Here is a 72,089-nt window from a genome sequence, read left to right as displayed (position 1 = left end):
AGAGTGGGATGGTGTTACCTAACCAGTAGAAGGTGTTGCCAACACCAACATGCCTTCATCCAACTTAGTTCTCCACTAATATGCAAGCAAGTTATATGGCTTGGACATTTGACCCATAAATACGACTACTTAGGGCACCCTGGGAATTTTGTTTGGACCACAAATCCACAAGATCAGTAATTTCTTACACAAAGGAAAATCATTAGAGTTGAGCCTCAAAAAGGAAATTCATGTCTAACATCCCTAAAAACTACTTTATATAGATCACAGACAATCAAAGTGAAGGTTATCTCAGACGACTAGACAAAGGTATACATACAAAATCAGTCCCATTACTTCCTCTACTTCTAGCTGGAAGGCGAATATGGTAGCCCTGACATAGGATGCACATAACCGATTGGGGATCAATCAAATGCAGTGCAAGAAGCATGCCATATATGAGAGTGTCATGGATGGGACCCCAAAATATTACCCATCGGTGGCCCTCAAGAAATTGATGACATCATTGGTCTGACATCTATCAAGTGGCTTCTTACACAACATGATACTGATTTTGATGACACCCGTTGAAGAGACTTTTATTTAAGCCTTTGGAATTCACTTCTTTGCAATCATCCCATTGTAAGTTCAACTAGGCCTTTAAGGTCAATCTTGCCAGGTGCATCATAAGGCAAAGGTCCAAAGGAATGTAATTACTAGAATAGCTAGAACCCTAGGGGTGGAGCATTTGCTTTTGTCAAGGGCATCTGTTGGCGAAGAGTGAGTGAGAGAGGAGTTCTTTGGCCGTCTACCTAGTCCTCCTTGGAGAGAGAGAGAGAGAGAGAGAGAGAGAGAGAGAGAGAGAGAGAGAGAGAGAGAGCAAACCTCACATGGCCCAAACCGAATTGTCCCTTGTGGATTCGAGAGCAGTAGAGCTGACTTAGAGCTCTATAGAAAGCTACATGCGAATATTGTAGCGAACAAGACAAGTGCCTTAACCCACAAATTTGGTAAACTTAAACATTCGTTTGACTTTAGGAATGCCAAAATATTCCAAGGGATATAATAATACTTCCCCATTTTGGATCCCTTAGCCCAAAAACCCACTTAAAATCTCATACTACAACCATTAATGAGATAGTAATGAATGCAAACAACAATGAGGGTACCAGGACAAACTTGCTTAATTGTCTTTCTTAGGTGAAGCTTTCCCATTGGACCATCATTCAAGCCAGCAATTGTGGAAGGAATGGTCAAAAGTTTCCTAATCATCCTTGCAAACACCTCCCTAAATCCCAATGAGTCAATATGTTTTAGATTAAATCCCATTTGATTCAGTCATTGCCATTATCAAACCAAACCCAAACGTAAGGCCTTATTATATTCTTTCACAGCATAGTTAATGGTTGTGGAAACATTCAAAATATTTTCAAGAAAGGCCTTTCCTTTCACAAGACTATTCTGCTCCCTATCAACCAAACTTATACACACATCATGAATATTCATAGAGAAAGCCTTGCCTTGGCCATGACCTTGTAGGATATTACCAAGATATTAATAGGCCACCAATCATTGACCACCATTTTATTAGGCAAAATGTCTTTATTAACTTTTCATTCACATCTTCAAACAAGACACTAATCGAACCTATAGAAGTGTAGAATGTCCCATTGAACTCTTCTAGGCTAGGACACTTCTAAGTTCCAATTCATATCAACGCTTTTATCTAAATCTATTTGCAAATCCAACCTATAGAAGTGTAGAATGCTCATGAATCCAACCTATAGAATTGTAGAATGTCCCATTGAGCTCATGAAGGCTAGGATACTTCTAAATTTTGATTCACATCAATGCTTTTACCTAAATCTATTTGCAAAATTTGTGATCTAAAATGAAAAGGACAACTGATGCATAGTCTAACTTACACCCTAAAGTTCTTGCTCCATGAATGGTCTAAAAGGTCCCTTACAAATCCACACCTTGTGTTTAAGCAAATAAATAATCTCGTCACATTTTCTTTCTGATCCATCATTTTGCCTTCATTTTGCTCCAGTGTGTTTATAGTCCTATATGAACATTGTAGCAAAATTCCAACCATCTGCCCCTTGTCATCTTGGATTCTATGAGCTATTTCTTGCTTATATCGTCCTTAGAAATCTTTTAAAAGGAAATTTTAGGAATAGTTCCAAAACTTCAATCACTTCTCAGTTATATTTGCCTTTCTTATCCTGAAAAGTTTAGTAAAATATTTCTACTTTCTAGTCTCATTTACTCAAACTTCTCTAACCTTGCTCTAGTGTAGAACCTATAATTTTCTAAGACCTATATGAGTTGAAATAATTGTGGAGAGAATAAGAGAGAAAAATATTGCAAGTTAGAGCCTAACGCAAGAGAGCTAATTGTACACTTGATCATATTAGAGATAAGGTAATGGTATATTTATACCATAGGAGTCAATAAGGGTGCTTCCCTTATACATTCATTATATTAGAGATAAATTAAGGGTATTTATACCGTAGGAGCGAATAAGGATTCCTCCCCTTAGTCCCATATGTTTTGGTCCATTGAACATCTTGTTTAGATAAGATATTAGCACTCTAGTTGCAATTTATATATTCTAATACCCCCTTAGAAGCATTGGGTATGTAAAGGTTGTTTTATAATATATTTTTGGACTTCTTAGAATGAAAAATGCAAAAAAGTTCAATATTAAAGTATTGAAAACTTGTCAAAGTAATATGTCCTCATGCACATTGACTATGTAATGGAATGTACATAAATTGCAAATAAACAGATGATTTTAGCAAATGGCAAGCTGTTAATGAAAATTTTTGAATTTTTCAAGGTGAAGTGGTTTGGTGAAGATAGATGCAACTTTTTCTCATGCTGAAACATGGACAATATCTTCTCATACAATGTGCTTTGCTCTTTTGTGAAAAGCTACATTCTTGGTCAGTTGAGTGCCCCGTCCATAGCTGTCCATATTCTTTAAAATAAGGTGTTGTAGGATGTATTAAAATGATTTTAATTTTTGACTTTGGAAACCATATTGCTTCACCATTGGTTAATTGTTTATATTTTGCTTATGTAAAAGATAATAACATAGGTTGTTGTTTCTTTCATTGCCATGGTAAGGCTCTTTATATCATCCACATACTAGCAGAATTAGTATTGGGATACCCATAAAAGTTGAGATTTGGCCATCAATCATGTTCCAAACCATAACCCCATGTGCTTTGAGGCATCAAAGAAATCTTGTGGTCGCATGAAGAGCTTTTTTGGTATTTTGTATGAATCGGCTACAAAAAACAGTTGAATAAGAAGCATTAAGTATATCAAGTTACCAATGAGCTATCTATATTGAAGAGGATCTCTAGGTCTAAGAGATTTCCCTAAGCTAATAAATATTCCATGGGAGTTGGAAAGGGCTTGCATCATGCCTCCTTTCTTGTTTTAATAGGATACTATTTTTCATTTCTCCATTTTCTATGATAAGGAATAGTGGAGGTTTTCATTTTTTGGTATCAAACCTAGAATTGAGTTGTCACTTGACTTTAAAATGAGCTAGCCGTTAGACATTACTTGACCTTAAAATGAGCTAGCCATTAGACATTGTGATGTTAAGATCATCAACATAGAGCATAACATGAAAATCAAGAGCATACAAGGTATTTTTGGGGGTACGACAAGGTTGTAGATGCAAAAGGAAAGGAGTTGCTCAACAACACACAATATGCTCAAGACACAATACGTCCATTTACATACATGCTTTCAAGAAATCCAAGTATGTAGCCCTCTATATCTATGTCTAAAGATGTCTATACGTACAAAATTCTCCTCTCAAGCTTAGCATGAGCTTGTACATAATATAAACTCAAAGCATCTCTAAAAAGTCAAAACCTATCTTTACCCAAGGACTTAGTAAAGATATCTACAACCTAGGCATTTTTCCCTCACATATCTCAAGTCAATTTCACCACTAATCACTTTCTCCCTGATGTAGTGATATTGGACCTCTATATGTTTTGTCCTTGCATGGTAAATGGAGTTCCTAGCTAGCATAATCGTACTTATGTTATCTCTGTGGATCACTACTGGACCATCAATGCATACTCCCAACTCAAAAAGAAGCAATCTCAACCAAGTTTCTTCGCACACTACTATGGAAGCCCCTCTATACTCCACTTCCGTACTAGACAAAGTAGCGGGACCTTGTATCATCAATCCCGCTAGCCCAATCTACATCAATATAACCATGCAAGCATATTCCTCCTTCCTTGGCATAAAACAAGCCAACATTTATTGTGGCTTTCACATATCTAAGTATCTTCTCACTGCACCAAGGTGACAATTGCAAGACTTTTGCATAAATTGACTCACCACACCCAAAGCATAACTCAAGCCCAGTCTAGTGATGGTAAGATATACGAGACTTCCAACCATCTTTGCATTTTTCTCAAGTGGTATTTCAATCATTTTGTGTACTGTCATGCCATATTTTTCTAGCATGTCCAAAGCATATTTCCTTTATAGCTTCCAAATATCATGTGGTGAATCAATTACCTCAATTCCAAGGAATTACCTTAACTGTCCAAGATCCTTCATGTCAAATTCACATGACAATCTCATCTTAGTTGCTCTAATTTCTACATCAAGACTCCGTGTGATGATTAAATCATCCACACATATGATCACAATCACCATTTTTGCTCCCTCTTGCTTCACATATAGTGATCTATCAGCTTTAGATTCCTTGAGCAGCAAGGTTTTACTCATTCTCTCGCACCAAGCTCTTGGAGTTTGCTTTAGTCCATACAAGGTTTTCCTTAACTTGCACACATGCATAGGGAACTCTGTACCCTTTGGGCTAATGTATATAAACTTCCTCATGAAGCGTACCATTCAAGAAGGCATTACTGACATCCATTTGATATATTTCCCACCCATGCAAGCTTGCCAAAGCAATCACAGTTCATATGGTGGTCATCTTTGCCACCTGGTTGAATGTTTCATCATAGTCCAACCCATATGTTTGGACATACCCTTTTGCCACTAATCTTGCCTTTTATCTCTCCACACTTCCATTTGATTTGTACTTCACTTTATAAACCCATTTTTAGCCAATAGCTTTCTTGCCTTTTAGGAGTTTGACAACTATCCAAGTGTTGTTCTTATCCAAGGCATCCAATTCTTGATTGATGGCATCCCTCCAATCTAAATTTTTTACAACATCTTCAAAACTTGAATGTTCGACATGTTGCATGTTGCTAACCATATATGCATATTGCATCCTCATATATTCATCATAAGTTAATCTATCCATGGTGTATCTCACCCTTTTCGATCTTCTTAAGGGCTCTATAATTGCCATGTGCTTTCTAGCATGTGGTGGCACATACTTTGAGATATCCTTTGTCTCTTGAGAATTAACAAGCAGTAAATCACTCTCTTCATCACTATTTGCATCCTCAACACTCTCTTCAACTTCAACTTTTTTATTGCCTTTGTCCATATGCTTGCTCCCCCTTGCTCTACCACTCCATGGGGTTACACTAGCAACACCTTCCCCATGTTGTGATGGTCTTGACATCACTTTACTTGAGGGTTTGTTTTGCAATCATCCTTTGTGTCCTTGTTGTTGGAGCAATTGTTGCACCATTTCTCTTCCTAACTTAGCTTCTCTAAAAAGCTCTTATTTTTAGAGGGCACACTCTTCTCTAGTACAACAGCTTGGTTCAATAACTCTTTATATGTTTTTGTTGGATTTACTATTTTTGGGAGTCAAAGATGAATTTGATTACATCCCATAATAAGCTAGACTCGCAATGACTTATTAGTGCTAAGCTGATTGATTAGAGCATGCTATCTGAGCACAAAATCTTGAATAGACTCATGATCCTTTTGCTTCAACTCACTAAGTTTAGTGAGAACATCCTCTTCATTGATCTCTTGTCTGAGCCTCTTAAGGAAAGCCTCAGCCATTTGCTACCAATAAAATAATCAGTAGGAAATTGGTCGAAACCAGCACTGAGCTATCTTAGTAAGTGTACATGAAAAATAGTTCAAATAGTCCTTTTTTATAGCACCAGAGTCATATGACAAACTCAGAGCAAGTGACTATAAGGGTCTTCATTTTTAGTCCCCTTAAAATCCTAAAATTAACTTTGATTGGAGTAGCCGGTTTGACTTTAACAATAGGCAAATCGGGTTTCTTTGGTGCTTCCTCGGCTTTATTATCATCTTTAGGGTGACATTCCCTTGTATGGACATGCTCATGGTGATGTCCGTTTACAACAATAGGTAAGGACTCTTGGACCCTCCTGTTAGACACCAAAATCTTTGGTATTGTTGGCCTTGCTATTTGATGATGCATATGGCTGCATCCTTGTATTGATTCCTTCATGGTGGGGCAAGACTAACTATCCCTCATCCTGACAGTGACTAACATTGTGATGCCCTACTTCTATGACTATGATATGAGTCTTGGTCAGAAGCTTGGCTATGAGTATGTTTAGCCTTTCTCCCTTGCCTTTAACACGTGTAAAACTTCTCGGTCTGCATTGTGACTTGTTGGACTCCTCAAACTGGAGACTCTTTGTGGATGACTGCTCAAAATTTTCTTGCAATTACCGAAAGATCTCCTCTCTATTGAAAGGTTCAGGTTGTCTTAGACATACATTCAGAATTAGCTCAATTCTAGTGTCCATATGGTATCATGTAATGGCTCCTCTCTACACGTGACCGAGTCTTTGTCTATCTTGAGCTCATCGTTATAGGGGGTTCCCTAGATCCTCTTCCTAGTTCCATTGTTCATCTCATACTGGCTTTGAATTCATAGCAACTTCCTATTCTACCAACTCTATGGCCTCTTTGTAGGTATTCCTCGCATCTTATTGTGTACCTTTCTCTCCTCACCAAGTGCATGTCATACATTCTTATAACAACAACTAAATGACACGAAGTGCTGCTTGAGAGCACTTCTCAATCCAAACACTAGCTGTCAAACAAGTTTGCAAGATGCTGAAGTCCTCGGATTGTTCTGAGAGAAACCTTTTATAGTAGTTTACTAAGCCGAGCAATTGTATCTCGACTCCGATCAGCATAGACTACTATTGCTGGGAACTATGCACTCAATTCTATGGACTTGTATCGTTAATCCTCTCAATTACCCACTCAACACTTTTAGTGTGTCATTCCCCAGTAGGATCATCAAATGTTGATGGTCTTTTCCCCATCACCCGAGTTGATGGTCTTTTGCCCATCACCCAAGTTGACTCATGATCTACCCGTGGCCAAGGTTGGTGCAACAGATTGCAATTAATGGGTTGTTGTACAGGGTTTTTGAGTCAACATGGGTACAATTAGAAATGATGTAGATGTAACTAATACAAGGTGAGACATGCTATGCATGCAAACCATATGAAGACATGTACAAAGTACCAAAGTAGAAGAGATAAATGCAATGCAAAGGGGTAAACACTTTTTCTATTAAAGAAGCAATATTTCCATTACAACAACTCATGGTTGCATATTCCCTTGACAGCTCCACTGAGATGACTCAAACTTGAACTTGAAAGATCATAGTGGTAGGGAGAGAAGCAAGCTAACACTAGGAATGGAAAGGAGAGATAACAAGCATAATGGAAATGAAATGGAAAGAGAATGAAAGCAATGGACAAGTACTCACATGATACCAAAGAGCTTGATGTTGACTAACATAAAAAGACTCAAGACAAGTACAACACTATATAGTGTGACATTAGACCCTAGAAAGCCATAGTGTATATGGGATAGCTCCCAATATGACACGTGGCATGTCTAGGGCTCACTAGACTATAAAACACCCCCTAGACACCTAGAACACTCATTTTTTACTCACTTTGGCCTCATATTCCAACACCCCCCCATGAAGGCAAGGTGAGAGACTATTGGAATGGAACCAAGAATAGAACATGACAATGATGGAGTCTACTGCTATGTGCACCCCAAGTAGCTCAGAGGCTCAAATGAAGCATGACTACTTGACCCAATTGCTTCTTGTCGCTCCATGAGATTGCTCTTGGACCAAGGGTACACTTGTCCTCCGCTATCGATCTTCTCGTGCCTAAATCTCCTCCCCAACTGAAGTCGCTCGTACTTTGAGCTTCACTCCATCACGGGGACTACTTTACCAGTTCTCATCAAAACCTCGAGAATCATTGACGAGCTTACTTCGTGTGTTGGTACTTGATGGGAACCTTAAGATATGGAATCACATACTGCACAATGGATTGATTTCTTTGAGAATTGTGATTCTGATTGGGATGAAGATGGGGACACTCAACATTCCACAACTGGCTACTGTTTTCTACTAGGTTAAGGAGCCATTTCCTGGCTTAGTAATAAGGTTGCTCTTTCATGTACAGACCTATCTCAGAGGCTTTGGACTGGTCCCGCAATCTCGGCCCCCCTTTCTTCTCTGACCTTTGCTCCATAGTTTCAAGTACAGAGCAGCTAGCATGGCATCATGCAAGTCGAGTGGATCCTCAAAGACATGGAGGTTCTACAGGACGAAGCGGTGGAGATCTACTGTGACGACCAAAGTTGCATTGTGATCATGGAGAACCTAGTGTTCATGCTCAAACAAAGCACATTGAGGTTCACTACCACTTCATCAGGGAGCTGATAATGGACAAATTGATCCAGCTGACTTACTGCCCTACCAAAACAAATGCTGCCGATTTATTCACTAAGGCTCTTCCTCGGGAGCAGATGGAGCATCTCATTCCACACCTGAGGATTGGCCCACATTGAGGCATTGAGAGGGGGGGTTAGAAAAGATCATTAATCCAATTGTAAGCCCATATGAGGACATCAGGGCAGTGCAGGGGAGGGTGAGCTAAGCTGCATCTGAGGAGTACTCAGCAAATTAGGTTTACTGTCTGCAACCTCTATCGGCAGCAGGTTAGGACAAAAAACAGGTCGCATTATATGTGCCTGTTATGACTGCCATCTAGGCAGATTTTGGTGGACTGTCCAGGTCGGCTGACCTGGCAGTCAACCAACCTCGGTCAAACACCACACCAGGCTGATGGTCTGCTTGGCAGGTTGGGTTGGCTGGAAAGACCCAGTCGGTGGGCTTCCCGTCAGCCAGTCTAGATCAGTTTGAGCCCACTAATAGGAGGCCCTTGCTCCGTTGTCTGCATCCCACTGAAGCCCTTTCAAAGGCATGCAGGAACAGCCTTCTGGATCCCTTGAGGGGAGTCTACCTACCTGCCACCATCCAACAAGCAAAATAGTAAGAACTAGTTTTAACTTTATTTGGGAAGACAGGTGTCATAAACACCCCTCCCTTGTTATCGGAGTCACAATAAAAATTAAAACTTTTACATACACTTATAAAGCTTAATGTAAATACAAGAGTGTTTGGGTAGAGAGGAGAGATTAAGAATGAGTTTTATAGTTATAGAGGGATAAATATTGGACCTTTGTAGAAGGGGGCGTTTCGGTGAGAAGAGTGGGAAAGGGGAGGGGTTTATGGAAGAAGTGTGGAGGAAGTATTGTGATGTTAGAAGGTAAGGAGGGAACAAGAGTAATGGAGAACTAGAATATAGAAGTAATAGTGTGGAGGAGTAAAAGAGAAAGTGGCTAGTAAGTGGAAGTAATAGTGTGATAAAGTAACAGGGTAATTGGGAGATGGGGTGATGGAAAAGAATAATGGAGCATGAAAAGCATAACATGGTGGTAGGATAACGAGAGGATAACTTGCGACTAGGTGGTAGAAATAGAAGATAAGGTTAAAAGGGTGATAGCTAAAGTTTTAAAAAAAAAGTTGACTAGTAAAAGAGAGGACTGTAGGATGATAGAAAGGCTAAAAAAAGGAGGGTTAAATAGACAGTAAAGCTAGTAAGGAAGGAAGTAAGCAACTACAAGAAGAAATAAGGACAATTAGGAGCAAAAGAGAAAGGAATGCATAAAGGGGAAAATAAATATATGTAAAGAGAGCAAAGAAGGAAGAATAAAAGAAATAAAAATTAAAGAAGGAAAAAGAAAGAAATTCAATGAAAAAAGAAAGGAATGGGACTTTTAAAGAAAGAAACTAAATTTAAAAATTTAGAGAGAAAAAAAGGGGGGGGGGAAGGGAGAGATGTGAGAGGTCTAAAGAGGCATCATAAAGAGGGACAAATTAAAAAGAAGGGGGAAATTAGGGTCTAACGATAAGTGAGGTGGGGAGGGTTGTAAAACTAGTTTCAATAATAAAGGTTAGGGAAGAAAAAAGAGGGAGGGGTGGGGGGGTACGTGTAAAGTAAGTACGAAAGCAAAGAGAGAAAGGATCTGTGCATCCATGATGATAAAGAGAGTTGAAGGTGGCATGGTACAAGCACCAAGCATGTGCGAATGCAGGGAGAGCATGTGAGGTCGCCATGTCGCATAGCGGGGAGCAGGCTGTAGGAGCAGTAGAGCTTGCATGGCTACCAATAGAGTAGGCACAGACAGTGAGACGCCATGGGTGGGGACACAGACCATGCAGAGATAGGGAGTTGGCAGGTGTAGGTACCATAGGGCAGTGCACAACAGTTGAGGGGGTAGCACAAGCAGCATCCGAGAGCATAGATAGAGCGTAGGCGAGGGAGGACTAGAGAGGGCCAGCTATGCGGGGGGGACATAGAATACGAAACGAGGGGCATGAGGTGACTAGCAGTGATGCGTGGTGGATGCGAGCATGTAGTTCGTGGAAGCCGTCACAAAGACAAGAATTAAAGGATAGGGAGGAGTGCTTATATAGGCTAGGGAATCTAAGTGGGGGAAGGGGGTCGGGAAAAAGGGGGGTCGGGTTTTGAAATGGTTAGGGAGTAGTTAGTTGAAGGTTTTAGTATTAAGTTTAGTTAGGGACATAGTGTAGGGGGGTTTAGTTAAGGAGGATTAGTTCCGTGTAGTTTAGTTTGAGGTGTGTAGTATAAATAGAAAAATAGGGAGAAAATAGCTAAGAAATAGGAAAGTTAGGGAGATAAGAAGGGGGTTTGGGGAAAACTTAGGGAGAGACAAGTTAGAAGAAATAAGAACCATTAAAAAATGAGAAAGTAAGCAAATAGAAAAAATGAATGAAGGATAATAAAAAGCGAATTATTTAAGGATAAATTATAGAAATAGAGAATAAATTAAGTAAATAGGGAAAAGAAGGAAAAAGTAAAGATTAATAAGAAAAAATTAAGAGAAATTAAGAAAAAATAACTGATAAAATTTTTACAAAAAATTATAGAATAAGAGAAAAATTAGAGGAAATTTAGAAACTGGGATAAAATTAGATACTTAGAAATTTAAGAAGAAATTAGGAAAAATAGGGGATAATTAGGAAAATTTAAGGAAAAGAAAACTAGGAAAAAAGGGGGGAATCAGGCAAAATACAAAAAATTAGGAAAAAATTTTAGGAAGAAAATTAGAAAAAGCAAGAAAAATAAAGGAGAAAATTGGGCAGAAAATAGGAAAAAATTAGGGGAAATTAGGAAAAAGTAGGGAAAATTAGGAGGGAGAAAATAAGGTAACTTAGGGGGAGGGATATAAGGAAAAAATTTTATTTACGAAATTAAGAAAAAGATAGGAAAATAATGGTAAACAGGGAATTTTAGGAGAAAGAGAGGGGAGAGAAGGGTAGAGAGAGACTGAGGGAAGAATTCTTGGGAGAGGTAGTTTAAAAGGGTTTTCGAAGGATTATAAAGGGAAGGAAAAGTAACTAGTATGGTCGAAAGGAAAAAGGGATAGTTATGTGTGTGTGTGTACGTACGTACGTATGTATGTATGTATCCATGCATGCATATATGTATGTATGTATGTATGTTTGTATGTATATATGTATGTATAGTTCTATTATAGTGGAGCAACTACCCCATATGTGCATGGGTGAGCTACCATGAGGTCAAACTCTTTACGAGAAAGCATATCCAAAAAGTTGACAGCAAAGCACACATATGCTTGGCAAACATACAAAGGAGAAATCACCAAGATAATCATGTAACAAGATGGCATTGTGTGTAGCCCAAATAGTGAATTAATGTCACACCATGATGCGGCCTTGCAACCTGCATACTACCATCTACACGAATGCAGTGCTGTGGCGACCCCACAGAATTTCCCTAGAACAACCATAGGTCATGCATCTAATCTTGTCCCTTATCCTAAATTTTAGCTTTTGCAAAGTAAATTGATTCTTCACGTCCAACCACGACAATCAAGAGCCTTGATTACCATCCCAAAGATGTTGCAATTGCACAATGCCCATGTTATTCTATAATCATGCTTGTAATAGGATTCAAACTAGGCAAGGGCAAACCATTTTTTAAAGCAAACAATCACCTAGATGTTTGATCCAATTCATTGTCCCCTCACAAACCATGTTGCCACATCATCTAAGAAGCAAATCCAACTTGAACAAGGCCCTTAACAATGTTGGCATGAAAATCATTCAAGAAAGATTCTTCACGTCTATGTGATGTATAGTGATGTATAGTGTGATGATGATGAATTTGCAAATTCCACTTCCAGACCCAATAAGATCTTATGGTGGTGCTCTTGGGCAGGCTGAAGGAAGGCTGGCCTACCAGCCATCTCTACCAAGGTGACCTGGGATTTAGAGGGTTTGTTTGGAGGAATGGCAAGCTTTCTGTGATGATGGTGAATATGCAAATTCCACTTCCAAACCCAAGAAGATCTTATGGTGGTGCTCTTGCACAGTTTAGCCTACCAGCCATCTCTACCAAGGTGACCTGGGACTTAGAGGGTTTGTCAGTCTAAAAGATTTCAAAGAGGACGCTTTAGTGATTGCTCCTGGGATAGCAAGAAAGAATTGGAAATTCCATGCACCACTAGATAGCTTGGTTGTGTGGTCCTTTAGGCTCGGAAGAGTTTGGGAGGCCACTCCCTCTTTCAAGTTAAACTTTTTACTACGGAGGGTGTTGGTTGGAAAGTTGCCAGTGAGAGCCAGGATTTCTAAGTGGAATCCAAGGGTGAGTCCAACTTGCCCGTTCTATAACAATTGCAGGGAGATGCATATGCACTTACTTTGGGACTATTTTTTCACACGTGAAGTATGGAAGGAAGTAGTTGAAAGCCTGAGTAGGGCGCAGATTCATATGAAGATCAGAGGAAGATGGCTTTATTAGGTGACAAGGGGACCTTGAATGATTCCTTATATGAGGTATGGTAGGTGAGATTTAGAGGATTAGTGATTATGCATCTGTGGAAGCACAGAAACGATGTGGTGTTTCAAAGACCCCATCATGGGAAGCTACTTGGTCCTGCAATTATCAAAGAGTCCAAGAGAGCTTTGTAGTTTTTTGGTGAAAAGAATGAGGTTTTTAGGGATTTACACAGTGTGGGCTTGGCCTATATTTGCCCCTTTGCAAGAGGTTGTCTTTTTATTTCCTTTTACTCTTGTATATATTTTTTGGTAATACAAGTTTATTTGGTTTGAGTGAACACACTTAGACATGGTTATAAGATGTTTGATTTGTGTGGACATGGAGTGAACATCCTATGATATTTTTATGTGTGGTACAAATTATTCCATTTGAAAGGAGAAGTTAGGCATGGTTGACAAGATATTTGATTTGAGTGGAGTCTATTGAGCAAAGTGGAGGATTATGAGACAATAACTCTTTAGAGCAACAATATTGTTCATTGTGATCTTTTTGTCAACCTCCGTAAGAGTCATCTTTCATAGTGGACAATGATTCTTGGTCCTAATAGACAAACTCATACTTTGATTAGTAATCATGACGTAAACTTCTCTACAATTGGTGCCAAAGGTAGCATTATATTATTGTCATCTTGGTCGTTATGGAACACTCTAATACAATCAATATACCCAAGACAACTTGCAAGTCTATGAATGATCTCCTAGAGTTGACTCTGATTAGGTAATCTCTCATAATATGGCATGTCTATGGAACCCTTGGGCAAGGTCTCGGAAGTGTTATATCTAAGCAGCATGAACCCTTTATTGAGGGGAACCCCATAAGACTAAAATGGGTTACTTTTCATCATAAATGATTCCCAATGCTACTCTCACAACCCTTAGAAGATTGAGCGGGAGGCTTGTTCCTACTATTATCGCAGGTTTATTACACATCTTAAACTTTTTGTACAATAAATTGGAGGCATGATGCTTCAATTAAGGTGGCCTAACTTTACACACATATCCACGAGTGCCCTCTCTTGTTCTAGCTAAGTGATCAAAACTAGATATTTGATCTTTGTAAGATATTTGCTGATGGTGCCACCCCATATTGTTAAAGTGTAGTGTAGGTGGTGGTATGTGCCTTGGTTTAGTTGACACAGCTGCACTTTGTGTTGCAACTAGTGGTGACAGGTGACATAAATTCTCCCTCCTTAGAACTGGTTTGAACAATGGATGAGGTCAAGGCTCGGGGCATTGTAGGCAAGAGTACCATAGGTTCATGCATAATGCTCTTATCATTTCGCTTTGAAATTAACATCTTTGTGGGGACAAGCACTTAGATCCAATGATATGCCATGAGTCACCCTATCAAACTGTCCTAAATTCCTTTAACCCCTCATTCTATAGTTACACATCTTAAATTGAGTGCTCTTCTACAAATCTATCATTGTATAATCCATGCATGTTGCTTTGGTCTTCAAGTAGGTCCAGAGCATCGTAATTTTTTATTCACACTTACTTTAGCCAAAGTCTTAGATATAATATGATGCACTATTGTGATGCTATAGGGTCTTTGTTTGGGTGGCTTGGACTTTGGTTCATGTTTTGGAAGAAAACTACCTGACCACATCTTCAAAGGTGTATCAACCTAAGACACAAGTGCTTTAAAAGTGCAAAATCTAAATAGATGCATTAACTAGGCATGCTTATTTATGATAGTACAAACTCTTAAGGCATTATAATGAATGCAAAACACTCATTTTCTTCAATTAGAAATTTGTAAAATACATATGACATAGCTTTTATTCAACTTGGTAAGGAGCAAGAAACTAAGGGACATAGAACAACTCATTAAGAAAATTTAGCAACTAGATCAACATGGTCATGTAAGTTTGCAAGCAATCCAAGAAAACACACCCAAACTAAGCATCAAGAGTGCCAAAATCCATTCAATGAAAAGCTAGCCTTCCAAGGTAGTGTCATACCATCATGCTACAAAAGATCCCCAACTTGGTGAGAAGAATGGTGCTCGTGGGAGCCCATGTCCAACCAAAAAGAATCTCTCGGGAGAAGAATGTTGCTCCTAAGAGTCCACCTCCAACTAGAAATAATCTCTTTCCCCTAAATCGAGGCTTAGCAAGTGTACATTGTTAATTGAACTTGGCATTTTAAACTAGCATTCAAACTCAATGAAAAAGGAATATGGCCCACATATTTGAAAGCCATGATAAAGGAGCTTTTGATGCCCCCTTGATATGTTTGCACATGTCTTTACTTGCTTCAACACATTAATCCTCTTGAGCAAAGATTGCATTACAAAAGCTATGCCCTAACTTTAGATACGTAGCTCTCCAAACATTGTCAACATAGGAAAAGGGTTTGTCCTACTATCCTCATCAATAGGCTAGGTCCAATCCTTAATGACATAAGTAGGGGCAACATCCTCAAGTAGCCCCTCCTCATGTAATAAGCATTGAGGCAAAGCCAAATTATTAACATTAGTCCCCATCATATGCTCCTCCTGTTTTATAGTAACAAGAGACTTTGAATCAAGGATAGATCTGGGAGAGGTAGCACACCCTTCCTACCCACCGAGTGGAATAAGATGTGGGTGGCATTCCACAAACGAATAGAGGGAGAGAAGCAATCAAGGAGCAAACTTGCTCCCATCATAAGAGCAAAAGTTCGCCCTACACTTCAAAAGCACTTAGGTAATGGACAAATGGCTAAGCTTCCCTCCTTGACTAGTCCTTGCACTCACTCTTAGGCTCCCCATCGACAAAGATGCTAAATGCCTCTGTACACAATTATCATCTCATATCAATATATTTTCATCAGTAGTAGACTTTGATGAGGGCATCAATGATGTAGGTCATAGTCAATGCAAGAAGGGGGGTGAGAGGTCATCAACAAGGTGGGATTCTCCCCTTAGTCCTTGACTTATAGGAAATGCACAAAAAGGGTGACTTGTGAAAGCCTTATGGGCCACCATTATGAGTCAAAAGTGGTTCCCTCAACCCTTTCCTTTACTTGAAACATCTTACCTTCTCCTTGCCTCTCTCTTCATTATGTTATGCAATGTTTGGGCATTATTTGTTGGGGAGGGAAAACAAGGGTTTATATAGATTTAGAGGAGGAGGTAAAGTGGAAAGGGAAAGGAAACGAGGGAGAGATGAAAGAAAATGAGGGAATAAGGGTAACGCGAGGTAACGTGACTGATCTTGCACAAGGTTTATATGTCAAGGAGCCACCACCATGGTTAAAGACTAAAAAAAGGCACCACTGAGAGAAAACTCTAGTACAACCATAAAAATAAAAAATTTGATGCTCCTTTTGTACATTTCCTTTGAAAATATTGAAGCATCATCATATAATTGTACAATATTCTTAAAGAGGGTTTTAATTCAACTTTAATTAATTGATACCAAAAGCAAACATTGACAATAATCCAACCATTTAGAGTAAAAGAATTGATATTAGGGATCTTACTTTGATTAATCACGTAAAGCAAAGTTGGGCTACTTGTATTGAAGAGACATTTGCATGTAATGAAAGGAAGGAAGTTGAATAGGATACGAATCTCTCTTGTGACTAAGGAGCTATTAAGAGGAAATTCATGATCATTAGGCAAGCAAGCGGGCGTGATGCTTGGATGGATTTACCATCTACAGAGGATTGCCCCCCTTGATGCCATATGATGCGAGTTCCACGCCCACACTGCCATAGCTAAGCGGCAAGGCCATTGGCCACGTGTCGGGTTCAAGTCCCACTAGCAGATCACATCAAATTTTTGTCATGAAGGAATTGCTGGCCAATAGGCTCTCCAAAAGGGTGGTGGATCTTGCTTCTCTCAAAAAGATCAGGGAAGTGAGACTTGACCAAGGCTGGGTAAGGTGAAAGCCAAAGTACTTACTCACTACTTAGGGAGAGGGAGGGAGAGACGAGATACGTACCCAGCAACTCTGTGGCTTCTTGCAAACAAAGATCTGTCCAAACCCTAATCTTTTCTCAGCCTTCTTCCTTGTCCCGTCTTTCCTCTACATTTCCATATCTTGCGATCTACTAATCCTCCTCCACAATGCTCCCAACTCGACAGTCTCCCAAACCTATGAGCTCCGTCAACCCTTACTTGCAGTTCTCTCCTAGCGGCGCTCCCTCCCCGCAGCTTCGTTCGACAACCGCTGCCTCCGAGCTCGACAAGTATGATACATCTCTCCTCTCTGTCTCGTCTTTCTGTTTTCGATTATCGTATCGATTGCCGGTAGCTTTCTTGAAAGTTTTACCATTCACGAAGTACTGCAAGCTTTCTTTTCTCATCAACACCCGACGCTTTTCCTTGTGGCACTTTTTTCGGGGAACTGTATTGCGCCTTGGATTCCCCAATGCATTCTGCCTTTTTCTTACTTCTCTTGTATGAGTCAGAAGTCCATCGGTCGGATTGGCTATTGTTTCTAGAAAAGCCCCTGAAATAGATATTTTGTTTGCTAACAGGTATTTGTCGGAGTTGCTAACAGAACGGCAGAAATTCGGTCCTTTCATGCAAGTCCTGCCTAATTGCAGCAGGTTGTTGAATCAAGGTGCGTAGCTAGCGCAAGTACTAGAATGGACGGACAAAGAGTTAATTTTGGTCAGTAAAGGGTGAAAGGAAGGTAGATTAGTTCATGACTATAGAGAGTAGGTGGAGTGACACTTTATCGAAGCTGTAATATGCAATATAGTGGTATTCCAATGTTCGTGAGAATGCAACAAAACCTATGCACTTCATGCTCAATTGTGTGGAAAGGAAGGTTTATCAACGTCTTCCAAAGATAAATAAAGGCATATAAGGCTGAAATGTATACACCTAGTGTAGGACGTGTCTAGTGAGGTATACGTATTGAGCTTGTTTGAAATGTTGCGACTTCTTGGTAAGTCATTTTGAACTTGCAAGCTTGTCAAAGATGGGCATCACCATCCTTCAAACATTCTAATTCGAGGCCTTCTTAGCCATTCACCACAATTGTGTGAATTATCTTGATTTGTCACTCTGAAAGTTTTCTTAGAGTTTTTAAAGGGAAGTTTCCTTAGCTATGACTTTTAACTGTATTGAAGAATCCCAAGAAATGCAACCATTCACACAAATATGTGAAGAAGGAACAGAGAAGGTGGAAGCAGAAGAGTTGGTAGAGTGTGCAATAGATAAGATGGAAAGAAACAAGAGTGGAGGTGGTTTTGTCTAAGTGACAAAACCACACTAACCCACTAATTGTGGTTAGGGGGGAAAATCTCTAGTGAAGGAAAAGTGTCCCTAACGCACTTATGGATTACATTGGTCACTGCATAGAATATGTCAATAATTGTAACCATCCCCCGCAGTGCCAATGTGATGATGTACAAGGAAGTGATCAATCACCAAAAGGAGATAAGTTCAGGGCACTGCGAAATGCCTCAAACTTCTCACATGGAAGTGCTTTGGTGAAGATGTCTGCAATATTGTCATGTGTTGACACATAGATCATATTGATCTCCTCTCCATGCAACTTCTTTCTGACATAATGATAACGAGCCTCAATTGGCTTTGTGCGAGCATGAAACACATGATTCTTTGCCACTGCTATAGCACTATGACTATAGGTGAGAAGCGGAGAAGGACCCTCCAATGAGAGAGAAAGATCAACACACAAACGACGCAGCCAAACACATTTAATTGTGTTGTTGTGAAAGCTACCCTGTATTCAGCTTCACATGAGAAAGTAGCCACAGTAGATTGTTTCTTGCTCAGCGAAGAAATGCAAGCTTTTCCCAAAAAGAAACAATTACCACTTGTGGACTGCCTAGTGTCATAGTCTCCAGCCCAATCTGAGTCGCTGTAAGCATGCATCTGTAAGTCACCCCCCTTGGGAAACATTAAGCCATAAGACTTTGTGCCTTGCAAGCACCACCCCATGTGGGGCCTTTGCATTACATCATCACCTATGTCATGGCCTATGGCACTAAGTGTGCCTCTTCTACACACACAACCATATGATTGCTAGTGGATGTACACATGCACCTAGCAAGCCCTTGATCACACATATCCCAACAAAGCCTTTGTGGGAGCCGGATTCAAGGCATAATTGGCATACACGAGCCCTTCGAGCCTTATCTGTGAGGCAACTTCTTGCTAGTGAGCATGCATCTATCCATCTCCATGAGAGTTCTATTTTTTCGCTCAGCTTTGCCATTTTGCTGAGGGGCAAGCCATCACTGTAAGCTGATGTGTGATGCCTTTCTCCGTTAAAATTGCCTCAAATTCCTGAGACATACACTTCCCCCCTCTGTCAGTGCGTAATGTTTGCACCTCGAGTCCTGTCTCATTTTCAACCTTGGCCACAAAGTGTTTGAAATGCATAAACACATCTGATTTTTTCTTCAAGCCATAGACCCAAGTGTAATTTGTGTGGTCATTAATAAATGTGACATAATACAGATAACCACCCAAAGTAGGTGTCCTCATGGGACCACAGACATCCCTATGTATGAGCTGTAATTTTTGGACAGCTCGTATCGCACCATCCTTTTTGAAGGGAAATCTATGCATCTTATCGAGGATGCACCCTTCAGAGGCATGAGGAGGAGGTGACTCCAAAGGAGGCAATGCATCAACCATAGCATGCTTGTGAAGTGTCATCAAGCTGTCATAGCTCATGTGTCTGTATCTGGCATGCCATAACTCCGAATTCTGCATGGTAGCAGTGGGAGGGGGCATAATCATTTTCTTTGTCTTGGACTGCGCGCTTGGCATTTTTAAAGATGACCTGAAACCCTTCTCGATGCGAGGACACTGAAAGTAAATTCTTCTTGATGCTAGGCACTTAAAGAACATCAGAAATTCTGAAATCTGTGCCATCTGTGGAAGTAAGTGCAACCTCACCCACTCCACAAACTGAATAAGAAGAATTATTAGCACAAGTCACCCTCTTTCTAGCGGGTGGTGCATGCAGAGATGCAAAAAGACTCTTCCTGGAAATGATGTGCTTGGATGCACCACTATCAAAATACCATGTGTTTAGTGTCTCATTGAGTTGAAAGTGCATGCATCCTTCGAAGGGTCATAGCTGCAAGTTAGGAAAGCATAAGAGTCATCCTCAAGAGTGGCTGTAGTATCTGGACCAGCCACTTGAAAATCTGAAATGCAAGACAAAAAGGCATAATCCTCTTCCACAAAGTTGCCTGTAACATCAGCTCCTTCATGTGCAGGAGGGGCTGATGCATCTAAGACAGCCATACATGAATCCTTTTTCTTTTCCTTTGCTATTCTCTTCTTGCATTCACCAATGTAGTGACCCGGCTTCTTGCTGTAGTGACAAATACCCTTCTTCTTTGGCTTCTCTGCATCACCTTTAGCCTTGTGACAGGGCTATCTGGAATCAGCTTTATGCTGATGTGTAGGCTGATTTGCATGTTGCTTTTATTGTCCTTTCTCTTTGGGCCTGAATTTTGAAAGCATGGAATGCTCTCCAAACCGTGTGGCCATGTTCTTCTTGGTTTTCTTCTCTTGCAACAAGAATTCTACCAACTCCTGAAAAGAGAGAGGATTGCCATCCCCCCTCAGCGACAAATTCAGCGAGGTATGAAAACCGAGACACGACTCAGGAAGAGAATTTAGAGCGTTGGTAATCATCTCTGACTCAGGAATGATCTCATCTATATTCAACAATTGTTTCCGCAAATCCTGAAGCTTGGTGAGGTGATCATTCATTGAGTCACCCTCATCCATATATGTGTGAGATAGCTCTCTCTTCAGGAAAGAGACCCAGGCCTGACTTTCTTATCTCCCGCTACCTGTTCACTTTCAATGCACAATCTGACCTCCTCGATGGTCTACATATTTCTTCTTCCACCGCCATGGATTGATAAGCATGCCAACACTCTTTGGAATTTGGATAGGCCTTTATCTTGGTGCAATCACAACTCAAGAAAATTTGGAAAGCTAAATTGCCATTGAAACAGAGGCTTTTCTTTTGGAGATGTATAGTGGGAGCTTTTTCCATTGGGGCGAAATTGGCAGCACGTCGCATTGCTTCCCCTTCTTGCCCCCGTTGCTCTCATCACCGTGAGACCGTTCCCCATTTGTTATGGTCTTGCCCGCAATCCCAGATATTGATCACTCATGTCTCTCATTTGCTGCGGCTTCGGTTTCTCTCTATCAGATTCGGGAAACTCTTCTGGATGTTTGGATGCTCCTCATCTCAGATGTCTCCATTCCTCCTTTTCTTTCGCTGGGCTCGTTTTTGGGTACTATGGACTATTTGGACACAGAGATTGCATTCTAGGATGGGACAACAGTTTCCTCAGGCATATGCTTTGTTCAGAATGTCCCTCAAGCAATCTTTATATGATAGTTATGCTGCGAGGGACTTGGATGCTACTAGCCTTGAAGTGTTTTCTGACCGTTTTTGAGATCTTCCATTAGGCTCTCTTTTCGAGTCTAATGTCATGTACATTGATTTCATGTTAATAATATAGTTACTAGTTTCACAAAAAAAGTGTGTTCAGATTCCGCTGCACTCTCACATGGTATCAAAGCCACCCACGGTTGGCTAGACATCGGAGGAGTGGATGGAGTGTTGAGCCAGCACACAACGAGGAGGTTTAGGGTGCTGTTTGGAGGTGTCGTTGAGGAGGAGCATGTACGAGGAGTGGATTGTTAGAGTGTGCAGCAAGGGGTGACTTCGAAGGGTGTTTTCAGATTGGAAAGGAGGTGTTCCGGAGGGACGGATAGCGAGGAGTGAAGGTATATTGGGCTGTCAGCCCCTTCATCCTCTTCTCTAGCCCTGTCCTTTCTTCAACTTTCTGTCTCGTAATTGTCATATGTTTTTTTAATCCCCTTCTGTTTACAAAACGTCGTGAAGTTCTTGCTAACATATTCCCCAACTTTGTCAGCTCGAAGAAGCTTGAGTTGTTGCCAGTTGTCCTGCTCGTCCTCTGCTGGCTACTCTTTGAACTTCCCAAAGAGCAGCATCTAACTTCTCCTTTAGGAAATATTTGCACACTTTTTGACTATGGTTATTTATAAATGTAAGAAAATATAGACAACCACGAAAGGATCTTGTGGACATACGCCCGTACGAGTTGAGTGAATGTTCCAAAGGTTTGGCGCTCCGTTTTTGGCTTTGTGGAAAGGGCTCCTAATTCTGCTTATCCCTCTAAGACAAGGTGTGCAACTAGATGTGAATCTTGGGAAGTTTGATCACCATATTCTTTTGATGCATCTTGGTGAGTGGTACATGGCCATAATGCTTTTGCCCCAACATGCTTGCTGAATCTTGATCACGAATAAAGAATGCATTAATCCCATATAGGCCACCGTCCTTGATCCTTTGAGTCACTATGTCATTGCTCTAGCAATTTTTGAGCAAGACTCCACCTTTATGTTGTTCTTTGTTATGGAAAAAATTGAAAGTAAATTCTTTACAAGAATTGGCGCATACAAAACATCAAAGAGAGTTTTATGCACACCATTATGAGTAGAGAAAGGAATAAAACCTCTCCCTTTAGTCATTGCAGATGGTGATGGCTGACTCATGAGGAAAATGTTTAAGTTGCGAGAACCACTCCTTGTGTGGTTAATTAGACTCCACTGTTGAACTACCATGGATCCTCCAAAGGTAGATACAAAGTGCTACCTTTGCAAAGAGGAATTCGCCTTGGCGATGTTCATGGCCTTGCTTGTAACATGCAACGGTTAATGATCGTGTAATCGCAGCAAGACCACCTTTAAACCTTATTGCGAAGTGTATGTGTATGCGCCATAGAGAGGAAGAGAGAGGGTTTTAGAGTTAGAGAAATGAGACGACACTAGATTAGGTCCTTGTACCACTAAGGGCCCCCTTTTCCAATTAGGAAAGAATTGACTTTATACCTAGAGAACCTGTAAATACAAAACACTCCTTGAGAGTGCATGGATATGCGACTCTGAGGATGACAAGAGCTGGCCTACGAATGCATGAGAAACGGACCAGCCATGACCAAGGCCCAATGCTGTCCATGGTGTCAATGTAGGCCAGTGTGCAAGGCTATCAAAGAGGCTTGTGCAGACCACGGACATGCATCGGAGCTGTGTGAGTAAGAGAGGTGAAGGGAGGACGGAAAACTAAGAGATATGGAGCTGAGAAAACTGTGTGAAAGCTAAGAGATACGGAGATGCACTAGGTTAGTGTTTCCATCTTAGGGTTTAGTTTGGTCTAGGTCTCAACCTAGGGTAGACCATAAGGACTGGCACTTTTTTGAGTTCTCCAACGGAGATGCACTAGGTTAGTGTTTCCATCTTAGGGTTTAGTTAGGTCTAGGTCTCAACCTAGGGTAGGAAACTGTTAAGGGTTGGCACATTTCTAAGCTCTCCAGTGGGTACCAGTGCACATGGACTGAACTAAGGCTTGAGAGATTGACCTATGTAGCTCGTGCCTGACTATACTTGGCGGGCTCACAATTGGTAAGGTAGGTACATTTAATGTAAGGATGAAAAACATTCCAACAGTTTTTGACATAGTAATAAGAATTGTTTTCTAGTTTTTGTGTTGGTGTTTTATTTGTTTTCTTGTATGTGCATTGGTTTATCTTTGTTTACTTATTAGAATTAGTGTTACTTTTTATTTTGATATTCTTCCTAACTTAAATTCTCTCTCTCTCTCTCTCTCTCTCTTTCTCTCTCTCTCTCTCTCTATGCTAGTCCTTGCTATGCGTGATGGAGTTTGTGGTTTGCAACCTTATGAGTGAGATTGAAACTGTACTATGTGTTTTTAGTGGATGAGTTTGGGCATGTTCTTGGATTCATCCAGATATATAAATTAATTCATCTGGAGGTAGACACATATTTTTTGTATCAGGACTAGACACACCGTCCTTCATAACCTCTTTTTTGTAGAAATGGTTGGCTGGCCCGTTTTGAGACCGCCACCGTTATGCTCATTGTATCAGTTATCTTTAGTCTCATAGACCTTCACGGTCTCCCGAAGACTTTAATAAACTTTCTTTCCTTCTTTCTCTCACGCACGCACGCATGCACACACTTCTTTTCTTCATATTGGATTTGTTATCTTCCAATTTTTATATGAAATTTTTTGTTGTTTGGGTTTGGATTTTAAAGCCTAGTAAGCAATGGGTTGGGTTTGTCCAAGAAATTTCATAATAAAGTTTTTGTTGTTTGGGTTCGAATTTTAAAGCGTAGTAAGCACGTATATCCAAGAAATTTCATAATCTAGATGGCAGTTTGTGTTGGGGTATTGATGAGAGCAAAGCTACCCTTGCTTGTTAAGTTTTTCATTTTTCATTTTTCTCGTTTACTCTTAATTTTGTTTAAAGTCGCTTACAAACTCGCTTTTTGCTTTGTTCTTTCTCTTGTTTTATTAAAATTTGGATTTGTAAGAGACTTAAGTAAAATTGTAAAGTCTTTACAAGTAGTATCTTGAATGAAGAGAGTGTGGACTACTTTTGATTAGCCTCCTCCTTTAGTGCTAGCCTTTGTCACAGTTGAGTCTGCCCTTCACCTCTGGAGTGTTGGCAGAAACTTAGCATGAAGACCTTTGTATAAATGGATGCTCAAGTATGTGTGGGTGTGTGGATTTGTATGTGTGTTTATACTATGGTGGCCTACATGCACTGTTGGGCGTCGATGACGTTAGTGGGATGCCATAGTAGCTAGTCCTTGCTATCCTTATGAGTGACTATCATGAGATTGGAACTGCACACTGTGTTGTGTTTTTAGAGGATGAGTTTGGGCATGTTCCTGGATTCATCTCTCTCTCTCTCTCTCTCTCTCTCTCTCTCTATACATACATACATACATATAAAATTAGTTATCATCACATCTACATTAAACTTGCACTAAAGTAATATCATTCTTTTCACCTTTTGTTCATACCTTCCATCTTGTTACATATCGCCGAACACTTTTTCCGTTAGTCTCTTTGAGCTCCATGTTGGTACACCTTTTACTAATTTGTTGGAATTTCAGATTAAGGACCATGGCAAGATTATTTACATTGAGCAAATTTTATGGTTTGAAGTGGTACCTTTTACTAATTTGTTGGAATTTGAGATTAAGGATCATGGCAAAATTATTTACATTGAGCAAATTTTATGGTTTGAAGCTGTGCACAAAAGAGAAGCTATCTCATTTACTAAGTAACAAGACCATTGGTGGGTGGTTTAATGCCAAGAAAATGTTTTCTTTTGTACTTGAAGATATAATCACATTGTCTAAAGTAAGCTTTCTATTTGTATCACAAGGCTGACCTCACAGTTCAATCTAGTTAGATGGAGTGGCATCATATTCCAAGGCCACAAGGCAGACCTCACATTTCAATTTGTACTTATCTTTATATCTTGTGCACGTGTTTCATTGTATGTGAAAGTCAATCCTACGAGTCATACCATTGGGAGTATGTATTCCTACTTGTAGGTCAATGTATAGAGTGACGTGTGCACATGGCATACCTTGGGTCCCTGGAGGAGGGATTATTTTAACTGGAAATCTTATCGCAATCCATGCTTGAATTATAGCTTGTCATTTATCTGGATCAGGTCCCACCATATTCTGAGGATAAGGTGTTGTCCTCTCGGGCATGTTTTCGTGAAACCTTTTTGTAATCTGAAATAAGGACTCCAAATTTATCATTTTTGAGGTTACTGGATCATGACAAAGGCAACATCTTTCACCTCCACTTTGACTGGCTTATAGCTTTTACTTGACAAATTTCATCTGAAAATTACAGGTAATGCAGGCATGATTCTCCTAGGCAGATTGGCAAAAGTTGAGTTCATGTGTATAAGCTGTTGGGCTTTAGATAGAGCTAAGTCTAGTTATAACATGTATCTGATATTGAAGTCATCTCATAATCTTTTGCAACAGAGATCATGAGGATCACAGGCCTTGTTGGAACGACTTCCTATGGGGAACATGATGCACTTGAACATGGCAGTCCACTTGCATCTGGAGGGCATATGTCGAATGGAGCAGGATTTGACTTGAATGGCTGGTCTGCTTTTCAGTCTGAGGTAGATTGTGACTTGGGTTCGTTTTTTACAATTGGAGGTTCACATGATGCTGATGTTCTTGTGTTTGATTTCTGAACCGTTTACTTGTGTCAACCTGATTGCTTCATTACATTCTTATGGGACTGGATGTACACAGAGACTGGTTCAACAGGCCTCTTCCCTGGCATGGCGTGGATTACCGGGAGTGGGTGGTGTCCCTGGAAATTCTCCTAGTCCTGTCGTCAAAAAGATCATGCGAATTGAAGTTCCAGTTGACAATTACCCCAATGCAAGTTCGCTATTTTTTGGAAGAACTTGTTTTTTTTCATGTTGTAACTTGAAATTTCATAAAGCCTTTTGTGCCCTTTGACTACAAGAGTCCAGAAAAGAGTTTTAAATTCTGTCATGTCATATCATGCAGTGGACAATTTGAAAGTGTAACTTGTTTTGTGAGCAACTTTTGCGAAGATTATACTTACGTTTAGCTTTGAAAACAGTCTGAATGTTCACAAATATCTTTAACTTGCGTTATAACGTCTTTCATTCTCGCAGCAGTTGATTATATTAGTCTTACTAAAATTTATCTGTCCTCTTTTGTATGGTACAGTTCAACTTTGTTGGCAGGCTGCTAGGGCCACGAGGAAACTCTTTGAAGCGCGTTGAAAATTCCACAGGATGCCGCGTCTTCATCAGAGGAAGGGGTTCTGTCAAAGATTCGGATAAGGTAGGCTTGTTATTACAGCTGTCCGTTTCCAGAAATGTAAAGATTCCGATTGTCGTTCATGTCCATTGGCCTCTGGAAAAGAATAATGGAGCTGCAGCTAGATTGGCAACAATATTTGCCATTTCATAACCGATGAAATCTATGGGGATATGGGCATGTGAACATCTTGAAGTTGTCAGGAGTGAAACTAAGGCCCTTGTCATAGAGGTGGTTTCTGCTATGAGGTTGCCTCCAGATGTCGTGACTCATTACTCCCGTTTTCCACTATCTAGGATCCCTGCAGGCATGACAGACATTGAGAGGGACTTACAGATCACAAAATTTCTTCGTCAACTCCATTCCTATGAACCCTGCTTAACTGTAGGTGTGTCCTTTTCTAGACTGGCTGCTCCAACTTCCTTTACCTGGACCAGCTTACTCTGTCCACTTTGCTCTTGGGTGGTGATTTACCTACTGTAATAGGCTTGGCCTTGCCTGTGGGGAAAGCAGGCAGCTGTACAGCTATAAGTGATAGCCTTGTAACCTTGTGATTGTCAAAGTTGAACCAAGGTTCCTTGCCCCTTTCTAGAGGCTCCACCCAACTCCTCCGATTGTCTCTAGGCTGGTGTGTTACTCAAATACCGTCTATGGCAGTAGTCACGGGCAATCAGAATCTAGAAGGTCTGCTCCACCTATAGTGTCAGGTGATGTTTTGGTTGAGTATTCCGCATGCATACTGAGCTCAATATTGCATTTAGGTCTAGGCTGACCATGTATGTATTGAGTCTTGTCAGTGTTCAAATGAAATGAATGGTTGGCTCGATGCTTGGTAGCACTGTTTGTGAAGGCCTAAATAAGGTTGTAGATTTCAATTAACATTAAGCAAGGTCTATTTATGATTGAGAGGTTCCAATATCAAGCATAGTTACGTGAAACGCGTTTCAGAGGCCTTTTTTTAAGGAAATGCTGTTTCAGAGCTGTCCAGAATCAGAAACACCATTTTGGTGGAGAAATGTTTCCAGGAGGAACGGCATGTGGAAATGTTTTCTCAAGGGGAAACACGCTGTTTCGCCTGCTTTGAACACACACACAAATCCACTGTTTCGCCATGCCATTTCTCATTACCCAGCTTCGCCTCCACTCCAGCAGCCTTAGCCCTCTCCGCTCCAACAATCTCAGCCTACATTCCACTCCACTCCAATTTCAGCCTCCACTCCATTCCAACTTCAACCTCGGCCCTCTCCTGCAGCCTCAGCCCTACTTCAGCCTCAGCCCTCCAACCTCCCTTAGCCTCCTTCAACCTCCTTCAATTCAGCCTGTTGCTGTTTTTTTCCTGCTGCAGAAATCTCTAGGAAACAATTCCTCCTCCTCTCTTCCTCATCACCCGGCTCAATGCTGTTTTTTATTGGCCTTTCCCCCTTTTGAACTTCGAAGTTACTTCCAACTTCCTTCCAAGTTTCCGGTGAGTTCTAAGTTCTCTTGCAAGTTGCAGCCCCGTGCGGCGTGCTCCCTCTTTGCCCAAACATCTATGCGTGGCCATGGCTTCAAGAAATCGGATCTCTAAGCATGAAGGGGAGCACACCCAATGCGGGGCAAGTACGATACCAAGAAAGGAGGCGCTCGCAAGTGGATATGCGGTTGAAAAGAGGTGGGATCCTTGAAACTGTAAGGTGCCATCTTCTTGGCATTAAGGGAGAGGGGATGCAAATCGTGTTGGAACAAAAAGAAGGGATGCAACGAGAGGTTAAAGCATTACGTGGCTCAAAGAGGGCAAAGAGTGTTACATCCACTAGTGGAGGAGTTACTTCAGGTCCTCGTGTGGCTACTGCATTCTAGAGTCCTCTTCCCTCTGCTACTACTATAGTTTCTTTTTCTGGGAGTGCACATGCCATCTTCTTAGCATAAGGGAGAGGGGATTACAATATGCTTGCAAATCGTGTTGGAACAAAAAGAAGGGATGCAACGAGAGGTCAAAGCATTACGTGGCTCGAAGAGGGCAAAGACTGTTACATCCGTTGGTGGAGAAGCTACTTCGGGTTCTCGTGTGGCTACTGCATTCTAGAGTCCTCTTCCCTCTGCTACTACTATAGTTTCTTCTTCTGGGAGTGCACATGTTGTTGGAGCTATAGCTCCCGCTGCACCTCATTCACCTCCCCGATGTGCACGTAGGCAAAGTAGCCTTTACATAGCATGGCATCCACAAAGGGGGAGTCAGCATTTGGGCCTGCATATATCCCTCACATTTGATGTTTTAAAGGGAAAGCTTCTAGATGGTGAGGTGATGGTAGTTAATAAAGCCATTCAACTTGTGAGGGAGATATATGTGGTGAATTTGGTTGCAAATGGTCGGAGTGATGTGCGATGTCACTCACTTGAGGGCATTTTGTCATATTGTAGAGTATCTTTACTCTACATACACTCGAGAATACCCCTCACATTTGATGCATTCAGGGGAAAGCTTCTAGATGGTGAGGTGATGTTAGTTACTAAAGCCATTCAACCTGTGAAGGATATATGGTGTAAATATGCGGCGACTTTGGTTGCAGATGGTTAGAGTGATGTGCGAAGTCATTCAGAGTATCTTCACTCTATGTAGGATGGCTAGATGCAGAGCATGACATGCAATCTTAACTCATTTCAATTTTCAGATTTTAGTATTACATAATACATTACACATAAACGATCTTGTAACATCTATGTGCAATGCATATTTAATGCATATATCTGTAATTTGTGAGATTTGAGTTGGGGCTGTTTACATGGTGGGAGAATTATGGAGCTGATTCCCGCGAGCTGCAATCGCTTGCCATTCAGATTCTTAGCCAAGCTTGTAGGCTCCCTTGGGAGCGCTTGTGTGAAGTAGCGTTGCCCATATTTGATGTACCCCTAAGGCATAGGGCCTTGGCTTTTTGGTTTTTGTACTTTTGACGTATATGATTTATATAATATCACCTTTTTGTTATCTTTCTTTTTTCTTCCTTTCTTCTTTATTCATGTTATCTTTCTCTTTTGTTTAATTGATGTATTTTAGTAAGGACTGGGTTTGCCCCGTAGGTCTTTAGAAACCCAATATAGCTGCCTATGCTTGGGAATTGATGACACAAGCATTGCTTTGCTTGCTAGATATGTCTACCTTTTGTTTTGATATTTATTTATTTATTTGTTAGCTCATTATTCTTCTCTTTCTTTCTTCTCTTATTTTCATTGTAGCATTTTGAAGTTTAGAATAACAAAAATGTAAATTTGTAGGATTAGATATATTCTAGTCTTACAAAGGTATGTATATACCTTTTTGTTAGTTCTTTGAGTGTTTTTCATTGATTTTATTTCAAATTTGTACTATGCACTAGGCCATAGCATTTTGAAAGTTTATGTGTTAAATGTAATTTCAAATGTCAGTACTATTTTTGAATTTTGAATGGTTATTGCTGCCTCCTTTTGTCCCTAAAAATCCCTTGCTAATGTGGCGTTCTGTCGTTTCGGCCCTCGAGAATAATCCTATAACACTTTCATTTTTTCGGTTCCCATTTCCGGTTTTGTTTTCTCTAACTTTGGAATGGAGGAGTGAAAATTTGTCATGAGCCGTGGGTAATGGAGTGTAGGTCTTTCTACTTTTGGGTGACTTCGTTAGATTACACTGTGCTGTTTATGAGCGGTGCCTTACCGGAGGAGTGCTCTACTTGAGACGTTGAAGTCACTTAGAAAGAAATAAAAAAGGAAACTCTATTAGTGTCTTTAAAAGTGCAAAGAGCTTATGAGACATAATAAAAGCCAAATATAATAAAAGCGAAGGGGTGGGCCTGCTAAATTGGGCAACCGCACCCAAGGATGATGTTTGAGACGAGGATATCAAGCAAGAGATATGCTGCCCTGTCTCTGTGGGAGAGTACATAGATGACACCATAAAAGGAGGGGAGGGAGATCCTGGTCAGTAGGTGAGTCCGTGAGCTGACCATATGAGTGACAGAACCTATGTATGTTGTCTGGGAACAACTCCCTCGGTTGGCTAAGGATAGAAGAGATGATATCGGTTGACGCTCTCTCCTCTTGTGTGGTTTCTAGGAGGGAGCACTTCGTTTCACAAGCATTGCCGTTAGTCGAGTAGTCTATCTCCCCAAGGTGAATAATAATGAGGAGATATTTGCGGTTCGTATGCGTGGGTGAACTTTGCCATGTCGTGGGTCTTGACTACATCGTGCCCCATGTTGCTCGTGGCTTGGGTCATCGGGGTGGAAGAAGCTAGTGATCGTCCTCTGGGTGGACTTCAACAAGCCTCCTAGTCTCTCCTCTATTATCAAAGGAGTCAACCATTAGTGTTGGGTCTCGAGTAGGAAATTTGCCAAGCATCAATGATCAGGATCAACTAGGCAATCCAAGACTCGTCCAAATCCGCTCTTGAATAGACAGTAATGCCATCCACGGACCTTAATAGTACACATGGCATCTGAATAAAAATTGCTCCTTGTCTCAACCTCGTGCATGCCACAATTGTGTAGATCCGTTTCTAGTGTGGAGTGTCCTTTGCTTGTCCCGTGCGAATATGTAGTCGGTGAGAGGATTCTTAAAATGACCCAATTGAGATTTTCAAGAGATGCTCTGAGTATAGCCTGGGATATTGTTAAAACTCTCTATTGGGATCTGGAGGCAATGATCTTTGCAAAAGGTGAGTTTTACTGAAAGCTTTGTGGGGTGCTAGTGAGGTCTTGTATGTGTGGAGTTGTTAGAGGTCCTCTCTGATGACCCGGTTTATCTCCTTGATAGCTGAGTGGAATGGATAGGGCCTCAAAAAGCTATACTGAAACAATGGCCGTTTGTCCAAATGAAGTCCCAGGCCTACAAACCATCTGCGTGTCTGAGCATATCAACTCCTCTGATTTGTTTCTAGTATCATAGATGAAGTTAGGGCTAGTAAAGGTGGCCTCCGTTGTCTTGATTTAGCTGTATCAAAGTCTCATACTCTGTGAAGGTATGTGGTCACCATTAAGTTGTAGAGGTGACCCCAAACTTTGCTACCAGGATATGGTGTGGGACTGATGGCTTGCAATGGATCAACTGTGCAAGAAGTAGAACCCGTAGCATCTTGACATGAGACCATTTTATCTTATATAGATCTGCTCTCAAAGGGGACTGCCTACTAAATCCTAAATTTGCAATATATGATGTGGCATATGTTCATTTTTGTCACTAAGGAACAATATGGTTGCTCTTTTTTTCTCCTTTTGAGTGCTACCTTATTATGTTGCATTGCTGATATGATTGATTTATATTTTTCAGGAAGAGAAATTGCGGGATAAACCTGGGTATGAGCATCTCAATGAGCCTCTTCATGTTTTAATTGAGGCAGAACAACCGGCCAATGTCATAGACATTCAGTTGAACCGTGCACGAGAGATACTAGAAGACCTCCTAAAGCCTGTGGTATGATCTCTTTTGTTGTGTTATAGTTCTAAAGTTTAGCTTGGTTTAAGGAACATGTGCAGCATCACTGCCTTCTTATTTTGATGATGGAATTCTGTTGATCAATTCAGGATGAGTCACATGATTACTTCAAAAAACAGCAACTGCGTGAGCTTGCAATGTTGAATGGGACTTTGAGGGAGGATACACCTTCCTGGAGTGGAAGCGTGTCTCCATTCAGTAATTCTGGGATGAAGCGCGCTAAAACAAGACGATAGTTATCCAGCAGCTTGCCAGCAGTTATCTTCTTCTGGGTTATGTGGTGTGCTCCGAATAAGTAAGAGATTGCTCAACAGGCAGTTACATTTGAGATCCTGGCTGTAACTACAAAAATCTGTGGCTATATTAATATGCCCTCTCAGCAACTCTTGTTTTGAAGCAGGTGCACTCGCTTTCTATATTGTGAGATCTACTCTTCTTCTGTAAGCTTAAGAACTAAGAAGATTTCTTCATGAGGATGGGTACTGAGCTGCAGAGCATTATGTTGGAGCAGTGCGTAGATGTTAAGTCTGTATAGTTTTGTTATAAGCCTAAAGAAGGATGTGAATTCCGTCATCCTTTCTAGTAATAGATCTTTGTATCGCAATACTGATCATCAATATTTCTGAGGAGCCGGTTGCGTACACGCATTGGTAACAGGATTGAAATTTTTAACACTTTCCAAACCTAATGTACGTTTGAGAAGTTTAAGTTGTACGGTGTGCTATGATATTTGCTTCTATCAATGGTTCATTTTTTTGTAACCAACTGATTGGGATTCTGATGTTTTTGAATCCCATGTTAGGATGTCCTTGATTTTCTGCAATTTGTGGATGAATGCACATTTTTATACGTTTGGAGTTTTGTTTTGGTTGTAACAATGTTGGAATGCATTTACATGAAAGTATTTCTGGCTCTGCATGGGTAAAAGTTTTGAATCAAGAATTAGAGGAAAGCTATCGGGAAGCTTAATTTCTGCAACAACTAAAATTGTAAAGTCTGGTTATTGGATTTTCAAAGGAATGTTTGACGGTTGCTAGTCATTCTTTATCAAATGAATTTGTTAACCAATCAGGCAAGGGTGCCAAGGATTCCTTGCACTGAAAGAAGTTCCTGTTGTAGTGCTTGTACATGGTGTGTGTGAAAGGGGCTGACTTATTGATGCTCCCCTGCCAAAGGGGCTGACTTGAACACGTTTGATTAATGATCCCTTGCTGTACAGCTGGGAGTTTTGACTGAAGCTGTTCTGTTCAAGATTTGGACAAGAATGGTAGACCTTTGGTTTCTGTTTCGCTTGCAGTGCTGACACTTACTCTGACCTTCCATCAATGAAGCAGCTACTCTGACATGACTTTTGACTGATGCTGACAATGTTTCGAGAGCAGGTATATTAACACCACCTAACTGTATCTTTCAAGAGCCCTCAATTAACTAGGCAGTGAGGAAGTGGCCTTTAGACCTAACTCAGTCAGTCTGCCTTGTGTGAAGTGTCTTTTGCTGCAGTTTCATGTGGGTTCCTACTTCACCTTACTATACTTTTTCTGGTGGTGAGATAGGCGTCAACTCCTTTTCAGAGGGATATTGACTCAATTTTATGGTTGTGCAGGTGATGTGAACCTTTAGTCTACATGGATATTGTTCAACAATGTCGCATGAGGAGATGCGGATATCCATCGATGGAGCATGACACGGTTGATCAGGTTGTGTTTACTTTCTTCAATACAAAGCTTTATTGCGAGTCAAGGGTTAGACCAATTATTATGGTTAATCTCAATTACATCGTTTTAGTTGACGCAATGGTTTCTTGAGTTTTGACAGTCAATGATAATGCTCACTTATTAGTGATTGGGCTCGCCCTTTTATAAAATAAATTGAGTGCTGTGTATTCTGGGTGAAGTTGAGATCTTTCTTTGTGGTGTATCCATGTATGGAAATGTGTACATACGATATCACCATTTGCGTCAATGGGATGGCTAGCCCTGTACTGGACAAATGATCTCTTTACTGCAAGTGGATATCTCCTCGCTTTGAGATCTTATACAGATAATCCTGCTCGAAGTGGAATCGTGTACCATATGTCCTGCTGGAAGTTGAATCCTGTAGCATATGCTAGTCTGTCTTCAGCGGACAGTTTTTTACCAAGTCGTGGTGACGGTAGAAGACGGTGGATTTTAGTTTGTGCACCCTATAGTATGTTCTACCATCTCTGAAAATGTTATTGTAGATGAGTGACTATCATGAGATTGGAGTTTCACTATGTTGTGTTTTTAAAGGATGAGTTTAGGCATGTCCCTGGATTCATCTGATATATTGCAGCTCTATGTATAGCTGCCAATTGTCTGATTGTAAGCGCTGTGGGTTTTTTGGCCGGGGGGGGGGGGGGGAGAGAGAGAGAGAGAGAGAGAGAGAGAGAGAGAGAGAGAGGCGGGGGGGGGACGGAGAAAAGGAGATGTATTTATGTCTTTGGGAGGCCTCGTGGCCTATGAGACAAAGTACAATCAAAATAGTAACTCAAACTCGCCATGCTGATGCTATGCTAAGAAACTCAAAATCAAAACTAGTAGTCCAAATGCAAATCAGGCGCACAGAGACCACCTGCAGCACGGTGAGTGACTAGAGCACACTCTATTGAGGTTCGGCCTATCACAACTTTCCATAGGGGAGATTGCCCGAGACGAGGGGTCACTCTAAACATAGCCCAATGGGTTCAGAGATCGAGGAGACCACGCCCTCCTCTGCCACCACAGCATGAGACAGCCCGACCAGGCGCAGATCCTAGATATTTTCGCTGCCCACAGACGAGCTCTTGGTTGTTCTTTGCTAAAGCGGCCGACTTTGAGCTACATGCTTTTAGTGATTCAGATTGGGTTGGTTATTATGGCACTCCACTAGTAGCAATTGTTTCTTTATTGGCAGTCCATGCACAATCCACTATGGTTACTTCATCATGTGAAGCTGAGTACAGGGTGTTTTCACAACTGCAATAGAATGTGTATGGCTCAAGAGATTGATTGTAGATCTTAATGGTAGTTTGCAGCCATCTACTCGATTTCTCAGTGACAGTCAAATTGCTATTGTAGCACCATGTAATTTTCTTGTTTCATGCTTGCACGAAACACATCGAGATATCTAGCATGCTCATGAATTCCTTTGTTGTCTTATATTCAAGAACATTGAAAGCCATTGACACTGGCAAACACAATTGTATTTGGCAAACACAATTGTATTGTTCCTAGTGCCTTTCTTTCAAGAACCTCCTTGCCTTCAACTGGCGTACTTGCAGGCTTCTTTGCGATCTCGTCTAATGGCAAGAAAAGGTCCTTCTCGTACAGATAATCCTCAATTTGCATCTTCCAATGCTGGTAGTTCTTGCCATTGAACTTCTCAATTTTGAACTTTACTTCTTCCGTCATTGCTCCCACTCAAACTAGGAACCTCATTCCAAGCAAGTCAAATGAGCATTGCTTAAACAAATGCTCTAATACCAGTTGTTAGCAACAATGTGATAATGGAGCAACAGTGCGAGAAGCAGAATGCATAAAATACACAATACAAAAAGCATAGAGAATGGAAGAGATAGAGAGACACTGATATACGTGGTTCAACCAGCGTTGGCTACGTCCACAGAGAAATAGCTAGACTTGACTCAATTCTCAAGACGAGCCAATTTTTCAAAATGGTGTAACTTATATTTTATAACTAAGAACTTGTTTCCTTTTCTTTTTTTGTATGTCTATGCATATGCTTCATATTCTCTTAGCTAGACTTGAGATTCAATCTCGTGAGAGGATGTGAAGAGCTAGGTGCTGCAATTAGGGATTCAAAATCTCAAATTTCTTCCACCAAGAAAGAACAAACACCTTGTTGCTCTGCCTTAGCAATTGCATGGGAGAAATGATTTATGTCATTGTGCCCTCTCTAATGCTATTATAAGCAGCAATGCAGAAAAGACAATATAGATAAGTGAATTAGGAATTACGGCCATGTTACCATGCTACATGTGGCCACTTAGCACTAAGCACTTGCATGCTAAGCACCTCATGCGATGGGATACTTACTTTCTTCAATTACGTGGTCAGTCCGCTTCCAAGCACCCGATTATTCCATTTAGGAAGCTCTTCTTTCAAATCTCTAAGATGTAATCCTTTTTGAGGATTTAGAAATACGAATCTGGATTCAAGAACAAAATTTAAGTGTTATAGCTAACTTGCTAAGAAAACTTAGTAGCTATGAGTTGCAAGCTAAAACTTTTATGTATATCTACTCTGTTCGAGCATAGGGCAATTTTTTGTTGCCTTTCAAAGCTTCTCATGAACTCATAAGCCCGTTGTACAACTCTCATTGTCGAAGAGGCAAAGCACAAAGTACAAGGACTCTATCGACAATTGAATGCAGAGTGCTTCTTGCCAAATATGATTATCGAAAATGGTTTCCTCAAAATTCTGTCTAGCAAGTAATCTTGAGTGAGTCCATCCCAACTAATTTGAACTAGTCATCATGCGATGAAGGCTCTCTCTGGTCTAAACCGACCTCTTAAAATTGATCCATTTGTAAGTAAACAATAAATCATAATTTGATATGTAGATTCTGAAGTAGTCTAGACTCTAGACTCTAGAGTCTTCCAAATCCTAATAGAAAAATGACAAACACTTAATAATTTCAAGATTCACAGTTTTAAAATTATAATTCATGAATCATATATGTCAAGAGCCAAGACCATGTAGCCAAAGCGTGTCTGTGGATCTCACAAGCTCCCACTTGCACTCTCTAAATAGGGCTAGTGCATGTGGCTTACGGGTAATATGAGTTACTACTTGCATTGCTTGCTTAACCGCACGACACCCACGGCAACTTGATAATGTCCTCCATTGTCAAATTAAGAAAATGTGAAGCACAAGGAGTCCACCTGAAGAAGACTTTCCATCATCTTTCAATTAAAACTGTTGTCGCTGATGACTTGCATGACATTGTCTTCACCAATCTCCCTAATGGCAGCCTCAAATATGACCCCATATCCACTCTCCTATGATGTGAAGGCCGGCATGTAAAGCATCAACCACCCTCAACGATATGCTTCCTACGGAAGTGGGGATGTCCTAGTAGCTAGTCCCTCCTATGCGTGATGGAGTTTATGGTTTTCAATCTTATGAGTGACTATCGTGAGATTGAAACTGCACTATGTTGTGTTGTTAGAGGATGAGTTTGGGAATGTTCCTGGATTCATCTAGGAATATGCTTCCTACCGAAGTCACCATGATGTTAATATGTGCCTCGTCTTTGGGTCACTCCTAAGTTGGAGACGACGGTCTATTTGTGGGAGGGCGACATCCCCTGATGTCACCCTAGTGAGAGAGGGCCTGCGCTTGTGGGTGTGCTTGTCCTCTGTGAGGTTAGGCTAGTCTAAAGAGAGGGCCTTGTTGTGGGTGTGCCCGCCCCTGTGAGGGTAGAGTATGAGTGGTCCTTCTGGGCTCGCTTGGTGTCAATTACTGGCCCCATTGGGAGGCGCACAGGGCAGGACAGATGTAGGGCCTGAGTGGCTATACTCTTGTGCTGCAGCCCCAGCCCTATGGGCCCTTTTTAGGGACAGAGGTGGTCTGCCACCTAGGCCTGTTGCTCAGGCTTATAGCCAGGGGATCAGCCCCATAGTTGCACGAAACGCTCGTTTCGTGGGAGGAAACGGAAACGGCGAAACGGAAACGCCGTTTCGTCAAGAAACGGCGTTTCGTTTTTCCTGTTTTCCCAGAAACCCTAAAAACGGGTTTTTTGGGTTTTCTTCCAGAATTTCGCCGCTGCCGTTTTTCGTCGCCTCCCGCATTCTTTCAGCCTCCTTCTAGCATCCTTTCAGCATCCTTCAAGCTCTCTCCATCCCATCCTTTGCTCTTGGACCTGCCCTCACCTCCATCCTTCTCTGAGCTCTCTCCATCCTCTTCATCCTTTGCTCCATCTTCTCCATCCTGCAAGCTGCAGCCTGCAGCTTGGCAGCCTGCTCTCCTGACTCCATCCCTCCATCCTTCTTCTCTCCATCCTCTCTTTAATCTTACCTTCTACCTCTCCGTCCTCCTCCTCTCCATTCTCCTTCACTTCTACCTCTCCATCCTCTCCATCCTCTTTTACCTCTATCTCTCCATCCTCCTTCTACAGTCTACCTCCCATCCTTTCTCACGAGTCACTTGTGACCTCTCCATCCTCCTCAATGCCGAGAGATGCTTATTGGGTCCATGTCTCCCTCCTGGATAGTTATAAAGGAGGCGGTGGCTCCAAGAAGTGGAGATGCAACTATTGCGGCATAAGCAAGACGGGGTCTGTCACACGGGTGAAAGACCATCTAGCAGGTGTTCCCTGCAAGGATGTAGGACCTTGTGAGTTCGTGCCTACTGCAGTGAAAGGTGGCCTAGCAGAATGGAAGCGTGCGCGTATGGCAGCCTTGGCTGCAAAAAGTGGAGGACAAGGGCTGCAAGATGAAGAAGAGGCTGCTGACACTGAGCCATTGGATGATGCCAGCACATTGGGTTCTGCAAAGAGAAGTAGAGGGGCATCAACTACATCGAGCGCAGGTCCTAGTGCCACAAGAACACCCTTGCCACATGGATCAAATAGTGTGGATGCTAGTGCGGGGAAAAGAGGATCACTGCAAAGGTCTAGCATTCAAGCACGCTTGCAAAAGCAAGCAGTGAAGGAGGCCACTAGTGAGCTCACAAAGCTCTTCATACAATGTGCAATACCCTTTCATGTGGCGAAGACTACACGATGGAGGAAGGCCATGAGAGCTGTAAGCCGCATTGGGTATGAATGGGAAGGGCCTACATATGAGGCCTTGCGGACAAGAGAGCTAAGAAGAGAGAGGGAATGTGTGGAAGACCAAATGAAGCCCTTGAAAGAGACTTGGAAAAAATATGGATGCACACTCTTATGCGATGGATGGTCAGATGCACGCAAGAGGAATGTGTACAATATTTTAGTGTCTTCTTGCAAGGGAACCATGTTCTTGAGAGCCATAGACGCTTCCACTGCAGGTACAGTGATTACAGGGCTGTATATTTGGGAGCATTTACGGGCAGCCATTATGGAGATAGGTGTTGAGTATGTGGTGCAGGTGGTGACAGATAATGGCAGCAATTGTGTGTCAATGGGTGCCATGTTAGAAGATGAGTTCCCTAAGATTGTGTGGACACCCTGTGCCTCACATTGCCTTGATCTTTTGATCGAGGACCTAGGGAAGATACCTTGGATTGATGCCATCTTCTCCACAGCCCGCAGTATCGTGAAGTTTGTCACGAAGAGACCCAAAGTCCTCAGCATCTATCGGGCTTACAGTGACCTTGAGCTATTGAAACCTCCAACCACAAGGTTTGCTTACATGTTCATAGTGGTGGAGAGGCTTGTGCGAGTGCGCCAGGGCTTGTTGCGCACGGTTGTGTCTCGGGAGTGGGGAGATTGGGATGATAGAGACCAAGCAAAGTCTATCAAATTTTTTCGCATGATCATGGATGAGTCTTGGTGGAATCAGGCGGAGGCATTAATCAAATCGATTAATCCTATCTACACGGTGCTTCGCATCACAGACATGGAGGGAAGCACATTAGGGCTCTTGTACGAGTTTATGGACAAGATTGGAGAGGCCCTCAACAGAAACACTTCCCTATCGCCTGATAAGTAAGACTTTTTACTTTTGTAATATGTATAATTATTGCAGTTACTAAATGGCAATTTGTTATCATGAAGCCTGGAATTTTCAGATATATATTATGTATGTACTATTATCTATAGTCTATCAATTTTGTATGCATAATGCATTCTAATTTCTTGTGGCATGATTTAGGGTTGAGTCCATCCGTGCTATATGGAATAAGCGGTGGAATTGGTTCCACCGCCCAATCCATGCGGTGGCACATGTATTGCATCCGCTCTGGCGCAGTCAAGAGCAATATGAGAATGACGAGTTGGAGGAGGGGATGCAACAGTATCTACAAAATTGGACAGGTGGTGACTTGGAGATGCAACGAAGACTGGAGGATGAACTTCTATTGTTCCGCAATCACAGCCTCTTCTTTGGTCGACCTACAGCTAGGCTCCGAGAGACACAGTTGCAACCTGTCTCCTGGTGGGAGAAATATGGCAACTGTACTCCTACTTTGGTAAGAGTCTAAGAGACAAGTTCCAACGCCACTAGTTGGAGCTTAGTCGTTAAGTAATTTGAAGTTTTATCTACTACAAATATGTTTAAAGTTATCAAGTTCCTGATACTTATCTCGGCTTAATTGGCTTATGGCAGAAACGCCTTGCTATACGTGTTCTCTCACAGGACTGCAGTTCCGGTCCTTGTGAGAGGAACTGGAGCACTTGGGCCCTCTTTCACACAAAGAAGAGGAACAGATTGAGCACGGCTCAATTGGAGCGGTTGGTGTTTTGTCATTGCAACCTCCGTCTCCTTGAGTTCACCGCCGGCTGCCCCGAACCTCGCCAAGTGAATGTAGACAAGGTGGACGTGGAGAAGATGGAGGTCATACCAGATATCCCACGGGAGGAGCTGGACATATACACCATGTTGTATGAGGAGTTGTCAGCGCCAGCACACCACACACGATCATACACTCAACCATCTGGAGATGGTGCTAGTACTTCAGTTGCACCCGATGGTCCTGATCCTGATGTTGATGATTCTTCTTCAGACAGTGACACAGATGCCTCGAACTTATCTGAGGACGCAGAGGATGACGATGACGAGGAGGCCATGGATGATGCAGATGATCAGTAGTCCTGCTGTTTTTTTATATCATCCATGAGTGCTTTTATTTTGAGTCTTGCATGACTCATGAGTCATGAGTCATGAATCATGATCATGAAATTTGTGGACCATGAATCATGATCATCTATGGAGTCTGGACATTGAATACTTTCAAGTTTCAAGTTTCAAGTTTCAAGTTTCAACTTGTGTGCTAAGTTTAAACTTTTAAGTACTTCAAACTTCTAAATTTCAGATTCTTGTAATGCCAAACTTGTTAGTCATGACTCATGATACATGTTGATTTCAGATTATTGAAGCATCATTCAAGAATTTAGAATCATAGAGGCATGAATCATGAATGATGCATTGATGCTTAAAGGCTGAAGCCTGAAGCTTCAGCCTTCAAGTATAGATAATTGTAATTTGTATTATGTATGATTTGCACTCTATTGATAATTAAATTATGTATAAAAAATAAATTTTTATACATAAATTGTATCATATTGCCGTTTCTTCCGTTTCCGTTTCGGCGGGGCCCGGAAACTCCGTTTCTTCCGTTTCTTCCGTTTCCGTTTCTTCCGTTTCCGTTTCGGCTGGTAACTATGATCAGCCCCTGCGTGGTTCGTGTGCAGCCCTTGTGGAGGGCAGGTGGAGTTGGCAAGAGGAGCAGCCCAGTTGGGGTGGGAGGTCAGCCCTTTGTGAGGCGTGGAGCAGCCCTTATAGAGGGCAGAGGGGTTGGTCCCCTGGCTGCTGGGTCGGCCCCCGAGGCAGAGGGGTGTGCCCTCATATAGGGCTGTGTGTCAGCCCATGGGTTGGACGGTGGATGAGCCAGCATGCCTCACCCTCAGCTGTCATTTCTTATCTTCTGGAGCAGGGTTGTGGAGCAGTTCTTCCACACCAATGATCACCTCGGTGGGCTGCTCTTCCAGCATTTTTTCAGCCACTCCTTATGCAGTGTTACCAGCTCTTGTGGGCTGCACTTGGAGCCTGTCTTGTGGGTTGCTGTTGAGCATGTGTATATAGAGGTTTCCCCTGTGGTTCTAGGGGTTTCTCCTGAGATACTTTGCAGTCTCCTGTCTCTCTCTCTTTCTGCAGTGTGTGCTATGTGAGCGCTTTTGTCTCTATGTGTGTGTGTGTGTGTGTGTGTGTGTGTTCAGATTCCGCTGCACTCTCACATGGTATCAGAGCTACCCACGGTTGGCTAGACACCGGAGGAGTGGAGGGAGTGTTGAGCCAGCACATAACGAGTGTTGTGGTTCTAGGGTTTTCTCCTGAGATCCTTTGCAGTCTCTTGTCTCTCTCTCTTTTTTGCAGTGTGTGCTGAAAGTGTACACTGGTCTCAGGTCTTTTCCCCTCCGCTGGGCTTTCTTTCCCTCAGGCTGCTGCAAAATATAGTCTTGGATTGCATTATTGTCCGGTTTGGCATAAGATTATCTCCTTGATTCAGAAATTTTCTCTTGTACCTGCTTTGGAAGTGGAGGATTGACTGCACGACTGGACTCTTTATTTACAGGATCGACACGTCGTCCTTTGCGGCTGTCAAATATTACAGTTTCAGCACTCTATAAAGTTCTTTTGCCTTTGACTTGGGCTGCACAGAGGGCAAATAAAATTTGGCATATGAATAGTACGGCAAAGTGGTGGCGAAGAAGATTGAGTGGGGTTTGGAAAGCAAAAATTCCTCTTTGGCAACAGGTGTTTCTGTGGCGTGTTTTATTGGGAGTCTTTCCACTGGACAGTTTTTGGCACAACGCTGTGTTGCTCCACCACTTTGTCGCCGATGTTTGGCTCCCAGGGAAACAATGTCTCATCTCTTTCGACACTATTCTCATACATGTGATTTCTTGGCATTATTGAGTCAAACTTTATGCGCCAGATTTCCAGGCTTTACTTTTTTCAAGTACTTCTAGTTGTTTGGGATACATCCCCCTCGACATCAGTTTGTTTTTTTCTTTATTTGGGTTCGATATTGGGCACTTTGGACTCTATGGAAGGACATAAATCATAGAGTTTTTGGCGATCCGACTTTCTCAGCTTACTCTTTCTTCAGGCACTCTTTGCAACAATCGTTTTATGATTGTTTACAAACAGGGTTTCTAGATCAGGATGTATATTTGTCATATATTGACATCTTTGCTTGATATATTTTGAGCATATCCTGCTTTGGGATGCCCATCTTGTAATATAAAAGCAACAATTTTTTCACCCCAAAAAAAAAAAGTGTGTTCAGATTCTGTTGCACTCTCACATGGCATCAGAACCACGGTTGGCCAGAGACCTGGGGAGCGCAGAGAGTGTTGAGCCAGCACACAACGAGGAGGTTTAGGGTGCTGTCCAGAGGTGTCGTTGAGGAGGAGCATGTACGAGGAGTGGACTGTTCGGGTGCCTAGCAAGGGGTGACTTTGAAGGGTGTTTTCAGGTCAGAAAGGAGGTGTTTAGGAGGGACGGATCTTCATCGTCTTCTCCAGCCCTCTCCTTTCTTCAACCTTCTATTCCCATCTATCCCATCCACCTTATCTTTGAGTTCAGCTCTCTCTTCACTCCAACATGTTGACTTCGTCTGAGATGGCAGAGAACAAGACAAAAATCTCAGTTCTGCCCACGTTTCCAATTGTTCGTTAGTTGGATGGGCTCCATTACGGAGTGTGGTGGTTGATGATGGAGCCTGCGTTGCAGTCATATGATATGGCATATTTCATCATATTGATAGGAGTTGCCAGAGCCGATATCCTTGCGTCCAATCTTGGCATCTTGGAGTAGAAGGAGTCTGAGTCCATGTCTCAGCTTTGGGACCGTATCAATGCAAGGGTAAGATCGTTTATTTTCCTTTACTGTTCTTCTCAGGTGATTAATCAAGTGAAGCACATGACAGTGGTGGCCAAGCGTATCTGGGAGCATTTGGCGTCTCTGTATAATCAAACCTCTCCCATGAAGAGGGTTTCCCTGGAAGTCCAGATGCGTTTGCTGGATCCCAAGAAGTCGTCATCGATGCGGGAGCACATCAACAAGTTACAGGAACTTCAGCAAGAGATCCTTTAGGCAAGGAAGTAGATATGGTCGGAGGACATGGCCATTACTCTAATGTCCTAGTTATTCTCTGAGTATGGAACCTTTTATTCGTCGTTGATCACAAGTGGAAGGATGAACGCGTTGACCTGGGAGAAACTGGTCCCAGTGGTACCTATGAGAGTCATCTTGAGGCTTTGGCAATTGAGCAGAAAGGAAGAAAGCTGTTGACGGATGAGGAACGAGAAGCACTCAAGGCGTCCCGTATGTGTAATAGACATGGTAAAAAATGTCATTATTGGCGGCGGTGTCCCGAACAGAATGGTGATGGGACTAGTAACTAGTTAGACAGTTTTACCATTGCAACAACGTATACTCCAGTCTTCTAGTCCCACGAGGCAAGATACGCTGCCTGCAGGCTTTCCGGATCCAGATGGAGGATTGCTTGCTTGTCTGTGGCAATGGGATCTACCAATCAGGTGTAGGGGGAAGGTAGTCATTGATCTAGGCAGGCTTTTAGGCAGGGCCTTGAGCCACTAGGAGTTGTTCTTGTTGACTCAGGTGGTAGTATGTTATCAGTATGTATGTAGTTTGGACGTTATGACTTAGTAGATCCAAAGGGGGTCTCCTAGTGTTCTGCTGCGATTATTGTCTAACGAGTTGCTGGCGATTTGGATGGGTTAGCAGGTTGCCAGTGCAAGAATCTAGACATTGTTGATTGATCCTTGTGATATGTTATATTGCCGTTGTCATTGAAGCATTGAAGTTCATCGATTTGGTGACCGTGTACCAACCTCGACTTGAGAGGAGGCTTCAAAGGGGGCTATCTAGCTGTGAGATACATGTGGCCATGCAGGGAGGTAGACCTTGCATTGGTGGCAGCATCACTTGGATTATTGTTCGCGCACCAAGGTGATGTACCAGTACCAGTAGTTAGATTGTTGTACTAGATGACTAAGAGTGTACCTAGCACCTGTGGCTTGGGAGCAACAGTTCCAGGTTTCTAGTGATCGTGTTGAGCCGGGTCGCACCAAGAGGTGTGGCGGTCTTTAGCAATAGAGTATCACACGACGGATTCCTCCAGTTGTTCCCGTGGCATAGCTAGCTCCTTGGCAAATGTGTTCCATCTAGAAGTTGAGAGGGGGTGTGGGAGGTCAACATCTCCTGATGTCACCCTAGTGAGAGAGGGCCAGTGCTTGTGGGTGTGCCCGCCCCCCATGAGGTTAGGCTAGTCCAGAGGGAGGGCCTTGTTGTGGGTGTGCTCGCCTCTGTGAGGGCAGAGTAGGAGAGGTCCTTTCGGACTCGCTTGGTGTCCCATTGTGAGGTGCACATGGCAAGTTGGGTGTTGGGCATGCGTGGCCATCCTCTTGTGCTGCAACCCCAGCCGTATGGGTCCTTTTTAGGGATAGACTTGCTGGTCGGCCACCTAGGCATGTTGCTCAGGCTCATAGGCAGGGGATTAGCCCGTGTGGGGCTCATGTGCAGCCCTTGTGGAGCGCAGCTAGGAGGAGCGCCCCTATCGGGCAGGGGGTCATCCCTTAGTGAGGCGTGGAGTAGCCCTTATAGAGGGCAGAGGGGTTGGTCCCCTAGCTGTTGAGTTGGCCCCCTAGGCAGAGGGGGGTGCCTTTATATAGGGTCGCGTGTCAGCCCATGGGTTGGACGGTGGGTCGGCCACTATGCAGGCTTGTCGGCCAGCATGCCTCACCTGACTAGGGAGGGGACGGGGCCTATTTATAGGCCCTCCCTCAGCCCTCATTTCTTTTTTCTGGAGTAGGGTTGTGGAGCAGTTCTTTCACACCAGTGATCACCTCAGTGGGCTGCACTTGGAGCCTGTCTTGTGGGTTGCTGTTGAGTACGTGTATATAGAGGTTTCCCCTCTGGTTCTGGGGGTTTCTCCTGAGATCCTTTGCAGTCTCATGTCTCTCTTTCTGTGGTGTGTGCTGTGGGAGTGCTTGTGTGTGTGTGTGTGCGCGTGCGTGTGCATGTGCGTGTTTTTTTCGGATTCCGCTGCACTATCACACTATCCATACTGACCTAAAGCCTCCTTGAGTACTTAAAAGTCTTTCTTGGTCCATCCATCTTGCTTATTTAGACGTGGTACGGATAGCCTAAAAACTAGTATGTGCGAGGGTTGATGCTAGTGCTTTAGCATAGCTACAAGTGCATGGTAAAATGTCTGATGGGCAGCGGTCCTTTCTCATGGAAAGGAATATTGCAAGAATAGAAAAACTTATCCTCTGCAATCTCAGCCTCTTGCTTTAGGTGTGGTGCCCAATAGGACTGACTGTGACTGTGAGCCTAAATGGAGAGGCTAAATGGAGAGGCTACTATAGAGGACTAGCTGGTTGTCAGAACAGTCAGACGGGGCATCCAAAAGGCCCAATGTACATTGTAAACGGTAGCCGCAACCTGCAATGTTCGAGAGAACTTAGCAGGGATGGGAAGGGTTGTAGAGAAAGCAGTTGGCAACATAGAACGAGGCGTGGCGGTGGCACAACAAAAGAGACGTGCTTTTAGATGCAAGCGGTTCATCAAAAATTTACCATTTTGGCTATTTCCGAGAAAAGTTTCTCAGCGAAATGTTTCTACCCATTTCGAACATGCGAAACATGTTTTTTTGCTTACCCTAAGCTCTCCATATAGCTTTAGGCTTACTTTTAGTTTCATTTGGAGCAATTTTTATATTGTTAACCATTTTTTGAAGTAAGCATGCCATGTGTCAACGTTGTAGAACACCTAGACACATCCTAGTCTCTTATTGTTGGGCTAAAGAGTTTTAGGGGATGGGGGATTTGTAAAAGGTCACACCTCACCTAGAGGGCACTCTTATTCCCAGTTAGTTTTTTTTTCCCTTTGGGCTAGTTATGCTAGTTAGGATTTTTAATTTTACTTTGAGGGTACATAATCGTAAGTGTGTGAGTTGTATGTTCACTCTTTGACGTTTTGTCACTCCACTCTCTATCCTTCTTGCCCATTTCGACATTACATTTATAAAAAGCTTCTCAATCTTTGGATAACAAATAAGAGTCTAGACATTTATGTGGAAGAGCTTAAAGACATGGTAGCCAAAGTAGGGAGTGCCACCTTGGCTCATCAACGCTTGATGTTTATTTTGGGCTTACCTACTGATTATAAAAATGCGGTATTGCTGAATTGAATCACCTCATTGGATGATGCAATTCTCTATATGTGAACGCATGATGTACGATAACCACCATCAAGAAAGGAGCAGGCTAGTTGCAATGCTCTTTTGATAATCATACATTCGAAAAGGAGGTCCTAAAAGGAAAAAAGAAGTAAGGTTCTAAAGGATTCTTTACGAATACTTCCCTTCTACTACAGATTGTATGTTTCAATGAAAGCAACCAAAGCTGGATGCAATAAAGGTCAAACAAGTAAAGAAGGGGAATCTATGCTTCGAGTGGTCGCAACTTGGGCATTTGACTTAGGACAATAAGTGGAAGGTTGGCAAGTTTCAAGGGGTGAATGTGATGAAGGTTAGAGGTAACACAAAAGTCTCTTTTGTTGCAATTCATTACTTAGATGGATGTAGTTGTATGGATTGTGAATTTAGTATCTCCGTCTTTTAGACCCTATGATTGTACTTAAGTATTAAGGGTCTATCAAGGGATACATGTAAATGTTTTGATTGACACAGGATCAACCCACATTTTTATAAGTTCTTGCCCGGTGCATAAATTTAAGGTGCCAATTGCAAATAGTGACCCTAGGTACTTGGTCAATTTTGCGAAAAGCCATCATTAGGAACTTTCAGTCCTTATGAAGTGGGATTCCAAATTCACAACTATAAGGAGTGAAATTGGATTGTCATATCATAAGTTTGAAAAAACCTCGGTATTTTTATAAGAGTGAGACTTGATGGTTGGCTATAAGTCACCCCCAATTCTTTTGTCCACAATTGGGATATTTTTGTACTAAGGGAAGGAATTTCCAATCAAATAATGGGTGAAGTTTATGCAATGCTTTAAGATATGGACTATGAGGTTCATTGTTGTCTCTTGAAATATATTCATGATGTATATGAATTGTTTAAATCACAACTTGATGATTCCTTTTCTACTAATATAAAATTATTTAGTGATGCTTTGATAAGATAACTTTTGAATTGCAAAGGATTCAATCAAGAATGATTATGATGATATCTTTATACCTTAGCTACCCTTTCTATCGGCTACAGAATGTGCTGTGGGCAATACTACTTGGTAATCAACCAGTCTCGCGGAAATCCCTTAGGTAGAAGGAAGAATATGAAATTGCAAGGCAATTTTAGGGGTATCTCAAAGTAGATTATGTTCAACCAAGTAAGTCACCATGGAGAGCTTGAGTAAAAAGAAAGATGGGACTCATCTCATGTGTGTGGATTAGAAAGGGTTGAATAAATTGATTGTTAAAAAAATATCCCCATTCACATATGAATGACGTGGTGGATCGTCTACATACTTCTCTAAAATCAATTACGTTCCAGATATCATCAAATACATATTAAGCCAAAAGATGGTTCTCAAGCTAGTTTCGGGACTTGATATGGCTATTACAAGTTTCTTATAATGTCACGTGGTCTTACAAATTCCCCAACGACTTACCAACAAATGAAGAACGATTTATAACGCCTATATCTTTAATGATATATTGATTTACAATAAATCATTGGAAGAACATGAGTGTCATGTTTGGCTTGTGTTCATTCTAAGACAAGAAAGGCCTTATATGCTAAGGAATTAAATTGTGACTAACTTCTGCATAGACTTCTTCACCTTGGACCCATCATTTTTGTTGAGGGCATACAAAATGATGAACAAAAGATTCGTTCTGTCTATCAATGGCATATACCTCTCATTCAGTCTTCTTATGCAAGTTCATTAAAAACTTTGATAAGGTTGCTTTCCAGATGACTCAATTTCTTAAGGGTGCAAGAAGTAAGAAGAGAGAAGTTATAGTTACCAAGGAACACCATGAGAAAACATGTGAACCTCAGGATCTATGGAGCGCTCTAAGGTGGATGGAATCTGTGTGGAAACATTGTGGAAACATGATGAAGAGAGTGCTCATGACATGTACCTCAAGTCAATTAGGTTACTAGATAGATAAGCTTGGACTCATAAATAGAATCTTGAGTGAGTGTGCATTTCTCTCTACTCAACAATACATGATAGGCCTCTTATATAGAGAGTGTCCTTTGAAAAGTCAACACTTGTGGGTTTCTTTGAGGATATCCTTGATCCACCTCCTCATCATGTAGTACACATCCTAGGGTTGCTACTTTGATTCTTTTCTATACCATACCTTAGCCTATAATCTATGTGCTCATGGCACCATATCTCAACACCTCCCCTTGGTGCCACGATCTGTTGGCTACCGCAAGGTAGTCAAATGTGAGTTTACATTCCATCACCTCCCGTTAGTGCATACATTGCTAGTTAAGGTGGTAAAGTGTGGTTTCTACATGTCAATACCTCCCCTGGGTGTTTTCATAGCTACTCTCAGGTGGTCATGTTTGATTTACAAACATATGGGCTAAAGGTGGCAAGTTTGTTGCTTCTCAATGCTTGATGTCGATGGTGTTCTTTTTTTTGCTTGATGCATGATGCTTTCTTCTTCCATGTGCCTTGATGCTTTATGTGTGGATGCCATGTTCTGGGATATGGTCATCTCATGCACTTGTGCTTTTGGGATGCGTTGTGCATTCATGCATTGATTTGTCATTTGTTGCAAAGGTCTTACCAATTGATTTCTTTCAATATTGGCAATGTCTAATTGCTTGCAGTGATTCTGATCTGACAGGCGCGTAGAGCTCGAAAAGACCAATCTTACCATAGTTAATTTGACCAACCTTATTTGCTTGTTGACCAAGGTTATCTTAACCTGCCACGTAACTCAACCAACCCTATCTCACTAGGGTGGTTGCAAAAACGCCACGTGTCCTAAGGTTGAACCTTAGAAACAAAATAGGTATTTGCAGGGAGCTGGCTGCGTTGGCGTGTGTTGTTGGTCCTTGGGCGTATGTAGATGGAGCTTTGGAGCGCAGGCGTCAGAGGTGTCTTTAGGAAGCGTCAGGAGGTTGGAGTCGGGCTGGAGCATTGGCAGAGCTTTGGGCTCGTTTGGAGACTCAATGGAAGATTTGGCTGCGTAGGAGGCTGCTGTCGACTATGGAGAAGCCTGTTGGTTGTGAGGATGGGCCTACTGATGATGCTCTGAGGCGATCGTGAGGCGGGATCTAGAGCTCGTGTGCATTGCGAGGAGAGCCACATTGTGGAGGAGGCGTCGTAGGTGTCCGTCCATGAGGCATTTGGAGCAATTTTGACACTGGGCTGTTGCGCCTTTTGCTTTGGCAGCAGTGGATTGTTGGCTCGTTGGAGAGGTGCGTAGGCTATCAAGTGTTGACAACTGAAGCGATGGCCTTGGAGGTTTCTTTGTGGTAGAGAGGCTATGGACATCGTTGTTGAGGCCTTCTATGGTTTCTTGGAGGGCAAATTGCTTGCAACTTTGTCGAGTCCTTATGTTTGTTCCTCTCGAGTCCTCAAACTCTCAGAAAGAAGACTCTTACTCCCTAGCTTTTCTTTCCATCAAGAGCTCTCTTTTTCTCTTAAAGACAAGATTTCCTCTTCCAAATCTCAATCGCAGGGAACTCTCCCTATCTTTCTCTTTCAAGAGTACAAGGAATGGAAGGAACAAGAATTCTTCCACAAGAAGAATTTCGATACAATCTCTTGCTTACAAGAATGAAATCTCTCTTTATCACTTGAAATTATCATAAGCACTCAAGCAATGAACAGAAATATGGATAGAAACTCTTTCAAAGAAATGGAAGGTGGTCTCTTATTAGAAGCAAACTAATGGAGAACACTCAAGAGAACCTTGCAATCACTCAGTCTCTTTTACAAGGAATGGTGCCTTAGCGGAAGGCTTAGTCATGCTCTGATACCATGAGAAAACATCTGAACCTCAGGATCTATGGAGCACTATAAGGTGGATGGAACCTGTGTGGAAACATGATTGCTCATGACATGAGCCTCAAGTCAATTAGGTTCCAAGATAGATTAGCTTGGACTCATAAACATAATCTTGAGTGAGTGTGCATTTCTCTCTACTCAACAATACATGCTAGGCCTCTTATATAGAAAGTGCCCTTAAAATAGTCAACACTTGTGCGATCCTCTGATCCACCTCTCTTCTTGTGGATATCCTTGATTTACATCTCCACATCATGTAGTCCACATCCTTGGGTGGCTACTTTGATTCTTTCCTATACCATACCTTAGCCTTTAATCTATGTGCTCATGGCACCATATCTCAACACACCATTCCCCCTTCAAAGCAAGAAATCCCAAAATATGTTCCATGTTCTTGGAAAAACTGGACCAGGTCCAAAACGCTAGGAAACACGTTCCCCAGTTCCCATGCTGTCTATGGCATTTGGCATCTGGCACCCGGTAAAACTTTCCGAACTTGGCCTATTCTGTGCTCTCAACCCTCACTCCACTCTATTATTCTCTCTCAGCGCTTACTCCACTCTCTCCTACCCTCTCAGCCCTCATTCCACTCTCTACTATTCTCTCAGCCCTAGCAGCCCTTAGCCCTGTGCAAATCAGAGAAAAGGAACTAAGTATAGAGGGGAGACAAAATGGTGTGCATAAAGAGGCGTGGGATAGAGACTTAGCTTTTGACAAGATGCAGATCGGAATTTAGTGAGCACTTTCGATGATTTTGTTGGACTGTCACAAATCACAATGCAATATCATGTTGGCCTAACGGCATAAAATTGGCTAATAAGTTTTATATTTCTTAACAGACTGCAGAGAAGACAAGGGATGTTGATAGTGTTTTATGGTTCTCAACAGCCCGCAGAGAAGAAAGGTTAATAAATTGTATGGTTCTCAAGAGTTAGCAGAGAACAAAGGATCTGAGGATTGACTAGCTTCTGATTGTTTCCAAGAAACACTCGCTACAAAATAGATGACAGCTTGTTGAGGTCAAAAACAAATTTCAGGGGAAAGTAATGGGGCATCTCTTAACCTTGAGGAATATGGATAAGTAAAGTTTATGGGACAGCCTTGGCTCTTTCCAGAGGAGATTGGTTCCAATCTTGCCGCACTTACAACAACATTTAGTCATAGCTTTTGAAAAGAAGACAGTGCGTATATCTTCCACAACATTGGGGTCAACTAGAAATCGTTACTGTTTGTGTATATAAGTAGGTCCTACTGGCAGATAGTCTCTTGCATCTGTCACTAGACTAGGTTTACTAGAGTTTGCTACTGTGGGCATACATCTGAGAGGTTTACATCATTAAATGGTGCTCTCTGATTCAGAATGTATGAAGACATTGCAGATATGCAACCCAGATAATGTGCACAAGAAACGCATATTTTAAGAGAGACATCAGTAGCAAGAACTAGGTACAATAGAATTGGGGCTGAGTTTCCGACAAAATGAAGCTAAGAATGCCAAAAATATGGCTAGAGCTCCTAAAAATAAGTGATTGGCTTAACTTGAAGTGAAAATTTTGATACAAGTCATTATCTTAAGGAGCAGAACGTGCTTTTTTTAAGAGTTCAAGGTAAAGTTCTTGACTATGATGGGTAAATGTTAATCTTTGAAGTAATAGACGTAGAGTGTAGAGGTGAAGAGCCGTGTTCATATAAAACCTGCAAACTATGTAGAATGAAACTGCAAATTTTCAAGTCGAGTGGATAGTTTTATTTTTTCCATTTCAAGATTTCGTGAAACCTGTCATGTTAAAGTTATATTTTGGCCTTAAAAACTTGGAAAGTTTTAGGAAAAATGTAGGTGGTGGAAAGTTGTAGGTTTCTCTATTTACAACGTAAAACTTCTCTGTGAACACTGGTAAAGTGGTAAATCAAGGAGTCGATGAGGAAACTTTCCCTAAAAATCGTCAAATATTCTAGTAATTTACGAAAGTTATTTCCTCTTCTTTTGCTCACACTCAAAAGATAATTTTTTCTATCTTAAGTGGTGCGTTGCCCTATCATCTAGATTTAGATGCTCATCTGGGGGAGACTAAAATGAAATCGTTCAGTCTTCACAAGCATGTAGCTTGAATGAAGATATTTTGGACTACTTTTTTAGTAGCCTTCTCCTTTAGTGCTAACCATCGTCATGGTTGAGTCTGCCGTTCACCTCTGGAGTGCCGAGAGAATCTCTGTGGGAAGACTTTGTATAAATGGATGCTCAAGTATGTGTGGGTGTGTGTATTTGTATGTGTAAGAGCATATATTTATACTATGGTCTACACCCACTGTCGAGCGTTGATGACACTAGGGGGAATGTCATAGTCATGATTTTCAACCCTATGAGTGACTATCATGTGGTTGAAACTGCACTATGCTGTGGGATGAGCTTGGGCATGTTCCTAGATCATCCAGATATATTATTTTAATATATGTGCTCTTACAGGCAATAATCACTTGGTTGGTGGTTGCACTGTTAGGACTCATAGTTTGGTGAAATTATTATATTGATTACCGTACAAATGACATTATTCCATGGCATGTATGTAGGTAGGCTGCTATGATTTATGACCGCTGCTCAGATTAGTCTGCCTCCAAATTGCTACATTTGGACTGGATTTCAATTTTACCTTCTGGAAATTTGAGTTACAAGGTTTATTTTGCTGGTGTGGTCACCTTCGTGGTTAATATTTATGTTATAGAGAATAAATTATCACTTTGAAGGCAACAAAGACATACATGTATTCTAAGGGATGTTGAAAATTAAGAAGTGTTTGTGATTTGGTGGGTGTCTGTTTCAGAAGATGATTGTAATAGAGAATGTGACTGGGTTGTCATAATTCCTTTGTGTCTGCCTTGGGAACCCTTCAAATGTCCTATAATCCTAGATTCCTAGTTCTTGAAAGGTAATACAGAGGAACTTCGGAAAATGGGAATAAGGCTTTTAAGCACATTTCGGGTTTAGGCTTTCTAACACGAAACCCCAAGTGTGAATTCTTCCAAGTGTTTGGTCACTTGTGGATTATTGCACTCTATGAGGTTTGCATGAGACCTTTCAGAAGGCATGCTAACTTATACTCTCAGTTGTATAGCATTGTTGTTAAGCAGTCCCACAAACCACAAAGTTAGTGTCACATTATTTCTCAAACGGAAAATGATTTTAAAGTATTTGAAAATTTTGTTCCGCCTTCTCATTAAATTGTGCGATTGCGCCAATGCTCGAAGCAAATATATTTATCAAATGACTGACTTTGCATACAATATTTTATACTCGTTAGTGAAACTATTGAATTCACTTTGGTTTTTATTTACAGGCTTCCTAAAGTCCATTGAGTATGTTTCAAATTAATTAGCTTTTGCTGTAATAGAGACTAAGAAACTTGGATGTTGTGGTCGCTTTTAGGAGCATGAGTTCACCCATGATTATGATGACAGCATTGGCCTACGTGAAGTAGAAAGTGGTCTTGAATATGAAAAAAGGCAAGGTACTCGTCATTGGGTGAAGATTGGAATGTATCCTCAAGAGTAAACGTTTCTCTAGTGTATTTTTATTATATGAAATTGTGAAATGTGAGTGAAGATCATTGAAAATCATTATGATTAATGGTGATGACTTTGTGGAATCTGTGGAAAGTTTCTTTCATTACTAGACCCGTGTGTGTTTGTGCAACCTTGATTCGGCCTCGTTGCCTCATTGCAACATCCGTATTAGATGCGAAGCGAGTGTGCTCAAGCTATCAAATGATCACATGGAATAGACCATCCATTGTATAGCAATTGTATGTGATGAGACTTTTTCAAAAGAGTCTTGGAAACTTTCAGATACTAAACCATGACTTAAGAAGTGTGAAAGGGTACATTTTAGTCACGTGTACTTATTCTACACACACAGATTCTCGAGAGAGAGCCCCCTACTTTGCAAATAGTGATTGTGAAGGTTGGTGCTTTGAACAATGTCCCCTTCCTAGCCTATATTTTTGTGCTTTGTAATATGTAGGTAAAATGTTCTATGAAGTACCCATGCTAGGATTGTTGCAAGTATATGAGGAGATGGTTAAACTTTTTGGAAAGTACAAGCATAGCACTTAGTGTTGTGTGTATAATTCTATTATGCAATAGCCAATGATTGCCATCCATGTCATGCGGTAGCTTTAGGCCGTAGTTGTATCATACCCTCGAAGGCTACATCATGTTTGTTGAAGACAATCGCATGTTAATAGAAGTGTGTAATTGGTGACGCCTCTACTAAAGTATTAATTCTAATCCTTCTTAAAATTTTCCTAAATTTTATTAAGTCTCTTTCAAGCCCCCCCCCCCCCCCCCCCCCTTTTTTTTTTCCTCCTCCATTATTATTTGGTACTGTCCTGTTTTCTTTCCTTAAGTTTCCCTTTTTCATATCATTCCCTAATTTTTTCCTATTTGTTCCTATCCCTCTCCTATTTTCCCTATTTTTCCTATAATTCTCCGGCTCCCCTATTCCTTTCACTTCATAAAAACACCTAAGTTTCCTTTATTTCTAACCCAATCTAACCCCCAGTCACTTCCTAACTAACCTTTCACCTCTCTCCCTAACCCCTACTCAACTATTACTCTCCACCACCCAACCCCTCACTCGACTAACGTTTACTCTTCCCCCTCCTTAATCCCCCCCCCCTCGACTCCGACTATCTAATCTCCCTGACTCGCTAGTTTCTTCAACCCTCGACTTCTCTAAACTACCTCACTCCCCTCACCTATTTAAGCCTCTCCCTCTCGCCTCCTCCTCTCAACTGCTCTTGCTCCCTCACAACCCTCGGCTGTCCCGTTGCCTCGGTTGTCACGTTGTCCTATGGATCTCCAAGCTCTTTCTGCGAGGCTATGCAAACTTCACAGTGCCTCGCCCGTGTACTCTTTATGGCCCTTTGACTCTTTATACGTCTTGACTTGAACTCTGCTCAACTTCCCTTGCTTGTGTCACGTTGTGTGTGTGCAGTCAATTACTACCCCTTGTCTTAGCTCACTCCTATGGATAGCCACTTGTACGCCTTGCACTCCCATCACGCTTTGACCTCTCCCTTCTAATTCATTTCGCCCCTTTTCTCACCTGGTCTTCCATCTTGGCTTATTACAATTATCTCCCTTCTGCTATAAATCATATGGGCCACCTGTGCCTTCACGCCCTCGATACTCTATTGTCTGCATCTCCCTTGAATCTAACGCCATCGCCATCGGCTTTTACGCTCGTTCTACTGGTTGCTCTGTGACTCTAGTACCTCTATTGCTTCTACAAGCCCATTACACTGTAGTGATCCGTACACTCCCAACCTCCCTACACATGTTCTTTGTGCTCATTGACTTGCTTTGCCCTTCTTCAAAGTAGACTCATAGGTTCCCTTTTTCTACTAGATTTTCCTTTTTTAAATTTGAAAGTTTGAGTGGCTTTTTATTTTCTCATCACTAAATCTCCTTTAAACTCTTTTAAGAAACGCTCCCTTCTCTCTCTAAGTCACCCTTCCCTATCCCTCTATCCTCTAAAGTTTTGTGCCTGTTCTACTAGTTGCTCTATGACTCCCAACCTCCCTACAGTCACGTTCTCTGTGCCGTGCCTCCAGCGACTTGCTTTGCCCTTCTTCAAAGTAGACTCACAGGTTCCCTTTTTCTACTATTCCTTTCTGTAATTCATTTTTGCAAATTTTCCTTCCTTTTTTTAATTTTGTAAATTTGAGTGGCTTTTCATTTTCTCATTACTAAATCTCCTTTAAACTCTTTTAAGAAACGCTCCCTTCTCTAAGTCTAACCCTTTCCTATCCCTCTACCCTCTAAATTCTCCTTGAACTTTTTTTACTATCCACCTTCGATTTCTTCTTCTCTCCCACCTTTTACTTTATCATCATTACGGCATTCTTTTTATCCCTTCCAATACTCTTCCTTATTACCTAATACTATTAAGTAATAATTCTAATGTTTCTTAAATTTTACCTAAATTTTCTTAATTCTCTTTCACTCCCCCCTCATTTTTTTCTCGTTTATCATTATTTGGTATTGTCCTGTTTTCTTTCCTAAGTTTCCCTTTTTCATATCATCCCCTAATTTTTTCTTATTTGTTCCTATCACTCCTATTTTTCCTTTTTTTCCTAAAATTCTCTATCTCCCCTATTCCCTCCTCACTTCGTAAAAGGACCTAAGTTTCCCTCATTTCTAACCCAATCTAATCCCTAGCCACTTCCTAACTAACCTTTCACCTCTCTTCCTAAGCCCTAACTCAACTATTACTCTCCACCTCCCAACCTCTCACTTGACTAATGTTTACTCTCCCCCCTATTTTCACTAATACTCTCCAACCCCTCACTCGACTAATGTTTACTCTTCCCCCTCCTTAATGCCCCCCCCCCCCCACCCCCCCCCCCCCCACTCCGACTATCTAATCTCCTTGACTCGTCGCTAGTTTCTTCAACCCACGACTTCTCTAAACTACCTTACTCCCCTCACCTATTTAAGCCTCTCCCTCCCACCTCCTCCTCTCACCTGCTCCTCCTCCCTCACAACCCCCCGGTTGTGTCTGTGCCTCGACTATCACGCTGTCCTATGGGTCTCCAAGCTCTTCTCCGAGGCCATGCAAACTTCACAGTGCCTCGCCCGCGTGCTCTTTATGGGCCTTTGACTCTTTATTCATCTCTGACTCGAACTCTACTCAACTTCTCTTGCTTGTGTCACGTTGTGTGTGTGCAGTCGATTACTACCCCCTGTCTTAACTCATTGCTATGGCTAGCCAGGTACGCCTTGCAGTCGCATCATGCTTTGACCTCTCCCTTCTAATTCATTGCGTCCCTTTTCTCACTTGGTCTTCCATCTTGGCTTATTACAATTGTCTCCCTCCTGCTATAAATCATATTGGCCACCTTTGCCTTCATGCACTCGTTACTCTACTGTTTGCATCTCCCTTGAATCTAATGTCGTCGCCGTCGGCTTTTGCGCCCATTCTACTGGTTGCTCTGTGACTCTAGTACCTCTACTGCTTCTACAAGCCCGTCACACTGTACTGATTTGTACACACTCCCAACCTCCCTACACTCACGTTCTCTATGCCGTGCCACCAACGACTTGCTTTGCCCTTCTTCAAAGCAGACTCACAGGTTCCCTTTCCCTACTATTCCTTTATGTAATTCATTTTTGCAAAATTTCCTTTCTTTTTTAATTTTGTAAATTTGAGTGGCTTTTTATTTTCTCATTACTAAATCTCCTTTAAACTCTTTTAAGAAACGCTCCCTTCTCTAAGTCTAACCCTTTGCTATCCCTCTACCCTCTAAATTCTCCCTTTCCTTTTTTTTAATTTAAAAACTATCCACCTTCGTTTTCTTCTTCTCTCCCACCTTTTACTTTATCATCATTCCCTCATTCTTTTTATCCCTTCCAATACTCTTGCTTATTACCTAATACTATTAAGTATTAATTCTAATCTTTCTTAAAATTTTCCTAAATTTTCTTAAGTCTCTTTCAACCCCCCCTCCCTTTTTTTTCTCCTTTATTATTATTTGGTGCTGTCCTGTTTTCTTTCCTAAGTTTCCCTTTTTCATATCGTCCCCTAATTTTTTCTTATTTGTTCCTATCCTTCTCCTATTTTCCCTATTTTCCTAGAATTCTCTGTCTCTCCTATTCTCTCCTCACTTCATAAAAACGCCTAAGTTCCCCTCATTTCTAACCCAATCTAACCCCTAGCCACTTCCTAACTAACCTTTCACCTCTGTCCCCAACCCCTAACTCAACTATTGCTCTCCACCTCCCAACCCCTCACTCGACTAACGTTTACTCTCCCCCCTAACTCCACTAATACTCTCCAACCCCTCACTCGACTAACGTTTACTCTTCCCCCTCCTTAATCCCCCCACCCCCCCCACTCTGACTATCTAGTTTCTTCAAGCCTCAACTTCTCTAAACTACCTCACTCCCCTCACCTATTTAAGCCTCTCCCTCCCACCTCCTCCTCTCACCTGCTCTAGCTCCCTCACAACCCCTCGGTTGTCTCGTTGCCTCGGTTGTCATGCTGTCCTACGGGTCTCCAAGCTCTTTCTCCCAGGTGGTGCAAACTTCACAGTGCCTTGCCGGTGTGCTATTTATGGGCCTTTGACTCTTTATTCGTATCTGACTCGAACTTTGATCAACTTCTCTTGCTTATGTCATGTCGTGTGTGCGTAGTCGATTACTACCCCCTGTCTTAGCTCACTACTATGGATAGCCAGGTATGCCTTGCACTTGCATCACGCTTTGACCTCTCCCTTCTAATTCATTTCACCCCTTTTCTCACCCGGTCTTCCATCTTGGCTTATTACAATTATCTCCCTCCTGTTATAAATCATATTGGCCACCTTTGCCTTCACGCCCTCATTACTCTACTGTCTGCATCTCCCTTGAATTTAACGCCGTCGCCATCGGCTTTTGCACCCGTTCTATTCGTTGCTCTATGACTCTAGTACCTCTACTGCTTCTACAAGCCTGTCACACAATATTGATTTGTACGCACTCCCAACCTCCCTACACTCACATTCTTTGTGCCGTGCCACCGACGACTTGTTTTGCCCTTCTTTAAAGCAGACTCACAGGTTCCCTTTTTTCCTTTGTGTAATTCATTTTTGCAAATTTTCCTTCCTTTTTTGATTTTGTAAATTTGAGTGGCTTTTCATTTCCTCATTACTAAATCTTCTTTAAACTCTTTTAAGAAGCGCTCCCTTGTCTAAGTCTAACCCTTTCCTATCCCTCTACCCTCTAAATTCTCCATTTCCTTATTTATATTTATTTTTTTATTTTTAAACTATCCACTCTCGTTTTCTTCTTCTCTCCCACCTTTTACTTTATCATCATTCCCGTATTCTTTTTATCCCTTCCAATACTCTTCCTTATTACCTAATACTTTTCCTTATTCCAATACTATTACTCTAATTATTCTAAAGCATAAAAAGTTTAAATACCCTTAAAAGCTTCCACTACCTAATCCAATGCTCTAACCACCCCATCTCCCACGATTCTAAGTTTTGTTTAAATTGATTTGCATGATTTGAAGGCTTGTTTAAACACGTCTAACCCCTTCTTCATTCATTTTTTATCCCTTTCCCCCCCCTCCCTAATATTTTCCTTTTTAGTCTCTTCTTAATAGTCTCTTCAAATAAACTTCCTTTCTCCCCCTATTTTCTATATTTTCATAGTTGTCTATTTGTCCATTTAATCTTAATTTATGTCAATTTTTTCATTGCACCCTCACTTTACCACCCCCTTAACATAATAACTTCTTCACACCACTAGTAGTCACACCATTACTCCTTACAATTTTGCACTTATTTTTTCGACTAGCTTTATAAGTCAATGGTTTAAGGTTTATTTATATTGTGACTTCGATAAGAAGGGAGGGGTGTTTATGACACCTGTCTTCCCAACTAAGGTTTAACTAGTTCTCACCATGTTTTTCTTGTTGGATGGTGGCAGGTAGGCAGACTCCCCTCTTCAATAAAAGTGATGCTGCCATCGACTTATCAAAGCTTTAGTGCGCACATTTCCTCTTTTAGAAAAAATTGTTCATCCTTTAATTGATGCTACTTCATTTTTTGTGGATGTTTATTGCAAAGTTTATCTATTAAACATTTCTCTTTCCTGCTCCAATTTGTCTACTCTTCACTATGGAAAGGGGTGTTGTTAATGTCTACCACACACACACACACACACACACACACACACACACACAGAGCCATTCATTTATACACACTTCCCTTTTCTCAAACTTACCATGAGAAACTGTCATTTCTCTCTTTTTTTTGTAAGTCGTACTCTTTAACAAAGCCTTAAAAAAATTCCCGCTTGTGTGCTATTAACCCATCCCTTTTCACCTTGTATAATTAATTTATCATTTAATTAATTGCTTATACTCGCCTTTAGTTCCTTCATTTAATTGAATATATTCATTTAATTGCCTTATTCTAACCTTTTTTACCCAAAACCTACCTCCCCAACCCCCCTCCCCCCCCTCGTTTCTTTCCCCCTTCATGCCATGTGCCTTATTTACCCTTTCCACCCTCAACAGCTAAGTGTCAGTCATGCTAGTTGTGATGCCCGCAAAGCGTCAGGAAATAACTTTTGGAAAAGGCTTTCACATAGTAGTGTCTTCGCAAACACATCTCTACTTACTATAATCCACCCACTGGTCGGACAGTAGAGTCTATACCTTTTGCTTTTGGAACTACAACCCACAAAAATGCATTTTGGGTGCATTTTGTAGCTTTGTCATCAAGTTTGGTTCTCTGCTACTCTAGTACCAATTCACATGCCAAGCATCCAAACACTTGGAACTGCACTTGATTGAAGGCTTTTTGCCATACCAAGCTACAAACAGAGTTACTGTCCATAATGTTGTTACATATGCTTCACAATGATAGCCTCCAACCAAAACCTATTAGGCAATCTCAACATGCATCTTGCCATCTCTATGAAAGATTTATTTTAGCTCTCAGCACCGTTCTACTGAGGTGTGATAGTGCACTACTAGATAATGTCTCTATCTCCCAAATAAGCATGAAAGTCCTTGACACTCTCGCCCTTGATTTGTATGTGCCTAGAATGTAAAAAGAACCCCCCTTGATGTGGTAGACCCAATTAATCACATGTAATAAGATACAAAATAAAAACTTAATCCCTAGGGCCACGATGGTTAGTAATGATGACTCTCTTGTTATATTGTCACCTATATGATTACTGTAAAATTTGTGTTCAATGAGTGTTAATCCATATTTGAGAGAGAGAGAGAGAGAGAGAGAGAGAAAGAATCTTTACACACATGTATTTTTCTACGTATATGTATATGTGTGTGAAATGTATAAGTTATTTAGTAGGTAAGTCCTCATGTATGAGGCACTCACATCTCTAGCCGCATGCAAATATTTATGCCACATCGCAGTCAGCTCTTCAGGTGATTCCATTTCAGCGTCCATCATTATGCTTTCACCCCCCCTGACATAGAGCATACCTTGGACACAGTTTCCACAAGCAATACAGATAAATAGATCAGTCTTTAGGACATTTTAGCATCGGCTCAATCATGCCGCATTGCACCACCCTTGGATCTAGTTATCATCATTACCACCTCTGATCAGTAGATCATTCCTCAGCATGATGATACCTATGCATCAGCGTGGTCCTACCCTAGTGCAGTGGGCATTATCAAGTTTAGCCATAGCGCAACCTGAGGAGACTCAGTGTTTCGTCATGTACTTATGGCTATCGTATATAGTCCATACTTGATGCAGATCAGTGGTTGGATCCACAACTTCAAATTGGTCCCTATATCAACATTCGGAACCTCATATGCCTTAGGGACATCTTATGCATTCTCAATTGTATTTTAGGATTCTAGGCCTTTATACTATCAGCTCCTTCTTAATGAGCCTATGATAGATGCTACATCCTATGCCGATGGATGTTTAGCCATGCACACATCAGACGACCTTCAGCTCATGACAATTGAGCGTACAAGTTTGACAGGTTGCCATACCTTGTCATTTGTATAGGCCTCTTCATTAGCAGAGTAGAGTATCATACCTACACCTTTGGCCCTAGATTTTAAGCCCTTGGATCACTCTATCCACCACATCGACTATGCAGTCTTCTTTGACCCCACATCATTTGATAGAGATCATACTTTGACTGTAGCATACCTCACGCAATCATCTTTCGGTCGACCACAGTCTTCGATCCACGTGGACTTTACTTTCTGTATATTTCCTTCCTCTCCCTTTTGTCCTATCTTCTAGGTTTTATTCCCAAAGGTGAAGGATACCCCACAACTTAAGAGGGGGAAATCCACGTTGTATATAGGATTATAAGATGTAAATAGTACAGGGTTTCGCTACATAGTGATTGTGCTCATATACGCACATACTACTATGATTTCTTTCAGTTTTATTTTTCAGTTTTGGATGCTTTCATATGCACCGAACGAAATCCACAAACAAGTCTTGTACATGCACCCTCTACTTACCTAGTGCAATTTAAGAGGGGGTGTTGAGGAGGGTGTAAATTGCACCATCTACATAGGGCATAGGGAAAAACCATAACCCTAACCCTAACCCTAAGGGGTTAACATGTATATCTTCATGTTCAATACAACTTAGTGTACAAGTAGCTATATTGTGTGCACTCCTCTCTCCCCCTCTCTCATTTTCATTATCAATTCTACCCCACTTTAGTTGAAAACCAAAATCAAATTTCAAGTTTCATGTGGAGTGTTCCAGGTATTCGGTTGCATTACAAAAATATTCTATAAACTCGCACATCATGCGTTACAAAAGCTCCCTTCAAAAGAAGGTACCTACAAATATGAATACATGCTAAAAGAAAGCTACAAAATGGCAAAATGGCCAATTTAAAGTTGTCTATGTACAAAATCATTGGTAAAGATAGAAGCTATATCTAAGCTAAATCTTATCCCCATGATCCTCCTCTTCATTATCACTTAAGCGGTTCTTGTCTCCTTCCTCGCCTATGCCACCAGTTGCATCTCGTCCCTTTCCTCTATCCTCGCTCTGGTGTGTTCCTAAGAATGTTGCATGTAATAGTTTAGAATATATAGCTTAATTTTGATTTAAAAATGGAAAGGAATATGATTGAGGACAAGGAGGATCGAAGACTTATATGATGTGCAATTTGCCATCCAACTGACAAGGAATCCCTCGTGGTCCAACTTCTAAGAGATGGCATGTCCGCCAATCTTGAATGCATAAATGTACTCCTCATCCATAGTATATTGCCCAATCCCATTGGAAATCTTGTGAATCCAAACTAAAAACATTAGATGAAGTGCTATGAGCAAAAAATGGTATAATGTAGCACACATACTGCTTGTACAAACCTTTTCTTTGTATGAGATTGGCAAGAAACAATAAATATAATAGTTTCAGCTTAAGTCATACTACCACTAGTATTGTAAGTATTACTTGAATACTAACTCAAAATCATACGACCACTACCAGCTCAAGTCATACCACCATTGGTATTATACTTAGAAGCTTAGGTAATCCATGATTGGGGCACTGATCGAATCACAATTCTAAATAGAGAAACCGCTATCAAGATCAATTTGGGAACATGGGAAATCAAACCCACTATTCCCAAAATAATTCAGGACACTTCCTCCACTATAGCCACCAGTCATGCATCCCCTTTACCTACAAATGTATTGAACCCATAGAAGGAGATATACAAAGTGACATCGACAATTGCATACATGTATTGGCCACAATAGATACTTGTAAAACAACATATCCAATGTTGCCAGATGTGGATGCACAAATGATCCAACTAGAAGCACCAATCTAGGATGACAAATAAGAAGTGCTATTCTTCATGGCAAGTGTCGAGTGGGACAGTGATCCTAAAGAGGCCTTAATTGAAGGTTACAGTGTAGACTTTGATTGGGACTTAGAACAGAAGCCGATAATGCCACATTGGAAGGTAAAGTTTTTAACAATGACTTGGAAATCCTATAGGCACTCATGGCCGTAGAATACCCCAAGATAGACCCTTCAACACTAGCTAATAGCAATAGGTCAAGGAAAAAGAAGGACTTGCAATGCCAAAAAGCCAAGGTAGAGCGCTTTAATGAATTCGAAAGAATGTAGACCAGAGTCATGGAATTGTATTTAACAAACCCCACAAAGCACTCGAGTCCCCAAATTTTGAATGGGATCCTAAAGGACTTGAAGGTGCATGTATGGCTGAAGAACCCTCCTTGGGAGTGAGACTCCTATGGAAAATCCATCACTAGTGTCATAAAGTAAAAAACTTTGCAAGTTCAAACCCTATGTGAGAATGAAGAGTGAAATGGTGAATACTCACACAAAAAAAGAGCAAGTGCACACAGCTGAATTGGGACAAACATCTTCCACAACATCTAGTGGAGCTAGCAGAGCCAAGCAAGCACCTCAAAGTGCCATGATGGCCTAAGGCAAGTTCTTGATTACTTGAAAAACTACACGAGGGGAGAAGCAACAATAGCAATGCCCGGGCCAATTAGGGAATTAGAGCTCATAGAAATAGAGAATATTGAGGATACCGTAGTGTATGAGGGACCAACCAATACAAGAAAATAGAATCTTGCCTTAGATGGAGAAGAAGAAAAGTCTATATACATCGGCGAACAACTAAATCTAAAAAAGAAAAAGCATTGCTGATGGAACATAGAGATTGCATGGTTTGGTCCTATAAGGAAATGAAAGGGATTCCCCGTGAAGTTGCAGTACATACCATAACAATTAGGGAAGAATCCAAATCTAAGTTATGTGGACCCCTACAGGACAAATCCCAAGTATGGCACCCATGTCTATGAAGAACTAGAAAAGTTATTGGATGCCGGTTTCATTTATGAGATCGAGCATACCAATTGGGTGTCATCAATTGTGAGAAAAACTAGAAGCTCACAATATGCGTGAATCTCAATATGCATTTTTGAACAAATTCCTACAAGTCTTCCTTGATGACTTGTGCATACATTTAGGAAAGAAGGATCACTTGAAATGCCTTGAAGAAGTACTGAAAAAATGTAGGGAGTATGGAATCTCTTTGAATCCTCTCAAATGCCAATTCTTGGTCACACATGGAGTAGTCTTGGGACACATAGTCTCTTGATATGTGACTGCAACAAATGACATGGACAAAATAAAGATCATCATGCAACTTCACCCCGACTAAATGCAAAGGATGTCCAAGTCTTCATGGGACATGCCGGATACTATAGAAGGTTCATACTTAGGTATGCCATGATTTCAATGCCCCTATATAAGTTCCTAGTCAACTTCATCTGGATAGATGAATATGAACAAGCATTCAAAACCCTCAAGTGGAGATTGATCACAACCCTGTCCTAAAGGCACCATATTGGGACATAGAATTAAAAGCTCAAATTTATTTTATCAAACCAATCGATGCTCTCATAGAGCTCTTGTTATAAGATAGAGATAGATTAGAACCATGAAATCCATGTCTTGTGATAGTCTAAAGTCCATTACCTAGCATTGATGAGCAAGTATTCCATTCACAATTGTTTTAAGGCAATTAGTGGCCTTATTCTTAGGTGCATAATTCTCTAGCCTTGTTGGTTCTCTTGCATATTGTTTCTTGAATTGCCCATCTTTAAATCTTTATTTTACCTCTAAGGATATTGTGATGTTGATCCCTCATTCTGTTAGATGCATGCATTGTGAGCCATGTACATGGTTCCTCTAGCTTCTTACAAAATTGATTCAATATAGCTGAGTGTCTATACTCTCTTATTGTTATCTTACAATTAACCTTCCAAATATGGCAAGAAAATACCAACAATCAAAGGGTCCCAACCATAACTAAAGCATGGATTTCTTTCTTAGCAAACTTGTTGAGATATTAACACTATACTTCTTAAGGTATCACTAAGTTGTTGTTGATATGGCATACCAGAATCACATTGAAATATGGCATACAAACTTTTAGGTGGTTTAGGTCCCTTCATGTGTAGGATGGTCATGCGGAAGGTATCGAGTATGAACTTCATAAACAACCACAAAGCACCTACACTTAATACAAGCATGTACCTAGGGACTTCCCATATTTGGGAAAATCATGCATGTTCCACATCAAAATTTCCCCAATCAAAATGCCCTCGATGTGCCTAAGAGCTCTACAAATATTAAACATACATATGCCCTTCCATAGGGTCTAGAGCTCCTGTATCAATGGTGCCATGTACACCTCCATATTATTTTACTTGTACTTCCATGGCATAAGGAGGGCAAGTATGAGGTGTCCCTTCTTTATTGTGAGCCATGGTGGGATGTTGTGATTCACCAAATCTACGGGCCATGTTAACCATGATGTCAAGCATAACATGATTCACACCATCCACTGCAAGCCCAAGATTTAAGTTACATGGCTCCATTGCAAAGTCCAAACACATCTTATCTATGTTCTTCAAATAGGAACAATATAGAGGAATTCTCAAAAGTAACATCCGTGGAGTGATGTGTAGCATGCTAATCAACTCTGCTATGGACTTGCACCTAAACATATGATGTATTCTTGTGATTATCCGAAAGTGTCTCAAGACCTTTACCAGGATAGTTTGACCTTGCAAATCCTGCCTATAACAATGTGGCCCCCTCCCATGCTCATGTCAAAAGAGAATACAAACATTAGGACAAGTATGGATAGTGTTATAATCCATCCCAACAATTTAAGAATATGATATTAGTAATCTTAAAATAAGATCCAAACATCAATTGTTGAGATAAATGCACTAACCTCAATAAGGCCAAGACACTAGTGTCTGACCGACTATATGTTGCTTGGAAAATTTAGAATTAAAAGACAAGCTCTTAGTTTTGACATCCAAGCACCATCATACAAAGGCAATGATTGCAAGTCCTTCATGATGCTCTCAAACTTGGACATTATGTGTACATTTGATGTTGTGCCTCTAAAAATCACATCTATCATGTTGTCCATACCCTCATCTTGAATATTAGGGAGACTATCCTCATCTCACACATCAAGGAGAGTATCCTCAGGCTCCAAGAATGATCTTTGCCTCTATCTAGCACTCTTGAAGCTTTTATAGATCTCCTCAAGTGCATAGCCAAGTCAGGGTGCAACCATAGAAGGTGTAGGTGCTCTCTCACCTCATCTTGTATAATGGTTTCATGTAAATAATGTTAGTGTGTGCAATATGAATGCAATCACAAACTTAAAATACCATTGATTCATGATCATGTAGCACCTTTAATATTAGAAATTTGAAAAGCATCTCATGAAAACTCCCCATAGCTTGCACTTGGCACATGACAATACGACACTCATTTCAAATTTGTCACTTGTAATGTGTGCAAGGACAAGGCAACCTTTGGCTAAGCCACTCTGAGGTCCTAGGCATTTGGCCTTGACCTGATGAGGTTCCACTCATCCTATCCATCACACACATTCAAAAACATGCCAAAGATCCAAATCAAAACCCAAAAATATCAAAGTATAAACCCAAGAATATTAGTGCTCTATTTTTGTTGGTATGGACATCGATCTATACAAACACCTATACTGTCACCCATTTTTGTTGGTATGGGCATCGATATATACAAACACCTATACTATCGTCCATATCGACATTGTGCTTTTTCTAGTAGTGACACCTATACTGACCTTTATACCCAAAAATGTTAGTGCTCTATTTTCGTGGGTACGAGCATCGATATATACAAACACCTATACCCAAAAATATAAGTGCCCTATTTTTGTTAGTATGGGCATTAATATATACAAACAACTATATTGACACTGCGCTTTTTCTGGTACTGACACCTATACCGAAACCTATATTGATACCTTTTTTATTTCCTTCTTTTTCCTCTCCATCCTCTTCTTTTTCCCTCTCCATCCCTCTTTTCCTTCCCTCTTTCCCTCGTTTTCATTCTCTTTTCGCATTTTTCCTACATTTCATCCCTCTTTCCATCTAATTTTCTAGCCCTCTTCCTCTCCTCTCTTTTCTACATCTATCCCTCTTCTTCTCTCTTTTCTTCCCTCTTTCTATATCCCTCTTCTCTTTTTGCTACATCCCTATTTCATTTCTCTTTTCTATTTTCTACATCCATCCCTCTTCATCTTCTCTCTTTTCTTCTCTTAGGCAGTAGAAGGAGGGTGCAAAAGGAAGGAGGGGAGAAAGGATAGGAGAAAGTTATGGAAAAGGAAGGTGCATTAGAGGTCTAGACAGAGGTAAGGGACCAACCATATGAGCTATTCCATTGTTCATAGAAAGCCAAAAACTGTGTGCAATGTATTTGGAAAGGTTTTTACAAATCCAAAAACCTATAAAATTTTCATGTTTTGTTTAGTTTTTGTGCTTTTTCCCATCATATATAAAGGCAATCTCAAAAAATTTCAGTCATAAAAGATTGATCTTTTTACAAATCTTTTAGTAGTTCTACTTAGAAATTTAACTCATCCTTTCAGAGTCGTCTCCTTAGCATTTGAAACCTTCACACTCAAGGGCCAAGCAACAAGAGTATGTATATCTTAGTCTAGTATGTGCATACCCTAAGGTATAAATGATCCATGCATTTGTTATAACTTTAATTTTCATAATTAAATTTAGTAAACTATGTTTGATGTCCTTTATTTTATTGATAAGCTAAATCACGTAGTTTGTTGCTAGAATAAACCCATGAAGAGTTTTCATCTCATGTAGTTTGTTGATGGACTAAGTCCATGACAAAGTGTTGGGTTTTGGGCTTTGTCCAAAAGCCAACACTCCTTCATAGAATAAGGCCATCTTCATGGTCTAAGTCCATCAAAGACATCTTCACGGACTAAGGCCATCTTCACAAACTAAGTCCATATTCATGGCCAACTTCATAGACTTAGTCTATCATGGCCACCTTCATAGACTAAGTCCATCATGGCAATCTTCATAGACTAAGTCTATCATGGCCACCTTCACAAAAGAAGGCCATGTTCATGAACTAAGTCCACCAAGGTCATCTTCAATGACAAAATCTGTCTTTACAGATTCTAATAAATATTTCACATTGTAGAGACTACAAGCTTTCATGACTTTCATGAGATTGATTCAATCCTTAATTTGGATTATAATGGGTCCCAATATTCTACTTGAACACTTTGTTTTCCCAAGGAGCCTTGATAAATTAGTTTCAATGTCTAAAATGTAATTTTTTATTGCAAGTATCTTTTGTTTCTTGGTTGTGAAACTGTGGGTTGTCTTTATTTCCAAGAACAATGGGGATGGAAAAAGGAGACATTGTAAACTTGAGAATTGATGGCAAAGTTATTGGAGAGGGATCTATCCACTCTAATGTTCCTACTTTGTGGTTTTAAAAATAAAAATTGATAATTTTTTATATATCTCTCCTCATAGCAAGGGGCATTTTGAGGTTTTGCATCTTGGATTCTTTGTGGTTGGCCACACACGAGATGTCGATGCAATGTTCAGTATGATTTCAAAGAGGCTTTGATGAAATTGAATGTTTTCCTTTTATGTTCTGATGACTACTTTTATTGAGAGCTCTTGCTTTCCTTAAGTGCTATACTTGATGCAAGAGATGCCAAACGTCAAAAGTCTTGTTGAAGGGTTCCTATGAAATGCGATATATGCATTGGTTGGACGTAAATAGCCTCTCCAATTTTGTTCTTTTTGTTATACCATTTGAATCATCCATACCATTGTCCATCCAATTTGTTTTTCACTCAGATCCATCAATTGTGTGTTGTATTTGGTGCTAACATTTTCAAATGCATTTGTAATGGGGTTGTAATGTTCTCCCAATATGCCATAATAGGATAAATGAAGTTTTTGAAAGTTTAGTTGATATTTCTACTCTCTATAGACCTTTTCCAAAATCCAAGGTAGTTTTTAAAGCCATCCATGATGGTGTTTTGATACTATACTTCTCCTAAAGTGTCCCAAATGGATTTCCTTTTGGCAGCATAGGATGATTGTTAGAATCATGCTTTCATAATTGTATGCTTTATGGTGGTGTTCATTGTGGAATCATTATATATTGCATAATTGGGACGCCATCTCAAACTAAACATATCTATAATATTTAATATATATTTGTGATTGTTGATTATATTTGTTAATTATAAATATTATTTATTTTAAAGCAAAAGATAAGATTCACCAAGAAAGATAAGGCAATGTAGAAGAAGAAGAAGAAGAAGAAGAAGAAGAAGAAGAAGAAGAAGAAGGAACATGAAGCAACTATGATAACCATTATAATTGATGCAAGAAATGCAAATCTCAATGAGGAATTACATAGAAAAAGGCAGGCATAGTGAACTAAGCTACACAAATAAGGACAAATTGAATAAAAATAGTGAACTAAGCTACACAAATAAGGACATATTGAATAAAAATAAGGAGAAGAAAGAATAATCAAGAACGCACAATGAAATACTTGGAAATAGTCCATGGAAAACAATAAGGAAGCTCTTCAAGCACACTAGCAAAGAATGTTTGTGTTACACAATTTTGATGAACTTATGTCATAGTCTCTTAGCACTCAATGAAGTCTCAAAATAGCTAAACATGTCTTATCAAGGCTAGCGACATCATTATTACATAGATTCACTTGCAATACCTATAATACCCATAGCGACATGTCATATCAAGGCTAGTGACATCATTATTGCTTATATTTACCCACAATACCAATCATCTAGCTTTGCAATCATAACAATGTTCCCCTCTTAAAAGTTACTAGGCAGATGTTTGTAGTAGCAAATTCTCTTATATCACAATAGTATATATTGTCTCAAAGAGTAGAGAGAGGGCTAAAACTTCATATGCTCATCAAGCGTACAAGATGTAGCCCCTATCTTCTCTCCTTCTATAGCCTTGCACCTTTTACGTGCATTAGGAAATTACTTAGACAAGGGAATTCCAAGGTGCTAGATTTTGCTCTAGTTTTCTATATAACAAAAAGAAAAAAAGTTAGACAATGCTTATTTTTAATTATACAATATTTTCAAATATGACATTTAATAATATACTTATAATTTTTTCAGAGCGGCCCATGCCTCTGTAGACACATCTTGGAGATTTTGGCTAGTATTTTAGCTTGGCAAGGGCCAAATTTGTAGTGACTACACTATCATGGTGAGAGCCACTGCGTTGGTTGGCCCAAATTTTGATTAATTCAAGGTGGCAATACTACCTTGCATGGTAATGAGTGATTAGAAGTGGTGGCATCTAAGATTACTAGCCACATCTGTGGTGGTGGCTAAGATTCCATAGTGTTGGCAGTTAATTACCAACCACCGCAATGGCCTACTCACCCACCACCGGGCATCTGCTTCATGATTACCAATCCGTCTGGGGTGGCACCTAAGATTCCACTGCACTGGCTATAATTAATATGGATGGAACCCCAGGCTCCAGCCACCACAGTGGCTCGATTTTATAATATATAAGATCGTGGCATTTGGCATTTCACTACATTGCTCTCATCTGCCTTGCTCTGCTACTTTGCTCCATATGCTCTGCTACTTTGCTCCACACACCCTCCTCTAGCTCTTTTTGCCCCTGCTCTACTTTGCTCCACGCTCCCT

The 72,089-nt window shown here is 41.1% G+C and overlaps 2 protein-coding genes across 4 annotated transcripts; both read left to right on the top strand.

Annotated features, from left to right (window-relative positions):
* Window positions 1-16,970: 16,970 nt before the first annotated feature.
* On the top strand, window positions 16,971-54,077 carry LOC147901581 (KH domain-containing protein At3g08620-like). 3 transcript variants are annotated; one of them, XR_015540987.1, is made up of 9 exons: window positions 16,971-17,332; window positions 17,624-17,709; window positions 26,004-26,149; window positions 26,286-26,417; window positions 26,736-26,852; window positions 32,106-32,249; window positions 32,360-32,670; window positions 33,874-33,967; window positions 53,538-54,077. XR_015540987.1 is itself a non-coding variant. In XM_087374519.1 (7 exons), exons 1-7 carry the CDS (start codon window positions 17,211-17,213, stop codon window positions 32,504-32,506), a joined length of 894 nt encoding a protein of 297 aa, XP_087230645.1. In that variant the 5' UTR covers window positions 16,971-17,210; the 3' UTR covers window positions 32,507-32,977. The 3 variants fall into 3 exon arrangements, 1 of the variants encoding a protein (XP_087230645.1); XR_015540986.1 differs by lacking the exon at window positions 53,538-54,077 and having other exon boundaries at window positions 33,874-34,157; XM_087374519.1 differs by lacking the exons at window positions 33,874-33,967; window positions 53,538-54,077 and having other exon boundaries at window positions 32,360-32,977.
* LOC147901582 (uncharacterized) lies at window positions 40,262-41,176 on the top strand. The gene is made up of 2 exons (XM_087375175.1): window positions 40,262-40,402; window positions 40,540-41,176. Exons 1-2 carry the CDS (start codon window positions 40,262-40,264, stop codon window positions 41,020-41,022), a joined length of 624 nt encoding a protein of 207 aa, XP_087231301.1. The 3' UTR covers window positions 41,023-41,176.
* Window positions 54,078-72,089: the final 18,012 nt, after the last annotated feature.

This window comes from Dipteris shenzhenensis, chromosome 5 (genome assembly GCF_047967505.1).
Source record: "Dipteris shenzhenensis isolate YYH24624 ecotype China chromosome 5, Dip_SZ_1.0, whole genome shotgun sequence".
NCBI lineage: Eukaryota > Viridiplantae > Streptophyta > Polypodiopsida > Gleicheniales > Dipteridaceae > Dipteris > Dipteris shenzhenensis.
This window is presented reverse-complemented; position numbering and strand designations above follow the sequence as displayed.

Coding starts and splice junctions, on each gene's coding strand:
- LOC147901581 (XM_087374519.1), top strand. CDS start 17,211: ATGCTCCCAACTCGACAGTCTCCCAAACCTATGAGCTCCGTCAACCCT. Junction 17,333..17,623: donor GCTGCCTCCGAGCTCGACAA/GTATGATACATC, acceptor GTTTGCTAACAG/GTATTTGTCGGAGTTGCTAA. Junction 26,853..32,105: donor CTGTCAAAGATTCGGATAAG/GTAGGCTTGTTA, acceptor TATATTTTTCAG/GAAGAGAAATTGCGGGATAA.
- LOC147901582 (XM_087375175.1), top strand. CDS start 40,262: ATGCAACGAAGACTGGAGGATGAACTTCTATTGTTCCGCAATCACAGC. Junction 40,403..40,539: donor GCAACTGTACTCCTACTTTG/GTAAGAGTCTAA, acceptor GGCTTATGGCAG/AAACGCCTTGCTATACGTGT.